Source organism: Ochotona princeps, chromosome 31, assembly GCF_030435755.1.
Source record: "Ochotona princeps isolate mOchPri1 chromosome 31, mOchPri1.hap1, whole genome shotgun sequence".
NCBI lineage: Eukaryota > Metazoa > Chordata > Mammalia > Lagomorpha > Ochotonidae > Ochotona > Ochotona princeps.
In genome coordinates, this window is record NC_080862.1 from 3257414 (window position 1) to 3327018 (window position 69605).

Genomic DNA, 69605 nt, shown 5'->3' on the forward strand with positions numbered 1-69605 from the left:
ACGTGTCAGCACCTGTGAATACCCACAATGGCCCTGGGGGAGGTGGCTCGCCATCAGAGTAACAGATGGCAGAGATGGGTGGGCAGACCAGGCAGGGATTATAAATTCCACTTGCAAGAAGTACATGTGAACATGGCTCTGAAATTTCCTCAGAGGGGTTCATGGCCACGTGACGGGAGGAATCTGGAAGTAGGAGCTGCACGGTTGGGTTCAGTGTCCCAGTCAAAGTGGAATTTACTGAAGACAGAGGAAACCTCATGCGGTTGGACGCAGGCAGATGCTTCTCCACAGAACACATGCGATGTTCTCTGTGCGAGGGACTCTTTCGAGCCACCTGGTGACAGTGTGCTGCCTGCATTAGCCACAGAACCCTTTTAGCTTAGGTAACTCAATACCACAGCAAATAGATCTCTTGTCTGACCCTTCCATCTTTCTGCTTCTGGTTTCTACCACCCGCTGTCTTTTCCTTTCCAAACATTTGTAAAACCAGGAGGCCTTCGTTGTAATAAATGTAATGACAAGGCCCGACTCGTGAGCCATCTCCTGGTCAACAGAAGATTTAGCAAGGCACGTGACCCGGGCAGGGTCCGTCAAAATCTTCCCTGAGACTTTCCATCTTAGCTAAAATGGAAAATTACTTTAAAAAGTGTAAGATACAGAATTTTGAAAGTAGGTAAAAGCAACGAGAATAGCAATTGAGTCTCCTTGAACCCGAAGCTCGTTCCACTATTTATTAGCTCAGGGGCAATCAAGAAAAAGTTCCAGCCGGGCTGTTGAACCTCGGAAGGGGACACCGCCACCGTGTCTCACATTTGTTTATAAAGCATGACTGCAAAGCAGGCTCAAACGGAAAGTGGATCGTAGCAGGCCCCTGGGGAGTAGCAGGCTCCTGGGAGCGTCCTTGGGCCCCTGGGGAGTAACAGGGCCCTGGGGAGCACCCTTGGGCCACTGACTCAGCAAAGGCGAAAGCCACTGAGCTGCACTTTCTTTTTGTGTATTTCTATCACTTATGAAAATATTGTCTAACATGAGAACCTTAAAAAATATTCAGGCCCAGTGCAATGGCTCAACTAGTTAATCCTCCCCTTGCAAGTGCTGGGCTCCCGTTTTATTTTGATGCATTTGGAAAACAGGATTTTTAAAAAAGATTTATTTATTTTTATTGCAAAGTCAGATATACATGGAGGAGGAGAGACAGAGAGGAAGAACTTCTGTCCGACAATTCACTCGGAAGAAAGTGAGCACAACGGCTGCAGCGGAGCCAGTCTGGAGCAGGATTTCGGAGCCTCCACGTCTCCCAAGCGGGTGCAGGGTCCCAAGGCTTTGGGCCGTTCTCGACTGCTTTCTGGGCCGCAAGCAGGATAGCTGGATGGGAAGCGGGGCTGTCGGGATTAGAACCAGTGTCCGTATGGGATCCCGGTGCGTGCAAGGCGAGGACTTTAGCCACTAGGCTGCCGCACCAGGCCTGGAAAGCAGGAATTTTAAGAAAAATCTAAAGAAATAAAGGAAAAAAGGAGATGTCAAACATACTGGAATAAAATCATTTTATCAGCATGCTGTCCAAAGGCTGAGTTCAGCCCTTGGCGGAGCCATCTCATAGAGATGTTAAACCAAGTAACGTGAATGTACTTAGGAGGTGTAAGAAAAGGCGAATACTTTCAACTGACCAAGCAATCAGTTCTCCCAGTGCTACAGAATCTCCGGCTCGGAGGTACCCTCAGTTACACAATCCCCCCACTGGCATCCCGGAAGGCTCCTTCTGGGACTGTCATCAACTGCTTTCCCATTGTTCTCTCTTTATTACCCGCTAGGACAGTACTTACTACGCTTCTGCTTTGCTAGTTGCTGCATCAGATCTTCATGTACTTGTGCAAACAGGTCTTCTTCCGATTTCATCCCATCTAGGTAAACTGAGCAAGGGGAGAGACGGCAGTTCAGAGCTAACAGGTTTACTAGGAAATGGTGATCACAAACACCAACAAGTTTAACCAAAGATCCAAGACCATCGTAAGAAAGAAATTAATAGCAATTAAAGCAAGAAACAGATTTCAGGCAGGTTAAAAACTTGGGTTGGGCCCGGCGGCGTGACCTAGCGGCTAAAGTCCTTGCCTTGAAAGCCCCGGGATCCCATATAGGCGCCGGTTCTAATCCCGGCAGCTCCACTTCCCATCCAGCTCCCTGCTTGTGGCCTGGGAAGGCAGTCGAGGACGGCCCAAAGATTTGGGACCCTGCACCCGTGTGGGAGACCCGGAGGAGGTTCCGGGTTCCCGGCTTCGGATCGGCGCGCACTGGCCCGTTGCGGCTCACTTGGGGAGTGTAACATCGGATGGAAGATCTTCCTCTCTGTCTTTCCTCCTCTCTGTATATATCCGGCTTTCCAATAATAATAGAATCTTAAAAAAAAAAAACTTGGGTTTGTTTCAGAGAAATTTAAATCAGAGAGGAAGGAGTGCTCACTAGCCTTGTGGTTCTGGCGTGTTAGGCTGACTGGAGAAGCACCTGTCCCAGAAAGTTATCTCATGACAGTCCCAGAAGGACTCTCCAGCACTTTCATGTTACTTGGTTTAAAAATGAGACGGCTATCCCAAGGACTGAACTCAGCCTCCAGGCAGTTGGTTTGGTCGTTAAAATGCCATTTGAGATGCCCACGCTCCACACTGAAGTGCCAGGTTCCTGGTACCCAGGTCGTAGACACAGACTGAATTGTCAGCTTCTGCCAGCTGCCTGGCTCAGTCCCAGCCATGGCAGGCACATGGCATATCAGTCAACACATGGGAGGCTGTTCCCTCTGACTTATTCCAAATAAAAAAAGTAGAATCCACTGTACATTTTGTGAAGAACCAGAGAGAGAAATTCAGTTTCCACACACGCACGTAAAAGCACATGTGGAAACACGAGTTACCCCAGTTTGATTATTCCACACTATACATAGGCATTATCGTATCACACCCCATAACCCTGCATGCCCCGGACCCCAGCAGCATCCGCCAGGAGTATGGCAACACCCCATCGGCACGGCTCCAGACATCCCTTCACAATCTCAACATGACAAAAATGCCTCCCAAGGCCTTTCTTTGCTGTGCTTGGAGGCCACGTGTGGGGACAGCAGCTCTTACCAACTTCCCATGGGATGGTCTTCAGTTCTTGTCTGTGCTTGAGGTACATGGGCCACACGTGGCCATCAAAGTACCCTGGGGGGTCTGGAGGCTCGTAGACCCTCGTGCTGTCAAAACACGTAGCCGGTTTTATGCCAGTAGAAACATACAATTGATAAAGTAAGGATAATGAGAAAATCACTCAGATTAAACAGACTTAATTCCATGTTTTAGACTCAGTGGCAGTTAGACAAGCAAATGGAATTAGTTCTGAGATCTAAAAGCTAATTCTCCATCATTCATAATGTTTTCTTTCCTCCAGTGTTTTATAAGAGACTAAAACAAATACTAATATAAAGGATGGAGATACTGACACATCAATTTAAGCTTTAAACTGACTGTTGTTCTTTATGAAACTGTACGATATAAGCCACTAACAAAATCGTAATCAGCCATAAGGTTAATTAATAATAACCAATGGGATCTCTTCATTTCAAGGTTTAGGAAAAATAGGTCAAGATAGTAAGATATACGGCCCTTTTCTTAGAAAAATAGTTTGCATTTCTGCCTAAGAAAGGACATTTGTAGAAAAGCGTCTTGCTCCTTGTGCAATGGAGTTGAGGAATCTGCTGTCAGAAAAGAGAGACCAACACGTGGGGCTGGTATGATGGCTAAATCGGCCAGTCCTCCACCTGCCAAGTGCTGGCATCCCATGTGGGCGCTGGTTCATTTCCCGGCTGCTCCTCTTCCATCCACACAAGCACACTCCCTGCTTGTGGCTTGGGGAGACAGTGGAGGATGGCTGAGATCTTTGGGACCCTGTACCTGCATGGGAGACCGTGAGGGGGCTCCTGGCTCCCAGCTTCAGATCAGCGGAGCTGCGGTCATTTGGGGATTAAATCAGCACATGAAAAGATCTCTTTTTTCCTCCTCTCTGCAAATTTGCCTTCGCAATAAAATTAAATAAATCTTAGAAAAAAAAAAAAAAAGACCAGTATGCCCTGCTCTATTCTATAGTGTTCTATTCCTTGTTTTTCCTAATTTTATCTTTTGTATTACAATCCACAAAGATGACTTCAAAACGCACCTCCTCCTTCTCTTGCATTCTTCGTATGGAATGGTCAGAAAATAGCTTCGGTTCCATATAGTATCAAAGGGCCTAAAACAACAACACATTGAGTTCACGAGGTTTTGGCCAGTTCATTCTGGGTCAGTGGTACAGGGAGATACTTACTTGTAATTGAAGAGTAGGAAACCTTCAATGATCAGAATGGAAATGTCTTCGTTTGTGTCTGCTGACTGCTGCCTTTCCAGCCAACAGGAAACAGCTGACATCATCTTCTCCATGTTCAGCGCTTCAAGCACTTCAAATACAGAACACATGACAACCAGGCAGCAAACGTCTGTGGCTCTGGTGTGCGGTGGCGCAGCATGGCAAGCGGCCGTCTGTGACACCGCATCCCAATGGGGCAACTTCCGGTCCTGGCGGCTCCAACCACCCATCCTGCTTCCTGCTGATGCACTTGGGGAAGCGGCAGCAGATGAGCCAAGGCCTTGTGCGCCTGGCATCCAGACGGGAGTCCTGAATGGAGTTCCTGCCTTTGACCTGGGCCAGTGCTGGACACTGTGCCATCTGTGGGCTGTTAATAGATGCAAGATCTCTCTCTCTCTCTCTAACTCTGCATCGCAGATAAGTAAATGAATAAAAAAATGTTTTGCAGGGGGGTTTTCTGTGATGGGTAGCATATCCAGGGCTTGGTAAAGGTGGAGAATGGCATAACTTTATCTACCCTTAAAAATGCCTCATAATTGAGCCCGGCGGCGTGGCCTAGCGGCTAAAGTCCGCGCCTTGAACGCACCAGGATCCCTTATGGTCGCCGGTTCTAGTCCCGGCAGCTCCACTTCCCATCCAGCTCCCTGCTTGTGGCCTGGGAAAGCAGTTAAGGACGGCCCAAAGCTTTGGGAAGAGGTTCCTGGTTCCTGGCTTCGGATCGGCGCAGCACCAGCCGTCGCGTTCACTTGGAGTGAATCATCGGACGGAAGATCTTCCTTTCTGTCTCTCCTCCTCTCTGTATATCGGACTTTGTAATAAAAATAAATAAATCTTTAAAAACAAATGCCTCATAATCCCCTTTCCCCCAGATACAGGAAGGAAAACAGGAGAATGTGGAAATGGTGGTCTCGCCCACCTTCCTGTGGCCCTTGACCCTTAGCACCCTCATCAACTATGTAAAAATCATCAAAAATAAAAAGTTAATAGAAACAAGTAGTGAGAAGGCTGAGCTGGAAGACCCTGGAACTTTCCATCTCTGAGCAGTCTTCCCCCTGGGGCTGCAGTTTGATTTTGAGGGGTGACAGGGCCGGGAACAGGAACGGAGGACAGGTAGCGAACCCGACCTGACATGAGCTTTTGGTGAACTGAATAAAGACTTCAGAAAAACAAATGCCTCCTGACAGTGGCACTGTCCTGCAGCACACTACGACAAGTGATTTCCAATGATGTCTTGGAAATCTCAGGCTCTATGATGCTTAGTTTTAGGCAGCTGCCCTGTTGAGGCGCAGGTGCAGACTGAGGTTTCTGCTAGGTCCTGGTGGTATAGGCAGAGGGAGATGATGCGGCAGGAAGGGGTGAGGAGAGGAGAGTTCTGGCGTGGCTCCACTGTTGATATGAGGGCTCAGCTCACACTGCAGTCTCCTGGCTGCAGCTGACACCGCCGGGTTGTGGAAGCTGGAGGGTCCACCGCCTTGCACTGCCTCATCCCGCCTCTCCACTCTCATGGGAGGCTCCGTTCAGCTCCTGTACAGGCTCTACTAACACAGCCCTCTGGGCGGGATAACTGGCCAGCTCAGTCCACCTTGCTGGTGCTGGGTCTGCATGGCTGGCTCTCCACTTGGCCCTGCATAGAGCAGGAGGGTGGGGTGGATTGCCCTCTTGGGTTTGAAGGGAGAGTGGTGACTATTTCCATTACTGGGACTGCTACTATTCCTCTTCTGGTCCTCTGAGCACAGAGCACAGGTGTGCCTGTTGGTGGTCCGTGCCGCACCCTTTCCTAAAAACCAGAGAACTGGCAGCCGTGTCGTCGCTCAAGTGAGTGTGCCCCCGGCCAGCCGCTCTGCTCTTTGGGGTTCCCCATGCTGTGCTGTGCCCAGGGTTAACTGTAACACGGAGGCTCAGTAAAGAGACACTCATCTTGGCTACAGTCAGAAGTCTTACTGTGATCTAGTTGTTATTACTCACTTCAAATAGTTTCTCATTTTCTTTTTACTTACTTTACTTACTGAGACAAAGAAAGATATCCCACCCACTACTTTAATTTTTCAAACTGCTTCAAGCTGCAGGAGCCAAGGCTATACTGGGTCGGAGCCTGGAGATGGGAACTCAACCAGGGCTTCCAGGTGGGTGGGAGGGACCATAACATAGGTGCTCCAATAGGGGATGCCAAATACGGGATGCCAAACGGTGTCTTGGACACTATGTCCACACCTTGTTTCTAATTTTTACTGGATTTTTCTTTGGATCCATACAATATGTAAATATTTCACTTCAGATAAAATTAGATGATGGAGTAGGTGTTTAGTTTAATGGTTAACACAGCTACAGCTCATGTCAGAACCTGTGCTTCTGGGCCTGGCTTCCTGCAAGGCAGGCCGTCTGGGCAGCGGTGGTTGCAGTAACTGTCCCCGCTGTTAGCGTGGGAAGGGATTGCACTCCCGGCTCTGGACTTGACCCGCAACCTGGTCCCGACTGTGGTGGGTATTCAGAAGCGATCAGCAGAATGCGAGCTCTCTTCCTGTCATGTTTCTCTGCATCTCAAATAAATGAATACTTTAAGATTTTATTTTTATTGGAAAGTCAGATATATAGAGAGGAGGAGTGACAGAGAGGAAGATCTTTTGTCCACTGATTCACTTGCCAACCAGCTGCAACGGCCGGAGCTGAGCTGATCCAAAGCCGGGAGCCAGGAACCTCCCCCAGCCCTCCCACACGGGTTCAGGGTCCCAATGCATTGGGCCGTCCTCGACTGCTTTCCCAGGCCACAAGCAGGGAGCTGGATGGGAAGCAGGGCCGCTGGGATTAGAACCGGCGCCCATGTGGGATCCTGGTGCATGCAAGGTGAGGACTTTAGCTGCTAGGCTACCACACTGGGCCCCCAAATGAATAATTTTTAAAATTAGATAATGTTAAGCATTTGCTTTAAACTAACGTAGGAAGAAGAATGTTTGGGTGCACATGAGATGTGAATGGCTAAGGGTTTGTCTTTTACTTTTCTTTTTTAAAGCATGTGCCAGAGATGTAGTATGTTAAAAAGAAAAACCCAAACGCACTAAAGAAAGAAAAAAGATTAAACAAACACGAGCATTCGATCCAGATCTTCACACCTGCACTGAACAACGTTCACTGATGTTTCTACTGGCCGGACAGCATGTGTGCCGACACCCCTCTCCTGCAAGTTCACATCTGCCCTTCTGCACGAACACATTCTAGATTTTTTTTTCGTACCGACCGCCTAGTCGAGAGGTTCTGGCTAGGGCGGAGGGCCGCACCGCGGGGGAATCGGTGACGTCGGCGTGGTTTCCCCTGCGTGCGGGCTGGGGGAAGCGGCCTGCTCCCAGCTGTCCGGCTTTGTCCTTGTCAAGCTCCATGTTGGCAAGGTAGGAGTTTCTTGCTTTTCTGCCTAGTATTGCTTATAAGCTAGAGTGTGTTTGTGTGTTTTAATCAGAAAAACGATGCTGTGAATTCTGACACCTGGGAATTTTCTATTCATTCCTGTTACTGGGTTCTCTTCACTGTGACCTTAGGCTGTGTGACTTCGCTCTGTTGGCGTTTCCGGGGACCTGTTCCATGCCCTCACATGTAACCTACCTGGGCTAATGCTCCACATACTGGTGGTGTGTTCAGCTGTCATTGAGTGCATGCTCACAGGGTGTCCACTTGGCAAGGCTTGTTGAATGAACATGCCAATCTCTCAGATTGGTAGGGTTTTGATTTCCGAGTTCCATCTGTTGCCGAGTTAGGCTACACGGGCCCCTGCTCTGCCATGAGTTCGTGTTTGACTCTGCGGCTTCCTTTGGAAGCAGTTATTGCTGATGTAACGAGTGAAGAGCGGATCCTAAGAGGCAGCCCTGACAGTCTGACTGGTATCCTTACAAAAGCCTTGAATGCAGACACCCATAGGAAGAATGCCCTGCGAAGACAGGGCAGACTGGGTGAGGATTCCAGCAAACCCAGGGGCAGCACGGGACAGAGGAACCAACACTGCGGACCCCTTCTAGACCTGGAGCCTCCAAAATGGAGACCATGGACTCCTTTTGTTGGAACTGCCCAGTCTGTGGCAATGTTATCATAACCCTAGCAAGCCAACACAGTGAACTGTTTAAAGGGTAGTGTGGTGCAGTGGCTTAAGCTGCCACCTGTGTGGCTGGCAGCCCTTATTGGAGCATGGGGTCGAGGAGCTCTTCTTGATTCAGCTTCCTGCCAACGCACCAGGGAAGACCGTGGAAGGTGTGGCCTGTGCTTTGGCTCCAAGCCTTCGCATGGCAGAGCCTCATGGAGCTCCAGGTGCAGCCCCAGTGGTTGTGGTCATTTTGGCAGTGAACCAGTGGATGGAAGACCTCTCTCTGTAACAACTTTTCTTATAAAGACGAAGAAAACAGAAACACCCCCTCCCCCGCAGGGTAACCAGATTGGCTTACTTCTCCTTTTAGTTACGCTGCCTTTTCCTTACTGTGTTTGGATGTTATTGGGTGCATACAAGTTGGACATGGCTTATTTGCCTGCTTGAATGAGTCCATTTATTCTTTATTTCTAGGGGATGGTCTGCCTTAACGTTTGCTTTGTCTGGCATTAGTACAGACATTATAGTCATCCAGCAATTTTCTTTCAACTGTTTCCATTGTTAAAAATCTTTTTCTAGTCTTTCCTGCCTACCTGTGTCCTTACATTTTAAGTCTATATTCTCACCCCCTCCCTTTTTTCCCCCCAAGACTTATTTTACTTGAAAGTCAGAGTTACCAAGACAGAGGGAAACAGATCTCCCACGTGCTGGCTCACTCCCAAAATGACTGGGCCAAGTGAAGCCAGGGGCTTCTTGTGGGTTTCCCACAGGGCACAGAGGCTTCTGCTGCCTTGCCAGATCACAGCAGGGAAGTAGGCTGGAAGTGCAGCAGTGGGGATGAGAAGCGGGGACACAGGCTGAGGCTCAGTCTAGAGCACACCAGTCCCAGGTGATCTTCTCAATGATCTTAAGAGTGGCTAATGAAAACCCACCAGTAGCTGGCACTGTGGTGTAGGAGGTCTGAGCTGTGGCCTGATGTGGGCGTCCCTGCTCCACTGTAATGCAGCTCCTGGCTCCAGCATGGCTCAGCCCTGGCTGTGACTGCCATTTGGGGAGTGAGCCAGAGGATGGTGGATATTTTTTGTTTTCTTTGTGACTCTAGCTTTCAAGCAAATCAATACAATCTGTAAAAATAAAATCCAAATAGCCTTTGAAGTGTTTAATTTAGTGTAGTTATTAACGTATTTGAGTTTCAACCTATTATCTTAGCATTGTTTTGTCGTCACTCATAACCCTTTAAATGTATCATTTCTATCTGGGGCTTATTTTGTACTGATCACCTCTACTGCAAATATTCCAGTATTTCTTCCACAAATTGTTACATATCTGATATTATCTTCATGTCTCAGAAGATCTTAATACCATCCTATTCACGTTAAATTTTTTAAATTTTCCTGAAAATGCCAACACTTTCCTAAGGATACTGTTTGGACAGGGACACTTGAACCCACAGCGTGGACATTTCAGTGTCCTCAGGCCATACACTCGCTCTTCTTCCAAGAACGACTGAATCGATCTCTACTTCTATGTGAAGTTTGCAAGAAAGCTTGTTTTACTGAGTCCGAGGTGTCCGTCCTGATAACTTGTATTACTTTAAGTATCATTAGTTAGTTGGTAACTGGGGGAAAAAGTGATCTATAATTCCTGGACTCATTCTGAGGCTGACTTTTCACTGTGCATTTATTAGTCTACCTGGGGCCTGCTTTCTCAACAACCAAGGTAGCAGGCTTTCTCATCACAAGATGGCACAATGTCAAGAAAAGTTCTTCCCCGTTTGATTCTTTGTGATAATCTTTCTTATTAACCTTATTGAAGCTGTAGCTCATGGCCCAGGAGCAGAGCACGTGAAGCATTTTGTGACTTTTAAAGACTGTGATGTGTCTGTAAGAATTCCTTACACAACATTTTGTCCTTAAGGTTATCCAAGTCAGAGATCCCATTTCAGGATGTTTGAGAAGAGCGCCCTCTGCTGCCAGGCTGCAGAGACATGGGCTGATGAGCTCACACATCAGTCTCTACAGGGCAGTAATGTTCTGACAGACTTCAGAACACAGGAGGGGGGACTCCATCCAAAAATACTCACCCCCGACTGAGCAGTGGGAAGTGACAGAACATGCTGCCCAGCACCCTGCCTTCCAGGAAGGAAGGAGCAGAGGAAGAGACTGCTTCGGCGGCAGGAAAAAAGCCCACCATTTCAATGTCGGCAACTGCAAGCATAGAACTGGAGGAATTAACTTATATAGTTCAACACATTTTATACATCTAAAAAAAGCAGGTTTAAAATACAGCTGGATATTCAGGGCCTGGCACAATAGCCTAGTGGCTAAATCCTTCCTTGCATACGCCATATGGGCAAGCTGTTTGTGTCTGAGCTGCTCCACTTCCCATCCAGCTCCCTGCTTGTGGCCTAGGAAAGCGGTCGAGGACGGCCCAAAGCCTTGGGAATCTGCACCCGTGTGGGAGACCTGGAAGAAGCTCCTGGCTCCTGGCTTCGGATCGGCTCAGCTCCGGCCCTTGTAGCCAGTTGGGGAGTGAACCAGCAGACGGAAGATCTTTATCTCTCTATAAATCTTCCTTTCCAATAAAAATAAATAAATCTTTAAAGTGAAGCTGGATATTTAAACACACTGTTAGAGTACCTTCTTAGAGAGTGAAGTTCTTTGGATCTGAAGAATAAAATGAACTCAAGCATGTAATGTTTAGAGTCTACTTACCATCATACTGCAAAAATCCATTTTTATCTATTTCTATCTCAGATTCTGGCTGAAAAAATAACAAAGTGCGAATCAAAAAATGTAATGTTGTAGGGCAGAAAAAGAATACATTTGTAGAATAAAGAGGAAATAAACCTTTAATAAATGCTTTGGATGATGACAAACTTAAAAGATCTGCATTGATATATGGTGCCACCTAGTGGCAAAGTGACACCATAGCACCAAGCCTACCTACATCACAAAGGTACATCACTCGGAAGAAATGTTTTGGATATAATGCAATTCACTTTGTTACTGCACATTTTTATGGGAAATAAACCATCCCAGAGGTGTTACAGATACCTTGAAGAAGTCATCTTGGGATATGACACTGCAGTGTGGCAGGTGCTCCTGCAGTTTCTTAGCCAGTGTTGTCTTCCCACCATTGGTCACGCTGAACCAAAGGAAAAACACAAAGTTCCGAGAAGGAAAATGCATCGAGAACACAGACAACATCTTGAAATGACAGAGTTGAAAAGTAATGTTTATATTTAGGAAGAATGGACCTCTTTCATTGATGTTGCTTTTTCTGTTGGCAAAACCATGGGTCCTGGAGAGACATTATCTGGTGGGGAAGGGCTACTAACGACTACGGCAATGTCAACTAAGGAATGCTACGGCTTAGAACTACAGCTACTCTGCTGGAGCAAACAATTTGTTTTCTAAGGCCGAACATGCACAGGTTTACACGGAACAGGATGAGTGGCGCCCTCTCGTGGTAGCATACACGAATACAGCTGCCTATCTCCTAATTTTCTCTCAGTGCAGTGGGCAAAGCGAAGCGCAGAGTAATGCAGGCTTGTCCACTCCGTACTCGGTGTTCTCTGTGGGATGTGGGCGTCACTGAGAGGAGCCATACTGGTCAGTGAACTGTTCCTTGCTGCACACACTGTCACACAGATGACAAGGAGGAGAAAGAAGTGCCTGACCATCCCAGCATCTAGCACAGGGCACAGCACATGGGACACGTCTCAATTTCATCTTTTATTTAGAGATGGCTTAAGTACCTCCAAAGAACCTGTGGACAGAATGCAGCACCTCTGTGCACTTGGTAAGGAAACTGCCTCCTTACTCTGACTAAATTCTCACGGAATCGGCAGTTCCTGTAACTGTAAGGATACACTATCACAGTATGAGAGAGCTTATGATTTTGTCTCTAACAGAAATGGCATTGGGCAAGATTTTTTTTTCTATTTTTAATTACGTTTATTTAAACACAGTCCTCAGAACATCTGAGTGAAATTGGGTCCTCCTGTGGTAAACAAAGGACCTGAAAATAACATTTTAAAAATGAACAGGCAAGGTCTTATGCATGACACAGGTGCGGTGTGCCCTTCTCTCCTACTTGGAAGCACCCCGTTTTTCACATGGTCTACAAGCTACAACGAGAGCTCATTGGTGGTGGAAGTGTACTGCCACTTGCTGAGAAGGAGTTGAAACACCATGAATCCCCGTCAGAGCTTTAAGCAGAGCCTTTTACAGGCTTCCACACGTAACTCTTCTTACTCCCTGTATGTGTGAGGCAGGCTGCACACAAGCCGACACATCCACGTCTGGAGCAGCATGAAGCGTTGAGTTCTAACACTAACAGTACAGAGTTACAGAGCATAATTTTTAGCACTTAGTTTTGTAAGTATCATAGGTATGGATGTTTGATGGACTGGTTAAATGGGCATTTTTCGTTTCATTTACTACTGACCACTTAATCTGAACTTTCTGCTAAGCATTGATATGTGAGAAAGAAAAGTAAAAACCAAACTTTATTGTTGTTTTTTGCCATTTGGTAGCATTTTACACACAGGCTTCGATCTTCAGAATACCCTGGATTGAGTAGAAAAACCTTTTAAATGAAGCTTTGTACAATAGAAACTTCTCAGCAGTCAAAATTGAAGACTGTAAAAAAATACATGCAAAACATACTTCTCTGGAAACACTTAACTTTGAACAAAGCACCGAACTACACAAACGCAGAATGAAAACAGCATTTCAACTCCACCACAAGTGGTCACCAATCATAAAAGGCGTGACAGTCACCTAAGTCCACTAGGCACCGTCCACTTTTCAAACGGGAGACAATGAAAAAGGATCGTCCACAACCAAGAGCCCCGGGCCAGGGCGCTTCCAGAGCGTTCGCCGGCACGTCAGTAGCGGCGGGGGGAGTAGGAGCGCGACCTGGAGCGCGATCTGTATCCGCCACGACTATAGTAGGGCGAAGGCGAGCGTCTTCTATAGATCTCCTCTCTCTCCTGGGCGGCTCTCCAGCCACCCCCTCTATACGGCCTGCTATAGTAGTCTCGGTCGTCATAGCCTCGGTCATACCCTCGGTCGTAATAATCCCGACGGCGTGAACTGCCATACGTGGGCCTCCCCATGTAAATTCCTGGTGTTGGAGTATGTGGTCTTTTGGTTATAGAGAAATCAACTCTGATCCTGCGCCCATCCAGCTCCATCCCATTGGTGCGCTCCTTAGCTTCCTTGGCATCATCTACGCTCTCAAAATAAACAAAGGCAAATCCTCGGGAGCGCCGCGACTGCTGGTCATACACGACAGCCACGTCGGCAATGGGCCCGTACTTAGAAAACACTTCTCTGAGATCTCTCTCTGTGGTGTACAAGCTCAAACCAAATACTCCAAGACAGCGGTTGGGGTCAGGGTTTGCCTGGTTCCCAACGTGGCGCCTACGAGTGGACATGGGAGAATGGCTGTGGCTATGCCGTCTGCGATAATCGCGACTGTATGACCTACTACGGGATCGTCTATGGGACCGGGACCGGGACCGCGACCTCGTGTAACGCTTCCGCGAGCTTCTTCTGGATCTAGACCTAGATTCGGATCTGGACCTGGACTTGGATCTGGAACGCCTGGAATCTTCCTTGGAGTGAGACCTTGCAGGGCTATGCCTTGCAGAATTCCCCGATCTGTGAGCGCTTCCACTTCGGGAAGCAGAGCGGGATCCCTGCTCGCCGTAGTTCTGCTCGCCGCTGTCGCTCATGACGCCTGGCCGCTGTCGCCGCTCGCTGGCCCTCCGTCGAAGCTGTCAAGCTCTCGGCCCCTTCTCAGAAGGTTCCGCTGCAGTCTCCCCGGACGCAGGCTTCCAAGCTGCCACAGACGAAGCGCTCCGCACCGTCTCCACACGGGCTCTCAACTGGGAAGATATTTTGAAGCATTCTTGATGTTCATTATTATTTCATATTTGTAAGTATTGTGAATATTTCATATTCATTGAATATTTTTATTATCTAACAAAAATGCATACAAGAGTACTTCAGAAAGTCTGTGGACCTGGTGGGTGTTAGGGGTAGCAGGGAAACGACTGCTCGGAACGGCCAGTCCCGTCTGAGCACCTGCTCTGGGCCTGGTTACTATGCCTCTCTCTGCTCCTTGCTCACGCACACCAGGGGCAGCACACACAGCCCGGCCGCGCACTGCTCTCTCGAGGAGCAAGCCGGAAGCTCACAGATCTATTCCTTTCTGCCTTCCAAATAAGACAGAAATAAATGATTCTTAAAAGTACTTTGTGGAGGGCCTGGCATGGTAGCCTAGTGGCTAAATCCTCGCCTTATGGGTGCTGGTTCTAGTCCCGGCAGCCCCACTTCCCATCCAGCTCCCTGCTGTGGCCTGGGAAAGCAGTCGAGGACGGCCCAGGTTCCTGGCTTCAGACTGGCTCAGCTCTGGCTGATGTGGCCACTTGGGGAGTGAATCAGTGGATGGAGGAAGTTCCTGTCTCTCCTCCTTTCTGTAAATCTCACTTTGCAATAAATAAATCTTTTTGTTTTAAAGTAGTTTGTGGGAAATGAAGTTACAATATGTTTGTTTTGATTAAAATGTTTGAAATGCAAGTGATCTTCACAAAGTTGAGGGAAAATGCATATTTTGAAATAAATACGTGTAGACTTCAAGTTTTGGCACCAAATTACAATCGTTTCACTCCCCAGCTGCCTGCAACGGCCAGGGCTCGGTCAGGACGGAGCTGGGCGCCAGGAATGCGGTGCACATCTTCAAGGTGGTGACAGGGACCAGCCTGCTGGAGCCGTCCCTGCTGCTTCCCTGGGTCCCCAGCAGCAGGTGCGCGTGAGCCTGGCACTTGGACGCAGGACGTGCTGCCTCAACTGCTGGCCCAAACACAGGCCTCTACACCTAGCCTCAACACCCCTTTTTCCATGAACTTTCTGGGTAGATATCAAGATGTCACACATAAAACAATATGTAATTACATGTCAATGTAACTGGCTTCCCTTGTATTCCTGTATTTTATTTTATGCATTTGAATCGTGACTGGAAAGAGGTCCAGTTTGCCACACTGGCACGAAACCCTCCTGACAGCACCTTTATTTGCTAAAACTCGACCTTAATTCCAGGTGACACCAACACTGGAGTGTTTATAATCCAGCAAAAAGGAGAGCCAGCTAATACTTATTCATCCAAAATGATTCTTGTGGCCAGTGTAGTGGCTCAGAGGGCTAGTCATCCACCTGCAACACTAGCACCCCCGTGGGCAACCAGTTCAAATCCTGGCCTTGCACCTATGTCGGAGACCTGAAGATCCTGGCTCACCTCTGGGCACTTGGGAAGTGAACGAGGGCATGGAAGCTCGCTTTCTCTCTCTCTCTTTCTCTATGTAGATCTTTCAAACAAAAATAAATAAACTTAAAAAACAAAAACCTACTGCTCTACCATCCAGTGGCAATGCTGCTAACAGTAATCAAAAATGTCTTCTAACTGACTCAGCTGAAGCCAAGGAGAAATAAGGGCCCATTCTTGCCGAGCCTTGAAAGAGGCTGACTGGGACACAGCCGAGGTCAGAGAGGGAGGCAGGGCTTGGCAAGTGCGCCTGGGACCAATACTTGGAACGTGGCCGCCTTGGCCAGGTGACCACGGGACTCACCCCCTCCTTCATGTGCTGTCGCAGAAGGGAACGTGGCCCTGAGCAGGCCTGTCCTGCCACCTGGGGAAGGAAATGGGTGCCTTTCGGGCATCTCTCCCTTCTTAGTTCTCAACACTTAAGTAAACGCACAGCTCCTGGCTTCTCGATCAAGTTCCAAGTAACAAGAGAGCTCATAGTATTTGGAACCTGACACTGGGCACAAACACGAGACATTAAAAGGACAGAAATTCGGGCCCAGCACAATAACCTAGCAGTTGAGGTCCTTGCCTTACTCGCGCCAGGATCCCATATGGGTGCCGGTTCTAATTCTGATGGTCCCACTTCCCATCCAGCTCTCTGCTTGTGGCCTGGGAAAGCAGTGGAGGACGGCCCAAAAAAATTGGGATCCTGCACCCATGTGGGAAACCCAGAAGAAGCTGCTGGCTCCTGGCTTTGGATTGGCTCAGCTCCAGCTGTTGTGGCCACTAGGGGAGTGAATCAATAGACGAAGATCTTCCACTCTGTCTCTCCCCCACTGTGCATATCTGACTGTATCTGAGTCTCCAATAAAAAGACAGGAATTCAAGTGGAGAGGCCATTCTGAAACAGGTAGAAAATAACGTTCCTAGTATTTAGATGGGGAAACTAAGAAGTTCAAAGTTGTATCTTCTAAAACCTGCCCAAGCTGGGTTGGACCGCAACACCAGCCATTTCACATGAGGGCTGCGAGTGGGTCAGGCTAAGCCAGGCTGCGCCACCTGCTGGTGAATGCTGAGACTGCAGGCAGGCCACTTCAGACTGGGCCACAGCCCCTGCTGGCACATGAAGACCTGGGGTTGGGAATGAGCCTGGCAGGGGAACTTGGGGGGTTTCCTTGCTGGGCTGCTGCCTCTACTAGTGAGTATGATGGCTGGAAACGGTGGTGGGCCAGTCTGGGATAGGCTGCTGCACCCTCTAGCATGCACAAGAGCTAGTGGGCCACACATGAGTTGGCAACGGACTGGGTCTCGTCACGTCAGGCTGGACTGCAGTACCCCCGACAGGCCATGAGCCAGGGCTGGGAACATGCCAAGCAGGGCAACTGCGGGCACTCCTCTATTAGACTGCACCTTCCACTGGTGAGGCCTGGATCTGGGGCAGGTTGGGTTGAACTAAGCCACAGTGTCTGTGTGTGCATGGGAGCCAGATGGGACGTAGGCTGGGCCAGGCTAGGCCGAGCAGAGGCTGAAATGCACACAAATGGGAGCTGGGGCGGGGCTGGGGGGGTTATTGCGGGCACCTGCTGATAGGTGTGAGGACTGAGGCTGGCCAGCTGGCTGGACTAGGCTGCAGTGTGCGCTGCTCCGTGTGGGATACGTGGCTGGGGTGAAGTGACCAGGCAGCAGCATCCACAGGTGTGTTCCAGCTGGTCTCGGTGAGAGCACACCTGACCCTGCACGGCTGGCACACCCAGTGTCAGGTCTGGGATCAGCGCAGGTGAGCTTTCTTGGGGGACTCGATCAGATCCTGGGTCTCAGCTGCCGACGCCTGTGCAGTGGACAGCATGTCCAGATGCACGTGGGGGACACGATGGCCAGCTCATCTAGGCCGCCTCATCAGAGGACGGAGAGCAGAACAAGCCAGACAGCTGTCCTGACCAAGCTGGGCAGCCTGTTCCCTGGTCTGTGGATGCACTTAAGGCAGACTGTCAACCAACAGACCTCGGAAAGCTCTCAGCCCTGGAGCCACGAAGTGGACTCTGTCTCAGGATTACCTAAGCCACGCCAGTAACACCTTCAGACACGCTTCCCCACCACATGGGGGGGCCTAGGGTGTCACCAAAGGACCGTCCCCATCCTTGCATGCTGATGTGCTGTGAGAACAAGGAGTGGCCCCCTTCCCCTCCTCCTCCGTGGACACAGGAAATAAAAAGACTGAAAGGTGTGCCACCCATCTGCCACCACACCTACCCTCTCCACCCAGTCAGAGGCCCGCAGGGCATGCACCCTTCAACTATTGTCAACAATATTAAAAATCAGACAATGGCCCAAATTAGGGGGGGCAGCAATGAGTGTGGAAGGAAGGACAAAAGAGAAGAAACACTGAACTTTGCTCCTGATCAGATGCACACTAATTGGAGAGGCGACATTTAATTAGGCAATCTCACTCCAACTGGTAATGCAACAGGATAACACACTGCCCTCCTCAGGAGAAAACAGGACAAATCACACCTCCCAGCTGTCGGGGAGGCCTGACCTGGGGCCACAGGGTGACTGTCCAAACAAAGAGCATGCAGCAAGCTGAAGCTAGGGAAACCCGGGCATAAGGTCACCCCACGTATGAGGAAGGACCCACACTCCACCTGGGCGGAGATGAATCTCACCAGAAATGCGTGTTCCCCCCTGTTCTACTGACAGGGCACCCACGAGGAACACGACACATCACGCTGAAACCACAGCTCTATTTGTTACTTGTTTTGCCTCATGCTTGCTCCAGAAAATAAATGGAAACCAGCCAACTGCACGGGCTGGCTCTTCCACTTCCTTGTGGAATCTCAGCCAGCGGAGTGGCAGCCTGGAGCCCAGCACTGCAGGCCACCCGCCCAGCAGGACGGCAATGCCCGGGGCTGCTCCTCCCCCAGGGGCTTCACAGCACAACACACTTTGGAAGTCCCGAGTTACTTCACTAGCTGTTGGGAGCAAAAGTACTCACCCACCAATTCCAATGACAAATGTTTTCATAGTTAGCCTTCAATAGCACGTCTTCCTAACGCGTCCTAAAATCAAACGAGAAATCAGAGGCTGTCACTGAGCTGTCTCCAGAGGTTAAAGGAGTGCTGAACGGAGACCCACCTGCCGAGCCCACAGCCATGGTGATCTCCCAGCAACTCCGGCCCTGCGTTTTTCTGCTCTCTGGGTTCCTGCTGTCAGTCACCTGGCAGGTGACAGGAGCTGGTGCGAGCCCAGGGCCAGCACAGCACTGCTGAGTGAACTGAAGTGGGCCCCCACGGCCGAGCACACTCCCCGAGTATCTCTGCTTCAAAGGGCGTGAGAGCCGCAGGCTCAGAGCGCGGCTTCCGGAGTCGCCCTGCCCCGGCCAGTGCCTGCCACCTGCACGATGGAGCCCTCTTAGCAGACCCCTGCAGGCAACCTCTCTCTGGCCTCTTGGGAAAGACGGAGACAGACGCTGCGGGCCAGCGGCAAGCAGGAGCCTGTGCCCCAACGGCGCCATGTCCCGGACCTTGACTAGGCGAGCTTTTTGGGAAACAGGCCAGAGAGTGAATATCTGAGGCCAAGCTGGATATTATACAGAGCTTAAGTAAAGAAACAATACAATTTTACAACTTTTTCTTTTGTAAAAATGAGAAAAAAATCCTTTTTTGGGGGTAATAATTATTTAATTAATTAAAAAGAAAGCAAAGGCGGTCACTGAAATGCCTAGAGGTGTGTTTAGGTCGGATAGGCAGGAACCTAACTGTGAAGTCCAGAAGGAGTGCAAGAAGCTGAAGGCTTCTCCTGGCCAGCACCAGGTGAAGGACCTGGACAACAGTACTGTTGATCCTCCTCTTCTAGACTTATCCAGAACATTCCAGACAATGCAATTGCTGGAGGCTGGGTTGCACTTTCATTAGCAAGCCCAAGTGAGATAAGAATTCAATGACTGACATAAAAATGAAACGGACATTTCACTGGGAGTAAAATTGTTGACTACAAAACAAAAACAACAACAAAACAAACCAAACCAATCAAAAACCTCTGGCACAGTAGCCTAGTGGCTAAAGTCCTCACCTTGCAGGTGCCAGGGTCCCACACGGGAGCTTATTTGTGTCCTGGCTGCTCCACTTCCCATCCAGCCCCGTTTGTGGCCTGGGAAAGCAGTTGAGGAAGCCCCAAAGTCTTGGGACCCTGGCTTCTTGTGGGCTTAGTGCCGGCAGTTGTGGCCACTTGGGGAATTAACCAGCATATGGAAGATCTTTTTCTCTATATATCTGCCTTTTCAATAAAAATAAATATTAAAAATAAATAAGTTAATGTTTAAAAAGTGTTTATTATGCGAATACAGCCTTTTTTGGCAACAGAATAAATTTATCTTTAATCTCATTTCCCCATGCGCCTCTGAAGTGCTCACACGTGCAGGCCCAAGCTGCCGGTGGGCACCAGGAACAACTCCACGCAATGAACACTAGCTGCGGTCTTCGTTCCCCTCTCACTTCACGCCAGTCTTTTATTTAACAACGTTAAGCCTGCCAACTGCTCTTTCTGTGGGGAAGGAAGGCTGCCCTTTATACAGAGTCAGCCTTCTTATCGTTTTGGTAGTAAATGATCTACTTCTTGTGAAATTATGTTCTCTCGCCGGAGCACACATTCTCAAGCCTGGAGTCCCTGGGCCACTTGGTCCATAAGCCACTTGAACTGTGGAAGTGGAAGTCGGCCCAGACAATGCACGGCTAGCAAGCGGGACAGCCAGAAGCAAAGCTAATCCAATCCTGTGAACTCACTCCACACTACAAGGCACTCGATCACTGAGAGCACAGGCTGCCACACACGTGTGACCAGACTCTGGTGCAGAGCTGATATCATTATTGCGTGGACTGATATGGCATAAATCTGCATGCGCACTGAATGCAAAGGGGTCCTGGCGGCCTGTGCAGACATGAGATTAGTCTGCAAATTACACAGCGCAAACGGGCTTGAGGGAGTTATCCTGGGGCTCAGGAGAGAAGTCCCACAGTCAAATCCAAGTTCCTGCCAAACCAAGAACGCCTGGCTCTGGATTGGTTGGAGCCCAGACTTTCAAGACATGCAGAGGTCGCTGGGCGTGTGCAGTTAACAGGAGACAAGGCGGGGGATCAGTGGGAACTGGGACGTGCTGCCACAGGCCACAGGGCTACGGTGAATGACCAACAAGCCCTGGCTCCAGAGCACCTTCAGGCAGCTCCAACCCCAGCCTGGGCACCTGTACCTCCCTTCTCTGTTACTCCACTGCCTGTTCCCCCACTCCTTTTTTTATTTTTAAATTAAAAAAAAAAAATTTGTTTGTTTATTTTGGAAATGCAGATTTACAGAGAGAAGGAGACAAAGATCTGTTCACTGGTTCACTCCCTAAGTGGCCACAATGGCCAGAGCTGTGATGATCTGAAGCCAGGAGCTAGGAGCCTTTTCTGGGTCCCAAGGCTTTGGGCCGTCCTCCACTGCTTTCCCAGGCCACAAGCAGGGAGCTGGATGGGAAGTGGAGCAGCTGGGATACGAACCATCACCCACATGGAAACCCGGAGAGTGCAAGGTGAGGACTTTTAACTGCTAGGTTATTGTGCTGGGCCCTACCTCTGTACTTCTTTAGGAAAAACAATAACAACAAAATATCTTTAGAAATAAGGCAACCAGGAGTGAGCGTTTAGGCTGGCTGTTTAGATGCCACATCCCTACCATCCACCAGGGAGACCAGCTGAGTGCTTTCACTTCTGATCTGGGAATGAAGCCGTGCATGGGAGTTCTTTGTTTCTTTCTTTGGCACCAACAAAGGAAAGAACAGTAAACACAGCAATCAAGAGTCGCGGGGAGCCAGTGTTGTGGCACAGAGCTCAAAGCTGCTGCCTGTCTCCCCAGCAGCCCGCACGGGGACTGGTCCATGTTCTGGCCATCCACTGCTGATCTTGCTCCCCACCAGTGGCCTGGGCGAAGCACCAGGAGACGGCCTGCGTGCCCGGGGCCTGGCCTGGGAGGCCCGGCTGAAGCTGCAGGCTTCTGCTTTGCGCCGGCCCAGCACTGCCTGTGCGGCCCTCTGGGGAGTGAACCAGAGGGTGAATGATCTATTTCTTCCTTTCTCTCTTTAGTTCTTTCAAATAAATAAATACTGTTTTTTTTTTTTTAAATAATTATTGTCAGGTTCAAATTATGGCGCCAGACTTCATGAAGCAAACCCGAGTTCAATGACAAACTGTAAATCATTTGCCATCGTCAGGCTGCACTGTGCGGCCCCCAGCAGTCCAGGGCTGTGGGCAGGACAGGCAGCCCCTCTCCTCGCTGCCCGGGCACGCAAGGCTCTCGACAGCAGGAGACCGAAGAGTAAACACCAAATTAGCCAAATAGATACATAGATTTCTTTATTTCATTGCATTTGAGAGAGAGGTCTTCCATGTGCTGAGTCACTCTCCCCAGGTCTGCAGGAATCAGGATCAAATCAGGCTGCACCCCACGCAATCCGGGTCTTTCCCGTGCGTGGCAGAGCGCTTCCCAGGGTTCCCATGGGCAGGAAGCTGGGTGGGAAGTGGAGAAACTGGGACTGGAACTAGGTACTACGGTACAGAATCCAGGTGAGCCAGGTGGCACTGTACCTTCCGTGCCAAATATCCGCCCTCTTCAAACCGTCTGAGGGGCCAAGAGAGGGACACAGAACTGGCACCCACTCACTGGCCCTGCCTGCCAGGCCTAGGGCGGCAGGGGCGATGCCTGTGCCGTCCCTTGCTCCTCCCAGGGTTAGGCAGCGGGCGCACGCACCCAGCCTCCAGGGGGAGACTTCTCAGAGACCGCCCCAGCTCTGAGGTCCAGCACCTGTCCCTGTCTTCTCTTCAAAAGTGGGGTGTATGGGCACCGTGCCTTCCCTCCAAGCTAACCCTCCAACCTCAAGTGCTGGCGGTCCATATGTGCTCCGGTTCTAATCCCGGCAGCTCCACTTCCCATCCAGCTCCCTGCTTGTGGCCTGGGAAAGCAGTGGAGGACGGCCCAATGCATTGGGACACTGCACCCTGCTCCTGGCTTCGGATCGGCTCAGCTCCGGCCCTTGCAGCCATTTGGGGAGTGAACCAGCAGATGGAAGATCTTTATCTGTCTCTCCTTTCTGTAAATCTGTCTTTCCCGTAGAAGGACATAAATGTTTTGAAGGGTGAAATGTTTGCCTGGTTACAGCCAACAAATCTCTTATCTCCCACGAGACACAGCAGCCTTCCCCCATTTTTCCTTTTGGGGGAACACTAAAAATGGGCTCAGGCTGGGGTTCCGGAAAACAAAACCCATGAGCTTCTCTCTCTCTAAACACCAGCTCCTTGAGCCTTTAAGGCTTTGCTGATATAGGCCCTTACAGAAATAGTTTTTCTTTCCCCAGACACACAAAGCAGTGTAGACGGTTGATCAGGCCACAGCAAATTTGTGCCTGAGCTGTTGGCCCCGAGGTCATCTTTTTTGTTTATTTATTTCTTTTTTCCTCTTTAAAGTGGCAGATAATGAACGCCTTAGGCTGCCCCTCAGCTGCGTGGTCCTGGTGGACAAAGTGCTCACAGACATTCCACACGCTGAGCCACCGTCACGGCCTGCGGGAATCGACCTATCATTTCCACACGCCCTCAAACCGTTCTTTGGGTTTAAGTGAGTGGAGAGTCTTAACAAAAAAAAAAGGCCGTACCGAGGGCCCGGCGCGGCAGCCTGGCGGCCCAAGCCCTAGCCTGGCACGCGCCGGGATCCCATATGGGCGCCGGTTCTAATCCCGGCGGCCCCAGCCAGAGCCTTGGGGACCCTGCACCCGCATGGGGGCCCCTCGGGAGGATTCAGGCTCCTGGCCTCGCTCGGATCGGCCGTTGAGGCCGCTTGGGGGAGCGAAACCAACCTACGGATCCTCCTCTCGGCCTCTCCTCTTCTTTGTATATCTGACTTTCCAATAGTAACAAAAAATAAAAATTTCAAAAAAAAAAAAAAGCCAGAAACGCCCGTACAGAAGCAGGCAGGTGGGCCACAACATGGGGACGCCTTCGTCCCCGCTGACTCGGCCCGAGGAGGAAGCGGTCTCGTTCCCGCGAGGATCGAGGCCGGATCCTGTGACTTTCCCCCCCGCACCCCGCAGCCCGCGGCGAGGCGCTCCCCGGCAGGGAAACCCCGCATCCGGGCTGAGGAGGGCACCGAGGGGCCCCGCGGCGCCCGCGGGAGCCGTCCGCCCACGGCGGCCCGGGGATCGGCCCGTTTTCGGGCGGCCAAAGTTCCAACAGGGCTTCTTTCAGGCCAGCCCGGCTTCCGGCTCGAGCCGTTTTTTTCTTTTTTTTTTTTCTCTCTAGGCCCAGCGAGGCGGCGCCGCCCGCCGCAGCCGCCGAGGGGTCGATACTCACCAGCCGGGGCTCTCCGGGGCTCCAGGCGAGGGGCCAGAGGGGTTTCCGCGTCGCTCCCGCGGCCCGCTGAGGAAGGGGCGACCGCCGAAGGTTCTGTCCCACGCGGGCCGGACGTGTTCCGGCTCGGGGCGGGGCTCCGCGGAGCGTGGCCTTTGGCGCGCGCGCGAGCGAGAGAGAGCGAGAGAGGAGAGCGGCCAGAGCGCCGCCGGGCCGTGCTGCAGCGCCCCCGCGCGGCCCCTGCGCGCAGCGCCGCCGCGCCCGCAGCCAATGAGCGCTCGGCGAGGCGGCCGCCACTTCCTGGTCGGCGGGGCGGGCGGGCGAGGCGGGCAGGGCAGGCCGGGCGGGTGGCCGGGCGAGGCGGGCAGGGCAGGCCGGGCGGGTGGCCGGGCGAGGCGGAGCGGGGCGGAGCGGGGCGAGGCCGGGCGGCGCGCTGGGCCCGAGCCGCCCCGAACGAACGGCGTCCGCTGCTCGCGCAGCCAGCAAGGCTAGGGCGCACGTCGTGGCAGGCGCGCTCGGGCTGAGAAAGCAGACATACAAAAAACAAAAAAACTTTATTTTTTTTTTTTAGGGGGGCAAAGGCGGTGGTGCCCTGGAGTGCCGGCTTGACGGGACGATTCAGATTTTTGTCTTTTTTTTCTTTTTTAATTGCTGGAGGGGGAGTCTGTAAGGGTTCGCCCGCTGCCAGGAAGCGAGATGTCGAAGCCGCCTCCCAAACCGGTCAAACCAGGTAAGGCGGGCGGGCGGGCACAGCCTTGGTGCCCAGTGCGCGTCCTGCGCCCCTGGGCCGGGCAGACTGACCCACCAGGACCGCAGCTCTCAACTCCAGGGTAGCGATTGCTCTTCACAGCAAGGGCACTGGAAGCATTTTGAAAAAAAAAAAGTCAAAAAAGGTCGAGCTGGGAGTTTGCAATGTTGTCATCCTCTCCTGGTTCCCAGGGGGCAATGGCCAGGTCTCCTTGAGACTGTCCAGGAAGGGAGAAGGGGACCGTGGATCCCCTTAAAGAAAACAAAACAAAAAGACCAGTGGAGAGGGGGACAAGCAGGGCTTAGCCATGATCCTGCGCCACTTCCTCTTTTCTCAGGGTGTGAATGTGTGTGTGTGTGACTGTCAAACTCGAGTTCTGGAGCCGGAGCCAACGGGAAGTGTGCTGCCTGCTGGGTGGGGTGAAGGCCGGCGCCTTTGGGGGCTCCAGCTCCAGGCACGCTCCAGGCAAGGGCGTTCCGGGAACTCTGCAGGCTGGGTCGTGCAGGGCTGGACAGGGAAATTCTCAAAGCCGTTCCCTTGGAACGCTGTGGCCCTGGCTCGTGGGGACTCTCCAAGTGCGTGGAGAGAAGCGAGAGTGTTTGGAAAGGGGCTTGACATTTCAGTTCAGTCTATGGGACCTTCAGTGGAGTTTGTCATTAAGGGACAGGTAGGAAGAGGTAGGTGCTGCGTGGCCCGGAATTTCGGCATCTCAGAGGCGGAAAGTGAGTCTCTGTGCCATAGATTTGGAAGTAACTTGCAGCAGTGACCCATCTTGCCCCTGCTCTTCCTGAATTTTGGCCGAGCACCACAGCTTTTCGTGTTTGTCTAGCTGACCTTCCCGCTCACACCGTGGCAGTCTCGCATTCCATCTTCAGGACAGTGTGGGTTCTTGGGCGTCTGGCCCGCTGGGCATGAAGGAAGCCCGTTGAGGCTGGCTCTGCCAGGAGCTAAGGTATGGCAGGGCTCTGCTGGGTGTGGCCGGTTGAGGAATTGGCATTTGAAGTGAGGTCCAGAGGTAGATCTGGACCCCAGTGACCCCCAAAGTGGAGTTCCTGTTTGATTGCTAAGCAGGGTACATTTAAGAATGTCGGGGAAGCGGTTCATGTCTCCGGGCGGGAGGGCTGCCTGTGTCACCGTTGGACGATAGCAGTAGGCATGTGTGTGCGCACACATGAGGGCTGGGACTGGGAACATGCATGCTTGAGTATTCATGCATGCTTGGGTGTGGCTTAGGGAATCTTCTGTTAGCCATAGAGGGCTCACTTCTGGGAACCATTTTTGTTGTGTAATTTGAAAGGCAGACAGAACGAGGCCAGGGGGGGAGAGAGAGAGAGCGCGTACTTCTATGCTCTGGTTCATGCTTGCAGTGTTGGGTCCAGCCGACAGCAGGAAGCTGCAGCTCCATCCCGGGTTCCCGCACCCGTGGCAGGTGCCCACGCCTTCCCAGGAAGCATAGCATCCAGCAGTACCCCTGTGCTAGCACAGGGAATGTGGGCACCGCAGGCGCCGTCCTAACCCACTGAGCCACACGCCTACCGCTCCCTTCCTCCTGAGCAAGTCACAACAGCCCAGATGACTGCTGTTGTGGAAAACTCTGACTTCACACTAAGTTATCAGTGAAACCCAAACACAGAACAGACTCAGAGAAATCAGTTTCTTGGGATATGCCTTGTGGTGTAGTGGGTAAAGCCACCACCTGCAGTGCTCATCTCCCATATGTGCACAGGTTCAAGACCGGGCTGCTCCACTTCCAGTCAGCTCCCTGCTTGTGACCTGGGCACACAGGGGAGGATGACCAAAATGCTTAGGTTCCTGCACCCATGAGGGAGACCCGAATGAAGCTCCTGGCATTGCAACAGCCCTGGCTGTTGTAACCATTTGGGGAGTGAATCAGTGAATGCAACATGTCTATCACTCCTCTCTCTCTAACTCTGCCTCTCAAATAAGTGGATCTTAAAAAACAAGAGGTAAAAGAAATGCTGGCGCCTGCTTTGTCGTGTAACAGGTTAGGCTGCTTTTTGCCGTACTGACATCCCACGTGGGTGCCACTTCAAGTCCCAATTGTTCTGCTTCCTGTCCGGCTCTCTGCAAAGCTGCCTGGGAAAGCTGCAGAGGGCAGCCCAAGAGCTTAGGCCCCTGCGCCCATCTCGCAGACCTGCTGGAGTTCCAGCCCGCCTCTGGCTGCTGCAGCTATTTGCAGAATGCACCAGCAGTCTTGGAAAATCTTTCTATTTCTCTCTTTCTCTCTCTCCCTAACTTTGTCTTTCAAATGAATAAGATAAATCTGTGTGGTTTTTTTTAAATCAGTTTCCTTGTTTAGTAATTTACACTGTGTAGTCAGACTAGAAACTTTTGTTTGCGTTGGTTTGGTTGTGAGCCTGCAGGATGTATGAGTTCTTGTAGGCCTTCCACTAACCCGGGGAGGCTGGCGCGCTGTTGCTCAGGCGCAGCACTGGAGGCAAGGCACAGGAGGTTAACATCGGTAGCATGAGGAGTTAGGGTACACTTCACCCTGGCGTGATCTTGTCCCGGGCTTAGTGCACCACTCACAGGAGGGGTTGTCTGTGCGTAGAGCTGGCCGGCGGGGAGTGGGATGGAAGAGGCAGCACTAACCGTTAGGCTTCCTTCAAACTAGTGTCTCTTCCGGGATGACAGAAACACCCAACCAGGGGGCCAAGTTAAAGAGAGAGGGGACCTCAGGGCGAAGGCCTGGTCACATCCCTACAGGAGAGCCACCCTGAGGAAATGTTACATTCACCTTGCTTGGAGGTTGGCCATAACCAGAGTTCATTTGCTCAGCATGTCTTAGCAACCAGAGCTTGGATTTTCAGCATTATACCAGACCCCCGGGTTCTGCGGACCAGTGAGATGGGGTCATCCTTGGGAGTGGCAAGTCTTGTCAGGGAGGTCGATGTGTTTATACGTAGTATCAACAACTGAAAGACTCATCCACCCATTTTGTTTTAAAAAAAACTTGTAATTTAGACCATATAGGACAGATTAGTGAAAAATGAATATATTAACAAGAGAAGTCGTCCCCACCAGTTGTCTGTGATAATCACTATTTACAATTGGTTGACTGTTAATCACAGGGTTTTGCTTCTTCAAAGCAATGTCATTCAAAAAAAAGAAAAGAAAAGCAGTTATGCTCAGAGCCATGTCTATTGCAGTCCCAAAGCTGCGTCTCGCCCCATAGCCGTGTCTCGGTCCCATAGCTGGGTCTCAGCCTTGGCCTTAAATGTCTGGTCCTTGGCCGATAGAGGTTTCCGATAATCTGCACAATGTTACCTTTGTCTGAAAAATCAGTTCTGGTGCAGTGTGACCATCTCTTGCTTACTGGTGCTTTTTGGCAGGATCGCTCTTGGCCCTTCAAGGTCTCTTGTTGAATCCTATACGTTAACTGAGACGTGCCTTCTTGTTGAAGCCTACACGTTGACTCTTGTCGGCTGCCGCGTGCTGGGATCTCGTGGCTCCAGCGCCTGCCTCGCTCCCACCTTGCCTGCTTGTCACCCCGTGTGACCTCTGTCTTGTCCGCACACGTGTGCTGTTTTCAGGCCTTCCCGGGGCCTTGCTTCCATGAGGGCCGCTGGGAACAGCAGCACCTTGGTGCTCACCCAGGCTTTTCAAAGGAGAGCTTGTTCTGAGACATGAGCCAAGGATGGGCTAAAGGATATTGAGTCAGCGCTGGACTTCATACCATCCTCTCAGATGGCTGGATAATAACCCGTTCCCGTTGGAAGCCTGGTGCCTGGCCTTGGTGGTGTCTTTCTAATGGCTTATTGATTTTGGTGGTGTAAGCAAAACAGCGTAAATATTGCATGTGTCTTGTGAAAATAAATCCACGGAACTTTGAAGAAGCAAATGTTAGTTTTTTGAGTTCTTTAGTTGGTCACCCTAAAAGCGTTGTAAAACTTCAAAGGCGTCACACATAGGCCTCCTCTAAGATCATCTGAACATTTGTGTGAAGTTAACTGCCCTGAGTACACCAGTCAGTCAAAAGTGAGTGTATGTGGTTGGCTTTGAAATGTGCACATGCCTTTTAAGTTTGAACATTCATGAAAATTCCAGAATGTTTGTGCTCATGTTGATTGCTGAGTTTGCTTGGCCATGTGTCAGACACTACCAAAGCACTGATGTGGGAACTCGGTCATTCTGGCATCCCCACAGAGTGGGTCCTTGTAGCCGTGTTTTATGGATGAAGTGTGAGCTGGGAGTGGGCCCCATGCCTTAGCGTGAGGCTGTGCTCGGCAGGGGAGCCTGTGAGCTCCCGCTGGGCTGGGCTCGCTTGGGCGCAGCCCGCTCTGTGAGCCCGTGCAGTTAACGTACCGGTCCTTGCTTTGTGTTACGCCCTGTTCACTGGGACTGCACTGGCCTGCGCTGCTTCATCCTCTGTAACTGCTTTGTGACTTGGCTGCTTTTAACTGCTCATGAGTGACAGACATGTGAAATGTTGCTCATGGAAGTCTTCTGGCTCAGGTACAAGTTAGGGGAGAGTGTGCTGTTCACCGCTGAAAGCTTCTCGACAGAGCAGCGAAGGCCGAGGCTGCAGGCTGGGTTCCTCCCAGCAGCCTCGGTGGAAGCAGCAGGTTCCCCCTCGTGTTCTGGCATTCCCACGGCTTGGCTTCCTGCTGCCTGATGCACTACGGGTTTCTGTTCAGGCACAGTGAGAACCTTTGCCCTGGTTGTTCTCGCTTGCTGGAAGACAGGGCACGACAAAATGCAGGCTGGCATGTGAGCACTGTCGAGGGTTATCTGTTACATGACGGAGTTAGGACAACAGTTGAGTTGGAAAAAAGAAAACTCAGAGTTCATGCAGAGAGCTGGGTGATCCCCAATTCTATCTTCTGAACTAGAAGTCTATTGTTCTGCACTTAATGCCTTCCCTTCTTGGGTTTCATAGCCGCCTTGTCACTTGCCCATGCATGTATGTGGGATTAGATCCTGGCAGAGAGGTGGAGGAGTCCATGAGGTTTGTTCACTGTCACTTTTTTTAAAAAAATATTTATTTACTTTTATTGGAAAGGCAGATGTGCAGAGAGGAGGAGAGACAGAGAGGAAGATTTTCCGTCCAATGGTTCACTCCCCACGCGGCCGCAACGGCTGGAGCCGAACCAATCTGAAGCAAGGAGCCAGGAACTTTCTCCAGGTCTCCCATGTGGGTTCAGGGTCCCAAAGCTTTGGGCCACCCTTGACTACTTTCCCAGGACATGGACAGGGAGCTGGATGGGAAGTGGAGCTGCCGGGATTAGAACCAGCACCGATATGGGATCCTGGTGCATTCAAAGAGAGGACTTTAGCTGCTATGCTATCATGCTGGGCTCCATTGTCACTTTCGTTTGCTGTCCGGCAACAGTGGACTTGGCGCACAGGGCCGATGATGACGTGTGTGGAGTACTCACTCATGGTCAATAGCCCAAGTGCATTAGTGGGATCAGGTTTTTATAGACTGAGGGTCACATGGGATGAGGGAAGAGGGATTGAGGAGCTTACATAGTTCCTGTAAGTCCATCTGCGGAACCCACCGATTGTTTCCACACCCACGTCTGAAAATCTCTTTGTTTTGTATTTCCAGTCAGTTGTTCCCATTCAAATGATACCCAGTCAGTTGTCCTACAATTTTCACCAGCACCTTCCAAAAGTCCATGCCAGTTTCCCTTCCTACCGGAAACATGTGCCTGTACCCCAAAGAGGAGAACCGTGACACCTTAGACTGGAAGTAATATCCAAGTGTGATTGGAGGTTGGGCAGGTCGAGGGCGGGGCTTGTGGAGGCTGAGTGGGAGTGCCTGGAGCGGCTCATTGAGTCTTGATGCTGAGTAGGACTTCCCTGGCCAGTGAAGGCGGCACAGTCACTTGATCCTAGAAGTGAGATGACGCAGTCTCCGTTCCACATGTGACTCACTGTGTAGGAGCTAAACTTTTTGCAGACAACTTGGCGCACTCACATACATCTGCTAACAGATTTTTTTTTCTGAATTAAAAAAAATTTGTTTTGGGCCTGGCGCGATAGCGTAGTGGTAAGGTCCTTGCCTTGAATGCACCAGGATCCCATATAGGTGCTGGTTCTAATCCTGGTGGTCCCGCTTTCCATCCAGCTCCCTGACTGGCCTGGCAAAGCAGTGTAGGATGGCCCAAAGCTTCGGAACCCTGCACCTGCGTGGGAGACCCGGAGGAGGCTCCTGGCTTCAGATTGGCTCAGCTCCAACCGGTGCGGTCACTTGGGGGATGAACCATTGGACGGAAGATCTTCCTCTCTGTCTCTCCTCCTCTCTGTATATCTGTCTTTCCAATAAAAATCTTTAAACAAAAATTTGTTTTTGAGAGGCAAAGAGAAAGATGCCAAGAGGTTTTCCCACCTGCTGGGTCACTCCCCAAATGTCTGCAGAGCCAGAGCTGGGCCAGGTCAAAGCCAGGGGCAGTGAACTCAGTGTGGGTCTCCACGTGGGTGCTGAGGACGCCAAGTGCTCGCACCATCCCCTGCTCCTCCCAGAGTGTTGGCAGAGGCTGGGACAGGTAGGCCTGGAGCCAGGCGCTTCTTCTGGGCCTCCTACATGGGTGTGGGGGCCTAAGGACTTGAGCCATCCTCTGCTGCTGTCCAAAGCCACAAGCAGGGAGCTAGATGGGAAGTGGGGCAGGTAAGCTTGAACTGGTGCCCATATGGGATGCCGGCACTACAGACAGAGGGTTAGCCCACTCTGGCACCACACTTGCCCCAGTATGTATTTTTAACTGGTTTTTGGGTCAGTGTAACTTTCTAGAGCCAGTGCAACTTTTTTTCTGATGATAGTTCCTTGGCAGACCAAAACTAAGGGTTTTACTGGTTTTTCATGTAAGCAAACTGGCAGTAAATTAGTATGCTAAACAGTGTGCCAAGATTGCCGTGACATTTCACTTCATTTTGTGTTTGGCAGTGAATTGTTCTGTTTTACTTTTCTGCTCTCAGAGCCTAAGTGTAAGTTGCTCAAGGAGCTGTGAACCGGAGCTGGGTCCACTGCAGGCTGAAACACAGTGTTAGAATCGCTGCCTGCGGTGGCGGCTCACTTCCTCCTGTGAGCACCCTCCCATCCTTGCCTAACAACTTCCTTTCAGAGGACTGATTGTGTTGCTAAGTAGTGGGCCTCTCAGGTCGCTGGGGGAGACCGTGGGCTCCCAAGCACTGGCTGGCTCTGAGCTCTGTTCTTGACCCTCGGCTCCTGCCCGTGCCCGAACTCCTGGTTGGAACTGGGTCTCCCTGATGTCCTGGCACCTGCTGCCTTGCCACGCCGTCCGCCCTGAGCCCTTGTTCTGTCTGCCTTCTGTCCTGCTCAGGCTTGTGCCTCCCGTGTTTGGGATTTGGCTGGTAGTACCTGTGTCTTTCTGATGTAGTGGAAACTGAAATTGATGTGTAATGTGAGTCTGAAATGGCACTCTTGGTTTTTCAGACCTAACCTTTGCCAGACCTGAATTGGCAGGGCTTTCCAGGGCCTCCTGCCCAAGGAACTTTACATCTTGAGCTTGTTCAGGACAACCCTAGCTGTCCTCATTGTCATTGATTGCAACTTGGCTTCCTCTTACCGCAGTCCATCATGGGACTCTGAGAACAAATCCCTCTGCTTTTCATCTGATGTATAAATTCACTTTTTGTGTAAATCCTTGATTTGTGATAATCCTCTTCCCAAAGGTGCTCACCCTAACAGACAAGATTGGCCACAAAGATTCCTGGATGACATAATTTTCTTTTTCTAGCGAATGGCTCTTTCGTGACTGGATGTGGGACAGAAAGACTGGCCAGTGAGATGGGCAGAAGAGAACCTGGCTGAACCCCGCAGAAGGAAGCCGAGTTCGCTGTGGTGGTGGGGAATAGGTGCTGCTTTGCAGTGAAGTCTTTGATGAAGCTTTTCTGGTTCTGATTGTGTAATTAACTTAGGCAGTGCACTACCTTGAACCTCATTAGTCTCACGTTCTGTGCGTCAGACTGACCTATCAAAGGATTTCTCACATTTCAAAAGAACTTCATGCCATGCTGTTGCTCATAAATGCCTGAGACATTTGTGGATGCTCTCGGTGGATTCAAATATAAGGAGGAATTAACTGCTCCAGGGGTTTGTAAGTCTAGATTGCCTTGAGAGGGAGGGAAGGAGATAGATAGATAGATAGAGAGAGAGAGAGAGAGAGAGAGAGAGAAATGTGAGGTGAGGCCCAGGGAGAGAGAGAGGGGGAGACAGAGGAATCGGGTGAGCCTGGGGTGGGAGCACAGTGTGGCAGTGGCTGGGTGGGATCTGATTTCACTTAGCAGAGGCCGCAAAGGCAGCATTTTTGGGCGGCTGTGAAGACAAGGAGAATGCGGGCGTGGCTGGCGGGAGTGCGTCAGATGCTGTCCCTAGTCATTCTTTGTGGCCGTAAAGACAGTGAGGACTTTTATGATTGGAAAAATGTGAAGTTGGGTAGAACTCTCTCCGTCACATCAACTCTGTAGGCCCAAGGCCCAGGAACTTGGCTTTCTCCAGTTTGTAGAAGTTAATTCTCCGGGGAAAACTTCATTCGGAATCCCTTTTTCCCCCTCATGTTCCTAAGACCCACCCTTCTTTCTTTTGGAGGTAAGAGATTTAAAAATATATGTTTATTTTTATTTGAAAGAGTTACAGAGAAAAGGAGAGAGAGAGAGATATCTTCCATCTACTGGTTCATTCCCTAAATGGCTGCTGCAGCCAGGCTGAGCCAATCCAAAGCCAGGAGCCAGGAACTTCCTCTGGGTCTCCAAGGCTTTGTACCATGCTGGCGTGTTTTCCCAGGGCATAAGCAGGAAGGTTTGGAAGTGGAGCAACCAGGACTTGACCACATGCCCAAATGGGATGCCAGCACCATAGGCAGAGGCTTAGCCTACTACGCCATGGTGGCTGTTCTTGGCCATGACAGTTTTGAGTTTTTCACATTTGATTCCAGAAGGTTTTCTTCGCTTCTCTTTGGGAGGTGAGTCTTCCCTTAAGAGGATAGCTCTCCAGCCATGCGTGCTGGCTGTGTTGGTCTCACACAACAGACTAGAAAGCTCTTCTAAAGAATACATCAAAGGCGTCTGCTTAGTGCACTGCAGACACAATGGCAATTTTGAGGGCATGGGATTGCACTCCCAGGAAGAAGTTCTGTCGCTATGGCTGCGGAATTCAAACAAAAATCGTTCTGTTGTTACTTAAAAAAATTATAGTAATGCTCTTGAGGGTTAGTTTTCCACACGTCTCGTTAAAGCCAGGGTGATGGCAGGCCATCTTTGTATCTGGGCAGTGGGGATGGATGGAAGGTGGGTCCTAAGGCTGATCCCGATTGCTGGTGGTGGTGACAAGCCGCCGCCCTGGAGAGTGACCCTTCTTGTCTGTCTTCCTGTGGGCCGGGAGGCTGCTCTGTCACCCGATCCCCATCGGGTCCCCATCACCAGAGCGAGCGGTTCTGCAGAATCAGCAACTTGAGGACTAACTAGGGGCATTCCTAGGACTTTAAGGGAAGAATTTTTCTGACTCAATCTCTTTCTTTCCCCATCATCACCCCATGTTCAGAAACCATATGGGGATCTATCAATGAAAAAGAAAATTAAAAAAAGGGGGGATTTCTTTGTTTTATTTGAAAGAAAGAAACAGAAATCTTTCGTCTGCTGATTTACTCCCCAACTAGCCAACATGGCCAGGACTGTGACAAGCTGAAGCCAGGAGCCAGGAGCCTCGTCTGCATCTCCCGCGTGGTAGGCAAGGGCCGAGCGTTGAGTCATGTCCCACGTGGTTCCCGAGGAAATGGGGCAGCCGGGACATAAACTGGCATGCAAGTGGAATGCTGATGCCACAATGGCAGCTTTAACCACCATGCCACAGTGCCAGCCGCAGTGAAAAAAAGTTTTTCAGAATATGTTACAGGTTTTATTTGAAAGGGGGAGAGAGAGAGAGAAATCAGTCTACCTAATTTATCATGCACTGATTTACTTTTCAAATGACCGAAGGAGCCAGGGCTGGGACTGGCCAGAGTTAGTAACCCAGAACTCAGGAGGTCTCCATTGGGGTGACAGGGACCTAAGGGCACGCTTACTCACTGCCTGCGACATCCCAGGGCGCAGATTAGCGGGAAGCTGCAACCAGGAGTGCAGCTGGGACCCGAGCCGGTCCCAGCTGGAGATCCCTGCCCTGCCCAGTGCAGAAGTGCAGCGTCAGGAGGGCGAGGCTTTGGGCCTGGGAGTGGCTGAAGAGGCAAGGCAGGGAAGGAGAGGGAACCCAGCATGGTGGTGTCCTCACTCTCAGGCGTTTCCTGTCATTTGTCCCGTTTTAATTACAGCCCCAGAAAAACAAAACAAAACAAAAAGCACAGCTTTTCGTGTGTCTGGTCTTGTTCTCTGGGGAATTCCTGAGAGATGTTCCCTAGGGCTCCGAGAATCTGAGCTGCTTCGGTTTTTTGTTTTGTTTTTTTTTAAACATTTATTTGAAAGTCAGAGTTACAGAGAGAAAAGGGAGACTTACCCAGAGCGATCTTCTCCCTGGCTCACTCCCCAAGTGGCTGCTGCGGCTGAAGGGAGGAGCCCGGAGCAGCGTCCTCTCGGCTCCCCAGGGTGCAGGGATCCCAGGCGGCTTGACACACTACGTCACGGTGCCACAGCTTTGGCCCCTGGGGAAATACCTTGACTTTCCTTTCGGTTATGCTTCTCTGCTGTTGTTTTGGGGGTTTTTTGGGCTTCTTGGGTCTTTCCCTTCTAGCTCCTTTGCGTAAGCAGCCTCCACTTTGGAGCACGAGGCCACGCCCGAAAAGGCTCACCGTGTGATGCCCCCGTGCACAGATGCCAGGGCCAGCCCTGGGTTGGTGGGAGGAGGCCTGCTGATCTGATGCTGGCCCTCCAGGGAAGCCTGGCCACTTTCGGACGGGAACAAGGCTCTGGGAACACTCCTAGAGGTAGCGTCCCTGGGGCCTGACAGAGCGCGCCTTGCAGGGGATAAGGCCCAGTTGAAAGGCTCTCGCCTCAACAAGCAGGTGCACGCCCAGGGTCTCTGGGCTGCCTGTCCGGGTGGATTCGTCAGTGGCTTCTCTGGCCTGCCTCCTTCCTTACGGTTCTGCTACAGTTGGAGATCTGGACTTCCATGGAGGTTTCTTGTGTGTGCATGCTGCAACGCGTGACGGGGAATCTGTCAAAGGAATTTCTGTCTACTTCATTTTTTGGTTTTGATTGATTTGTTCAGCAGTCACAGTTATGGAAAGAGAGGAAGAGAAAGAAATAGAGAGGGAGAAAGAGTTCTTCCACCTGCTGGTTGACCCCTAGATGGACCAACAATTGCTGGGCTGGGCTGGGCTGGGCTGGGCTTCAGCCAGGAGCCTTGGGGGTCTCGGGCGCGTCAGAGGGATCCACACACGTGGGCCATCACCCCCTGCTTTCTCTGGGAGACATTAGCAGGGAATTGCTGATTCTTTGTTTGGTTTGTTCTCCTCTCGTGCCAGCAAAAGCCAGGTCACAGGTTCTGCCTATGGCCTGGGAAAGCAGTCGAGGACGGCCCAAAGCCTTGGGACTCTACACCTGTGTGGGAGACCTGAAAGAAGCTCCTGGCTCCTGGCTTTGGATTGGCTCAGTTCTGGCTGTTGCTGTCACTTGGGGAGTGAATCAGCAGATGGGAGCTCTTCCTCTCTGTCTCTCCTCTCTGGAAATCTGACTTTCCAATAAAAAAAAAAATCTTAAAAAAAATGCTGCTTGAATTGCCTGATTCCCAATAAGAATATCTGAAGTCAGGTCCCATCTTTGCTTGCGACTGTAGCTTTCTGCACCCTGGGAGGCAGCGGCCGATGAGTGAAGTAATTGGGTCCGTGCTGACCATGCCCGGAGAACTGGGCTGGGCTCCTGGCTTAGAACCTGGCCCAGCCTGGCTGCTGTGGGCACTGCTGTGTCTTTCTGGCATTCAAATAAATAAGTGCATTTTCAAAAATAAGAGAAAAATAGAAAGGTAGTTTAGTTTTGGATTAAAGATTTTCATGTGAAGTCTGTCTAATTTGGGCGTGTGCAGTCTGCCGGGCACTCGCACACAGCAGGTGGCTGTGAGGGGCAACCTTTTGCATGGAAAGGCTCCGCTCCTTCTGTCCTGTTTGTTCTTTGTAGGAAAAGGGATCATCAGATAAAGGTTGGCAAACGTCTTCTGTTCAGGTGGTAAATATTTTAGGCCTTGTGGGCCTCAATGACACAGCACACACAGCGCTGTGTGTATGTCGGGGACAGCAGTCCCAGGCAGCATGCAAATGAATGGCTGTTTTCCAACAAAACTCCTTCCTTGAATACTGCAGTTTGAATTTCAAATCGTTGGGTCATGTCTTGATATTAGAGCTGTGTTTTCTATTTTTCCTAACATGTTTAAACATGTGTAACCACTCTTAGCTCCCATGGGCCATACACAACAGGTCATCACTCTGCCCTCTGCCCTCAGGCTCCCTGGTCTTTGCAGAAGGTGGTGTGACTGGAGCGGCTTTGCCTGTGGAGTTTTATTTCATTCTTCCTGTTGTCTGCTCAAACCAAGCACTTTCCCCTAGGAGGAAGAGGTTTGGGCGCCCTAAGTCCCTTTTTTTTTTTTTTGGAATTTTTAGCCAGTTGGGCCATATTATTGAAAATTGTGAAGCTCTCATTTAGGACTTTTATGTTATGTGGTGGGGAAGACATACAAATAGCCAGTAGGTGCGATCCCTTAAAGTAACTGCATTTGCTGAAAAGACAGAGGAGAGCCGAGGCAAAGGAGGAGCTGAGCGAGAAAGACACACTGTTACTAAACAGAACAGTCTTGTCAGCGCACACGCCCAAGCTTGCCATTCCTGCGGCTCAAATCCAGCCATGTTTCATGTGCTCTGCATTTTTCTGTTTGGGGAATGCCTTGGAAGGTGGCGGGGAAGAGATTGGGTCAGAATGGGGAAGGATGACATGACTCTTCCAGCCTCCTCTGCTTCTTGTAAAGATGTACAGAAGGAAAGAACTGATTGAATTTGTTAGTAATCCAAGAGTATGAGGGAAGACACAGTTCCCACGTCAAAACATTTTGGGAGTTACTATGTTTGCATTATTCTGTTTCCAAGACTTATCGCCTCCACTTTTATTTTCAAGAGCCGGGGGCTTCTGTGGCATTGCCACAAGAAGAGGGCTGAGCGCAGAGGCCGGCTGTGAGCCTAGCAAGTCATGTGTGGGTGTTGGAACCCATAGAGCCCAGGGGAGCCCTGTGTTGTCCCAACAGAGCCCAGCTGTTTCCTCTTGCCGCAGGAACTGCAAGGATGGCCTTGACTCTTGGAAACCATCACATAGACGCCTTCTATTTAGTTCTGAACAGAAAACATCCTGTTTCATCATGCGTGTGTAAGCATAGCTTTAAAAAGGCTGGTAGAAACACCACATAAATCCTTTTAATTATTCTGAAAGTATTCTGAGGTGGCCATGCTATTTCTTCTGTATATATACTGCCAGGGTCTAAATTAAGATCAATTCTGTTGTAACCTTAGACAAACATGAGAAAATCCGCCTGTGTAGTAAGTTCAGAGGTCACTGGCCATGGACTGTTCTGGGGTCTCTGAGGTTGCAATGATCTGCTTTGGGAGGAGACGAGAGTATCACCTCTTCTGGACTAGCTGAATTGTGAAGCCCACAGAGCAGAGGAAACGATACTCAGCCCTTATCCTGCAGCACGTCTGGAATTTGTGCAGTCTCAGTGACTTCTAGTCATTTTGAGTTTTGGTAAGATGTTTGTATGCATTTTGTTTGGCAATGTAGTGTGTATGTGTGTGTATACTCCCCCCCCCCCCAACACGGGCTAGAACCATGGGTGCAGAGTTCACGTTAGCTGCAGATTTCTTCCAAAATCTGCCAGTCAGTAGACTTTTCAGTTTTGGGTCCCTGGCCCGTGGGTGGGGTACCGGGCACCTCAGCATCATTTCCGATTGAGCTGGGAATGTAGATTGCAGAGACAGTCTTCACGTGTGACTGTCATGGCAGCACCGGTGAGCAAGGCGTGCCGTGGGTTGACTGTTGTACCGCTGTTCCACATGGGATTCATGTCCAGTCTGTACTTCACCCATTGCACGTTCTAGTTTGTATTTGTGTGGTGAGGTGCTCTCACAGCTGGAAGTGCGTGTGTGGTCACAGTGGCAGGCTAGTGTGCTGACGGTGACTGCGAGGCTGTGACCTTGAGGTCCCAGGCCATTGTAAAGACACAGGCTCAGGATGGGAAGTAATGTGGGCAGAGTGAACCTGCTGGTAGTTTAGGGGAGATCATCCTGCTCTTTATGGTGACATTGCGTCACCATCCTTAAGTACATCGTGGGCCGGTCGTTAGGCTTGACCTTGTCCGTTTCCGTTGAGAGAGGAAGGGAAGTTTACTGGTGCGCTGGGTCCTTGTCCCAGGCAGTGGCGACGCGGACAGCCGATGTTCAGCTGGCTTGTTTCTGTGTCCAGTGCATTGATTCAGCTTTGCACAAATTCCATCAGGCTGTGGATCCCGGAGCTCAGGAACTGTAAGATTCTTGGCCTTATAACGACCTTCAAAAACGGACTTACAGCAATATTTAATGCTGTATTCTTAATTATAGCTGAATTTTCCTTTTAAAAAAGGATTTGTCTCTTTATCTATTTGAAAGGTGAGGTGGCTGTATTACTCTGTGGGCTGCAGAACACTGCCTAATGGTGATTGAATATGGGCTAAAAATGTCAGTGAGTTAAGTGGTAGTATTGTTCTCAGAGCAGAACACAAGGATGTTGAGCCATCTACGTTACAGTCACCTGTTTTTAAACTTTGGGGGACAGTTTTCTATATCTTTTGGCTTCTTGTGCGTTCTTTCATTGCTATTTGACTCAGCTTTGAAACAGAATAAGTTATAAACACAAGAGTTTTCTAGTAAGTGGATTAAAAGGGACCTACAAGAGGCTGATGGGTTCTACACATGACAGCATTCTTTGTGTCACGGAGTAGCTAAGAAGTGACCCGCCGCTCCAAACACACCTCCACCTCCCCTTCAGTCCCGCTGCGAACATGTTAAGCAAAGTGATCACAAAAGACAAAGTTACCGGAACAGCTAACTTAGCCTCATTGCGCATACTTGTTTCCAACTTCTTTAATTTTCCTTGCGTTTTACCTTAGCCCATTAACTTGACATTGGATCTTGCTTCCAAAATTAGCCATAAGACCTCTTGCTGCTCGCTGCCCTTCCCTCAAAGGGACAAGGAAGCTCCGTCGTTATTGATTTTGGTCACAAGTGCACTGCTTCTCTGTATAACTTCTCTTTGAAAACACAGTATTGGTAACAACCAGACTCGGCTCCCGTCACATCAGCAGGAGACGTTTCTCCTGGCAGCAGCTCCTTCCGCTGGATGTTGCCTTTCGCACGCTGTGTGGGTGCCGGCGAAAAACAAACTCTGAATCAAAAGGGGTTTTCACTTTTGCTTCTGCGGCTGTCAGACAGGAGAGCCATTGTTCTAGGATGCAGGTTGCAGAGTGTTGTTTTCTAGAGACACTAAGTGTGCGAGGGCTCTGAGCGATCCCATAGTCAGATGCTGAGGAAGAGAAATGATCTGTTCTCCAGTGCAGGCGAAGGTGGAGGTCTTCCTCTCTCCATCGGTTATAAAGTCCACACACCCCCAGTACAATGTGTGAATAAAGTGAAGTAGATTGGGAAGGGCCCCCATCATTGGTGCCAATAGTACGAGTGTGTGTGTGTGTGTGTGTGTGTGTGTGTGCTAACGTAAGCTGGGTGATACTTAACATATTGCCATATAACCTTTTTTTTTCACTAAATTAAAATAATTTTTCTTCATTTATTTGAAAGAGCTACAGAGAGATCTTGCATCCATTTTTTCACTCCCCGAAATGGCTAAGGCCTGGCCAGGCAGGAGCCAGGAGCCACCTTCCAGGTCTCCCAGGCATCGGGGCCCAGGCGGCCGAGCCATCCTCGGCTGCTTGTCCAGGCCATCAGCAGGCAGCTGGAATGCACGTCAAACGGCCGGAGCCTCCGCAGGCACCCCTCAGCAGGCACTCGTGGGAGCTGCTGCCGGTGTGGCAGCCAGCAGCGTCACCCGGCACGGCACAGCGCCTGCCCCTTCTCCAGATATTATCCACTGCTTTTCTATCAGTGTCCGTGGATCTAGCTGCAGCATACCCCTCCTTTCATATTGATAAGTGAAAGTGTTTTATATATATATATTTATGGTGTGCTGTATGATATTTATACACACATGTGGAATAACTGAACTAAGCTAATTAGTGCTTGTGTTACTTCAGGCACATTTTTTTTTTTGTGGTGAGAGCCTTTAAAATCTACTATGTTAGCAATTTCCAAGTACACAACATGTTATTGTTAACAATAGTCAGACCTGTAATTGGCCTGTTGAAATCACCCCTCTGGATGAACCGCAGTCTTGTGTCGTTTAACCCAGCCGCTAGTAACCGTCATGTTCTTCCACTCTGTGAGTTGAGCTTTTCTGGTTCCTGCCGGTGGTGAGACTCTGCAGTGCTTATCTTTCCTCTGTGCCTTATTTTGCTTAGCCCCGTATCCTCCAGGCCCCTGGCGTCGCGGACGACAGCGCCATCTCTGTAAAGGCTGAGTCCCATCCCACTGTTGATGGATGCACATTTTCCTTATCCATCCATCTCCCGATGGAAAGATCTTAGCAGGAATAGTGTACAGTTGTTTTTACACTTGATCTTAGCCAAAAGGCCGAGAAGCGATTGTACAGTTGTTTTTAATGGCTTCGTTATGTAGACGAAGTAGAGTTGGTTTGTATCACACCTTCTGAAGGGGCTTTCTGTCATTTCCTCTTTTCGGATGTTGTAAAGCTGAAATTCTTCAGTGTGCTTGCCATCAGGTGTCTGTGGCAGCTTAATGATTGAAACGAAGTGACACTAGCATCAGTTCATGAGGCACAGAACCCTGTGCGCCTCGCGTTGCCGTGGAACTTGCTGGCCCCGTGGGAGGCTCTCCTGAACAGCTCTGCTCCTCCGCATGGCTGTGCCCTCTGAGAACGGCCTGCTGCCACGCATCCCTTGATTCAGCTACTCGCCTCTCACTCGGAGAGCAGTTATTGGATGCGTCTCGGATGCTAGGCTCTCATTCAGGAGATGGGCGTTTAAGCCAGCTTGTCATCGCTGTGCTGAAATGCCGGAGCTGGCTTATTTCATCACGCTCATGGGTCAGTTTTGGCTTATGGCTCTGGAGGTTCCCAGTGCCCGGATGAGGCTGACCCCTCTGGTTTGTTCTGCAGTAGTGCCATTCTGGCTGACAGAGTCTCAAGGGGGTACGGGGTGTTTGTGGCAAGAGACACGGAGTGCCTCTCTTCTGCTTGCAGAGATGTGCAGGCTCAGTCGTGGGGCCTTACTCTAATGGCTTAATCCAATCTCAATTGCCAAGGGGCCCATAGCTGAATTAAATATCCACTGTCAGGCCCAGCACAGTAGCCTAGTGGCTGAAGTCCTCACCTTGCACCTGCTGGGATACCATATGGGTGCTGATTCTAATCCTGGAGGCCCTGCTTCCCATCCAGCTCCCTGCTTGTGGACTGGGAAAGCAGTCGATCACAGCCCAAAGCCTTAGACCCTGCACCTGCATGGGAGACCCGGAAGAGGCTCCTGGATTCGGATTGGCTCAACTGGCCATTGCGGCTGCTTGGGGAGTGAATCATCAGATGGTAGCTCTTCCTCTCTGTCTTTCCTCCTCTCTGTATATCTGACTTTCTAATAAAAATAAATAAATCTTTAAAAAATTTCCACATTCTTGGTATTATTTATTTGTAACTTGGGGAGTTTCAACTCCTGCACAGTTTTCGGGGCCACATATCTGAAGCATGGCTTTCCCTTGTCCCATGAAATATTTCTTCCCACTAAGATCTTTGCTTTGTATTTCTGTGCGGAGATCTTAGGAATAGGAGGGCACGATGCGGGACAGAAGCCTGGTACAGGTCGGGAGGAGGAAGCTGAGCCCTGACACGCTGCCCCAGCGTGTGCTTACTCCTGCGTTCAAAACCATCTGTTTCTGATGTAGAAACGCCACTGAATTTGAAGTAACTTTCTTCCATGGGTTTTTAGTTAGGGGTTTCTGGAGGGCATAGTAGATGCTATCTTGAAAGAATTGATCGGATGTTATTTTTTACTGTTTTTAGGGCAAGTTAAAGTCTTCAGAGCCTTGTATACGTTTGAGCCCAGAACTGTAAGTATTTTGTCTTTTAGTTTTTAAAATGGACATGACAACTTACAATGATTTCATTTAGAAACTTCTCAGCCTAATTGGTCTACCTTTTTTTTTTTGTTTGTTTTTTGAGAAGTGTCGGTCACTCCGGAATGCCCAGGTACCACTTCCGCTGCCACCCAGAGGTGTGGCGGGCAAGCCCTGGCTGCAGGTGCCTGCCCTGCCCCTCTCCTCACCCTGTCACCTCCTGCATAGAAAAAGCCTAGCAAGCCTGTCTTTTAAAACAGCTTCTGTTGTTTTACTATATATTTTTTAAAAGACTTATTTTTATTTATTTGAAAGGGAGAGAGGAATGAGGAGGCAAAAAAAAACAGAGGGAGAGGAAGGGAACGTAGAGAGGTTCCGATCTTCCGTCCACTCGTGTGTTTCCCGCGTGTCTGCCACTTGTGATGAGGAAGACTGTGTAGGAGAGAAGACGAGTGGGAACCGACCAGCAGGACCAGGCGCAGCCGAGAGTCAGGAGCCATCCGTCAGGGTGTGGAAACCCACCTCACTTTCTGCTGTCTTCTTGGCTACATTAGCAAGAAGCTGGATTGCAAATTGAACAGCTGGGACTCAAGCTGGCTTCCCCAGTGCTCCCCAGCCCCGCCCCGCCGTGGGCCCTGCTCTGCTCGCCTGCTTCCCCCTCCTGGGCCGCAGAGTTCAGGTCTGACTCACAGAGGAAGTGGTCTCTGAAACCCAGACCATGGCCTTGTCCTTTCTAGGCGCGTGGTGAATACTTCTGTTCCGGAAAGACTTCTTTGACCTAGAAGCAGGTGCCCCCCCACTTCTCAGCTGCCATGCCTGCTGCTTGAGTGCTGCTCACGGCGCAGTGGCCAGGGTGACAGAGACCACACGGGCTAGAGCCGGTCCTGCACCCTGGGCACCTCGCTACCTCTGTGACCCTGGGGTGACACTAATGGATTATGTAACCTCTGCTTCAAGGTGCTCGATTATGGTGTGTGTTTTTTTTTTTTAAAGATTTATTTATTTTTATGGGAAAGGCAGATTTACACAGAGAAGAGGAAAGACAGATAAAGATCTTCCATCTGCTAGTTCACTCCCAAAGGCCACAATGACTGGAGCTGAGCTGATCTGAAGTCAGGAACCAGGAGCCTCTTCTGGGTCTCCCATGTGGGTGCAGGTCCCAAGGCTTTGGGCCATCCACTACTGCTTTCCACATTACAAGCATGGGGCTGGATAGGAAGCGGGGCTGCCGGGATTAGAACCAGCGCCTGTATATGGATCCTGGTGCATTCAAGGCGAGGACTTTAGCTGTTAGGCCACAGTGCCAGGCCTTATGTTTCTGATTTTAATATATGAAAACCACACTGTAAGGATGTTTCAGGGTTTGGAATGCAGTTAAAAGAAATCCTTATATTCTACCTGCTGCAAATCATATGGAGTCAAACCTTTTTTTCTTTTTTTTCTTTCAGCCAGATGAATTATATTTTGAGGAAGGCGATATTATCTACATTACTGACATGGTAAGCACAGCTAACATTTTAATTTTATTTATTATTTTCAATTTTTAAAAGCAATTATTAAAACAATAATTAAAAATAATTCTTAAAAATAATTTATGATCCAGTTCCAATGGCTCTGGAGTATCCTGGCCCTTCCCCCCCACTGATTTCCCCTGTTTTATTATGATCACGTGGTCCTTCAGAGAGCAGCTGTCAGTCCATCCTTGCGTTGTTTAAGTGTATCCTGACGTTGTAGGTGTGGGTAATAGCAGAGTCCAGCATCCTGTTGTCCAAACATATTTATCAGTTTGATTGGGAGGCATTTGTGATTTGGAATAGAGATGTATACTGCATTGTATCTTCACATCTGGATGTGATAGTCTTTATTGAATAGTTCGTCCAACTGACAGAGTTAACATTTTTAGAACTATATATGTATTCAAGATATACAACATAACACTGATTTAGCTGAATATTATAAATTATTTAAATGTGCTTGAGCTTAGAAATGCGTGCACATTATTCTGTCCGTTTTATTACAATGTATAGTAGCATAAGAATGAATATATCCTTCGTATTGACAAGTAGAAAATGGTTGAATAAGCTTAGGTGTATTTGCAAATGGAAAATTATGTAGCTGTTATAAAGGAATAAGAAATATCTTGGGGGGAGTAGCAGGAAGAGCTTTCCATTGTGATCTTGTTGGAAAGGTGTTGGTGTTTCTGAGCTTGTTGCATATGTATCAGCATTCAGAGCAAATGAGTCGTTGGTGGTGATGTTGACCAGTGTTGCTTTCAGCACTAGAGAGAGAAAAGATGTCCAGATGTAAAATCCTTGATGCTAAGGATAGATTCAGTCATTGGTGTCTTGAGTCAGAAGTACCACCTCATGTGTTTTTACTTGTTTCGGAAGGCAGAAAGATAACAGAGAACCAGGGAGAGAGAATGAGGGGGATTATTCTCTCCCCAGAGGCTCCCAGGAGGATTGAGGGGTCTATCACCACTGCCTTTCAATGTGTGTGGGAGGAGGAAGAGGAGAGCTGGCGCCAGAACTTGAACCCTAGCACTCCAGTGTCTTACCTGCCAGGGCAAATGCTTACTCCTCATGTCATATTTTGTTTGAAATAAAACAAAACAAAATTCTTTGCTCTGTTACTTGAAAGGGCCTAGACAAAGTGGCCAATTCAATAGTACTGCTGCACTGTGCTGGTATTGTGCTGTCATAGTACTTTAAAACTTCATGGAAAATGGAAGTGCACCATGTTTCTTTGGGTGCAGAAAGGCTGGGGCTCACGCACACATGTGGATGTTCTGAAGCGCCCTGGGAGGGTGTTTCCTGTTGAAAGAGCAGGTGTTCTTTGAGCAGTAGTTGGGGGCCAGGTGTTCAGGGCGGATACCCAGAACAGCTTGTTATCCCAAAGCAGAGAGAGTCCTCATGTCACATTGCCCAGGATTTGTGGAGTAACTTAAAAGGGCCGAGGCCACTGACAGACAAGTGGGCCATCAGGCGGGGAGGCAGTTTCCAAGTACTGGAACTCATCTGTGTGAGCTCCCCATGCCGCTTCAGTCCTAACAGCTGCCATTGGTCGGCATGAGAGGGTGCTGCAGACCAACCTGTGGTGCTGCATTGGTTCTGCCCTTGCTCTGTGAACTTAAATTTATGTAAAAACATTCCCAGTGGAGAGGGATATCAGTGTGATTGTATGTGTGAAAGAAATCATGCAATCGAGAAATGGGTCATATATTGTCCTTTCTCTGTCTGTATAGGTTCAGACACCCTCATAGTTAGGATGTTACCACAGAATGGAGTAAATAATCTTTAGAAAACCTCCCAAATACATCTTGAAGATAAAGGAAAAAAAAATCTGTAGACAAAAAAAAAAATCCTGGAGCTAGGCTCGTGTCAGTTCCCCATCCTTTCTTCGAGTTTGGTTGTGGGGCTCTGTGATAAAGGGTCTCTATGTATTTGTAACTCAGTGTTAAGGGAAATGGATGGCCACGGTATGAGGAAGCCTGGTACGTGTGGGGAGAGCCTGGCTGTTTACACAAAGGTGTGCCCCGTGAGCCAGCTGATGTTAAAAGTGCGCAGACTGGATTTGGTAGCACCCACTTCACCTCTTCTCTCACCAGAGTGATACCAACTGGTGGAAGGGCACTTGCAAAGGCAGGACGGGACTCATTCCCAGCAACTACGGTAAGTGCGGCCGGCGCGGCTATCAGAGCTGTGCTTCGCTAACTTCCAACCCTCTGATTCTTGAGACCTTTTGGCTGGCTGCTGTGGCTGAGAAATCCGTGGAGTTGCTGCCTATCCAATACGTTTTCCACCCCATAAGCTTTTTGTTTGTACACTGGGCATGAGTACGAGCTGTGCTTCAGCCTGACGCCTTTGATAACCAGAGTGCATTGTAGTTTCCCAGCAAACAGTTATGGTTTTACTTGGTTATGAAGCACATATTCCGCCATGTGGTTAAGCCAGATCGCACAGATTGCCTCTTGGCTAGCCCTTGCTCTTTCGGGACAGTGATGTTCCTTCTTATCACAGCAGTTTCAGGTGTCCAAGCAGTGAGATGTGGTTCTGTCACGAAGACATACAAAATTGATTAAAACACTCTACATGGGACAGTTCAAGACCAAAACCATGAGTCTAAAACTAAATGCAGTTTTCCCATGTGAGTGACGGCTACCTGTCCCGTCCCCACTACCTTCCAATCTGAATCGGGAACAAAGCTTGGACTAACTTAGGCACTCCACAGGTGTCGTAGCAACTCTGTTCCCTGACTTTCCAGAGATTTGAAACATCCCTCCACTTCTCACCCTTGAAAGTGCACATAGGGCTTTATAATGCCACTCCCTCCCTGGATGTGGGTGCTCAGGGTGGAAAGGGGACCTCTGCTGCTTGGGGGTCCAGTAGCCAGCTCCGTTTGAAGTCCGCCTTGGCTGCTCAGCTCCTTCTTGCGCTGCCCCTGGCTCTCAGGCGTCAGTGGCTGCATCTTCACTGCAGGCAGGCACGCACCTGTCTGCTGAGTGCCAGGAGCACAATGGTTCACCTTCATTCCTTCTTCCATTACAACACACAGCGTCGTCACTTTCAGGCATCTGAAAGTGGGGTGTTTTTATCGCATGTAAAAATGATCATCATCTTTCTTTTGTATTTTTGTTGACAATTTGTTAAATGCTTGAGTAGACTGGTATGCAGGTCAGGGATGTGTGTGTAGAGTTCCAGCTAACCGCTATGTTTGGTTTTGTTTATATTTCTACTTAATTGCTGTGTTATTGCCTGTTGCTTGACTTCTATTCTTTTGACACATTCAGCTTCTCTTCAAAGCTGGAAACATCACTTTGAGTTTCTGTGATTTGTCTGAGGGGAGCTGTAGGACCCAAGGGCCCGCTTCTGTGAAGCCTGGGGACGAGAGCGGGACTAGATGGAGTTTTTTCAGTTGAATAAGTCTCGAAACTGGGTTTTCAATTTTTGTTCACCATCTAGTGGCTGAGCAGGCAGAGTCCATCGACAATCCATTGCATGAAGCTGCAAAAAGAGGTAGGTGTGGTTCTTTTTGACTGAGGAGTACAGTTCTGTAAAATGCGCAGATTTTAGTGATACAGCTCTGTGAGTTTTAAATGCATACATCTGAGTGCACGAGCATCCAGTTCAACATTTCTGTCATCCCAGCAATGTTGCCCATCCCGTCCTTGCCGCCCCTTCACAGTTACATTCCTGCCGCCCCCAGAGGCGTGTTGGTTAGCAGCAAGCCTTTCTGAGTATCCTACCAAAGGGCAAATGGAAGTCCATGGTTTGTGACTTTCAAAGGCAAGTGCGTGGGACAGAACACTGTGGTACAGTGTGATAAGTACAGTAATGGGAACAGGCTGAGAGGCTGCGGTCACTGCAGGGCAGGTTGGAGGTTTCCTGGGTGTCAGCAACCGGGACAGAGCGAGTTGTGGTTGGTGGGGGATTGTGGGAAGGAAGTGGACAGCAGAGCTGAGTCTGTTCAACCCCGGAGCAGTGGGGGGCCTTTTGGTGTAGGTCAAAGGCCTTCAACTCGGGGTACCTCTTTCCGCACCCTCTGGGGGTATCTGAAGAGACATTTGCCGGCAGGATTTGCGGGATCTTCTGCCATCTTCGAGGTACAAGGATGTTGTAAAACATTCCACTATGAAGGACAGTCACCATCACAAAGCACTGTTTATACTTTGTAATCTGTGCGTCGGGAGGGCCGCTGTTGGGCAGCTCCTCTGTATTCTTTGTATTTTATATCTTTTTGAAATCTGAATATTCCAAAGGAAATTATTGGCTTAAGATAATGTGTAAGTAAAACTACTTAACTTACACTTTAAAATTTCTTTGGAAATTAAATATGTAAAGGCAGACTCAATAGTTATGCTTAAGAATTTAAGAGCTACAGTTCTCTGTAGGCTATCTGGTGCTTAAAAATTGAAAGTACATTTTAAATATGAACATGAGTAGTGCCTGTTTGTTCTTAGGTTTGACTGTTTTTCTCTAAGAAAACAAATTTTTCTCAAAAAAACTTATGTGATATGCATATTTTTTTCAGAGTATAAATACCATAAGTAGACCCATTGAAGCAGCTCTTCCCAGTGGCGTACCATTAAAGACCGATGTTAATGCCTTCCATTAATAAGCTGCAAGTCCAGATGCATTACTGAGCAGTTCTTAGTTTAAGACTCATGGACTAACTAATGCAGTGCAAATAGAAATTTATGTGGGGAGAAATTGATTTAGAAATGAAACAAGATAGGAAAGCTTTTTTCTTATATTTTTTCTGAACATAATAATTCTTGCAGGCAACCTGAGCTGGCTGAGGGAATGTTTGGACAACCGAGTGGGTGTCAATGGTTTGGACAAAGCCGGAAGCACTGCCTTGTACTGGGCCTGTCACGGAGGCCACAAAGGTATCATTTTTTGTATTATTTGAAATTTCTATGTTGCTGAATATGTTTCTCCCCAGGGAACCACACTGACAACAAACAAACAGAAAAAAAAAAAAAAAAACCACCACAAAACCAGACTGGTGGTCCTTTTTGAGTCCTTTAGGGCATCACCCAAAAGTTTTGTTCCTGGAAGCTGTGCAGAACCCTGGAGGAATATGGCCAGTTGGCTCATGGTGATGTAAAAACATTTCTGTAACATGGATGATTCATGAGAATGCAAAACCCAAAAACTATTTGAAAACGGAATTTTTCCCAGAAGGATCCATGTTTTAGGTTCCTAAGTGCTTTTGTACATCAATTTAAAAATAGTTGGTTCTAAGGCTTTCCTGATAGATCTCTCATGGAATGCTACTTTTTGAAACTTTTGGACTTCATGTTTTCCAAGGGTTTCAGTTTTCATTCTGCAAAAAGAAACTCTCTTGTGTTTGGCTTTCAGATATAGTGGAAGTGCTGTTCACTCAGCCCAACCTTGAGCTGAACCAGCAGGTAAGGTGGCTGCTGTGAAACACTGCCTACACTCCCCTGTCGTCTTTGGCCCTGTGCAGCTTGCGGCCCGTGAAACATCTTAGTCACAGCAGCACAGCAGCAGAGCCTAACAGCGGTCGTGTGCTCAGGTGGGAACCGCGCGGTGCTCAGGTGGGAACCGCGCGGTGCTCAGGTGCCCACCCCTGCTCTCTGAGCGTCGCCTTTGCTTTTGTTGCTCCTCGTGCTTACTGTGGAAGGCGCTGCTGGAGCCGCTGGGCCCTGCACAACAGTCTGCACATGCATTTGGCCTTCCCACCTGCGTGGGGAAGGTCTGAGCTTCTCAGAGGGCCAGTTCTCGTCTCCTGATACACTTCGTCCTCTGCTCCTCCCCGTGGCTGTGACGGGTTTCTGTTACCCTGCTGTCTAAAGAGTGCCCATGGGTGTCATTCTTTTTCAGTTAGTCACTTTTACTTTTTATCCTGTTGTTTTGCGCTCAGATGCCCCCACTACATTACTTTCTTCCGAAGTGACTAAGACAGTCGCTGTCACTCGCATTTCCTCCTGGGACTCCCACCTTCCAGAGCCCTCCTCCCCGTTCTGCAGTCTGCGTCACTCGCACTGCCCTGTCCGTCCTGGGAGTGCCCCAGGCCTCTGCTGAGCTCTGTCTTCACTTGCCTGGACCCTGTGGCTCTCTTGTTTGGGAGAGCATCCCCAGGCGGATTCTTTGGATGATCTGAATTCCAGACAAAACATGCTTTCCCTCCGACTTTGAAGGGCCTGGCTCCGTGATGTTCTTCATGTTCTGTCTGCAGGTCTTTCAGCTAGCACCCCCTCTCCCAGCATCCCCAGCTTCTCATCTGTCCTGAGTGCCACCTTTCCTTGTATCTGTGTCCATGAACTTGAAAACTACTTGGTTACTTTCTTGCCAGGGTAGTTCTGCCACCTTTCCTGGGTCACCTGGCAGGCATGGGACTGGTAAGGGGCTTGGAGGCTGTAATTACTTAGAGACACGTTCACGCGTTCAGTCTGTTTCCATCCCCATCCCTGTCCCCACCTCGGCGTCTCCAGGAGTCTCCGGGTCCTCGTCCCGGGAGTGCCCTGCGAGGGTGAATCTTGCTTCCTCCTGTGTTCACCGACGCAGACATCTGCACTTGAGCTCCTGCTCTGCCCACTTCCTGCCCAGCCACCCCATCCCCTTGTGCCAGAATGACTCGTCTTCCTAGCCCCCTTTCCTGTCTTCTTTGCAATTTTATTTTCTCTGTACCTTCTTTGTATGTTTAAATATATTGAATACGAATTACCATGTGCCCCCCAGCCCACCTCCTCCGTTGCTTTTCCTCTCTGTCGCCTTAGAACAAGCTGGGAGACACAGCTCTGCATGCCGCCGCCTGGAAGGGTTATGCAGATATCGTCCAGTTGCTTCTGGCCAAAGGTAAAGTTTGTGCTGCATTTATTTGACCTTGAGTGACTCTGAAAAAAAGGCAGTATCAAATGATACTTTTTTTCTTAAGCTTTATTTATTTATTTTTGACAGATGGTAGAGAGAGAGAGAGGCAGCCAATCCCGCTCTGCTGGTTCTCTCCCCAAAAGGCCATAGCTGTTGGGCTGAACCAGGCTGCACCAGGAGCCCACAGTTCCCTCCTGGGCCATGCTCTAGTGCCTGTCCAGTCACGTTAACAAGGAGCTGACCAGGGCATGGCATAGCAGTTTGTACTTCTGCCTGTGGCACCAGCATCTACTTGGGTACTGATTTGAGTCCTGACTGATCCACTTCTGACCCAACTACCTGCTGATATCCTGGGAAAGCAGTGGACGATGGCCCAAGTTCTAGGGCCCCTGCACCCACATGGGAGACCCAGAAGAAGCTCCTGGCTCCTGGCTTCTGACTGGTTCAGCTCCAGACACTGTGTCCATTTGGGGAGTGAATCAGTGGATGGAAGATTCTCTCTCTCTTTAACACTGGTTTTCAAAAAAATTAAGTACATCTTAGAAAAAGAATGTTTATTTAAGTATTTGATAAAAATTAGGACTAGCCTCAGTGCTCCACAGTAAAGTGGTAATTATATAAATTGTGAAGCAATTCATGCAATAGAACACTTAGACGTTTGGATGGATTGAACTATGTGTATACTGCTGAAGAAAGAGTATCATTGAATGTTGTTAAATAAAAAAAAAGCTAGAGCCCTGGACATATAGTAAGGTTTTGTGTATGTATACGTAGATTTCAGCGAATGCCTTGGTATACATTAGGGCGGCAAGAATTAGCCCACTTGTGGCAATAGTCCCCGCTTGGGTGGGCTGAAAGTGGAGCAGGCAGGCATGTGAGAGGTGCAAGGCTGGGCACGTGCACGATTTGAGTCTTATCCAGCTGCTTGGTGCTGTGCCCCAGGGAACAGGTGCCGCCCGCATGCGTCAGTGCCTGCCACCCACGTGGAAGCCTGGCCTCAGCTGGGCCTTTCCCAGCCCCCGAGGTGATTGGGGGAATGAAGGAACAGATGATGGAAGATCTCTCTCTCTCTTTCTCTCTTTCTTCCCTCTATCCCCACATCTTCTCCCTAACTTTCAAAAATTTAAATCTTAAAAAAGGAGGGTAGAAGATAATGAATAAATGGGACTTTCATTGGGTATACTTCTATACTTTGATTCTTTAACAATGCAAACTTATTTAGGAGTTCTGATGTCACTTTTAATACAATAAAGACAAAATGTGTAGAACATGGTTTAGAGGAGCAGTGCATTGCCTCTGGATCTCACTGTGTTGCAGTTCTCACTTGCATGCAAACCTACTTACAGCTATGAAATGTGAGTCCCCTAAGGCTCCGCCCACATGGTCTTTCCCAGAAACCCCCAGAGCAGGTGAAGAGTCCATGGCATGTAAACTCCACAGTCTCACGCTGAGCCACCTGTGCCCACTGAGATCTAAGTGATGCTTTTGGATTTGCCAAAGGGACAATAAAATACTCTGCACAGCTGCCAGGCAGTCACGCGGGCACCCGGGCACCTGAGGGGACAGGCTTGTCTTAATGCAGCAGCGTAATCGCAAGTGCAGCCACGCACTCCCTCACCGGAGCTCCCCAGTGTGTTGTGTTCAGCGTTTACTTCTGAGTCAGAATTGTTTGCTAGTTAGCTTTGCCAAAAGTGACTGTTTTTGAAGAAGAGAGGATTGGTTGCCACTGTATTGTCTTTGAAATCACCCGATTAACTTTTCTGGCGTTCCGAAGGAGCGAGAACGGACTTAAGGAACAATGAGAAGAAGCTGGCCTTCGACATGGCCACCAACGCTGCGTGCGCATCTCTGCTCAAGAAGAAGCAGGGGGCAGGTGCGTGGTCCTTTATCTCCCTCTCACGTCCTCCTGGCTGAGGTGGACCAAGCTGCTGTTGGGAAAGTGTTTTCATGATATCTCTTTAGATGATTTGGAAATCTGGCTATATGTGATTATATGTCTTGGTCTCATTAGAACCAGTGTATAGTTTACCCTCAGGAAAACAGAAGGTTGGAGAGAGAGATAGGTCTTTATAATATTGTTGTTGTTGCTAGGATGTTTGTTTGAAAGGGAGAGCAACAGAGGGAGAGGAAGAGAGAACGAGAGAGCTGTTGCATTTGCTAGTTCACTATTCCAATAGCTGTGATGGCTGAGGCTGGGCCCGGATAATGCAGGAGCCAGAAGCTCCCCTCTTCTGGTGTCTTCTGGGAGTGGCCAGAACCCCTGTGTGTCCAAGTGAAGGCTGAGAGGCAGAATTAAAGTGATTTAATACCTGTCTGTCCAAACTTTCTGCCTTTCTTTTTTTCTGCACCTCTGATCTTGCTAATCATGGGCCAAGAGGCTGACAGTGAACGGAAGGAGAGACGTGGGGTGGGCAGGTAGGAGAGCAGCAGCCAGCATCTGCCGCTTCCCGGCACACTAACAGAAAGTGGGACTGGAAGCGGAGTAGCTGGGACTGCAGCCCGTGCTGCGATGCGCGGGTGCACCCCGAGCAGCCTGACCCCTGCTCCATATCACACCCATCGTTACTGTTTCTAAATTTCTTGTTATTCTTCCTTGTATTCAGCTTCCAATCATCTTGTTCCTTATGCCATTCTGTTTCAGAATATCCACGTCCCTTATTTCAGACACATGTTTACAAGTGCTTACGACTGAAAAAATTTTTAAACATTCCCATAGCTCCATTTTGTATTTTGTTTCTAGTTTAAATGAAACTATCAATAAACTATAATCAGAGTCTTGTAGATTTTGCTAAACATTTTAAAATTTATCTATTGTATCGTGTGTGGCTTTTAAAAACTGTGTAGGTATATTCTTAAAAAGATATATACCAATGTGGGAAAATCAGATTGAAAAAAAAAAGCTAGTGTGGTGGTTTTGAAGGAGAGGTATTAAGGGTGCTTGCATCATCTGTGAGTACAGCTCAGAGACTGGCTGTTTTCTGGGCCTCAGTTTGTAGCCTGTTGAACTTTGCACTTCAAGTTGGACTTTGCACTTCAAGATTGCTTCTTAGAAATGCTAGGAGGACTGACTCCTGTGTTTCCTCTTCCGTGTTCCTTTATCCCCTCCTTCCCACTCGTTGTTGGTCTCCCTGCCCGTGCCAGGCCCGGAGACGTGGAAAAAAAGAAAGGTAGGAGGGTTGCCTGTAGAGATGTCGAGTCCCTCCAGTTCTACTTCACAATTCTGCGGCACTGTGTTTGAACACGTTGGGACCGTTTTTGGAAGCATAAGCAACAGTTGATACACTCACTGTTTGTAACTGCTTGCCATTGCTGTTAATTATTCTAAACTTGCTAGTGTTGCTTCAGCGTGTGAACTTCAGACTCATCCAGAGGAATCCAGAAACAGCACAGCAGGTGTTGAGTAAACTGACTCCCAAATGGAAGGGCTTCCGGTTCCCAACCTTTGCAATAGCTTGCTGCCTGCCTCTCTGTTTTGATACGTGATTTAACTCCCACTAGTATTGGAAGCCTTAGCAAATGAACTTCTCCCTATGTATCCTTGTTTTATGAGAGGAGGTGGTGCTGTGCCTACTCCACTGATCCATTTGCAGCAGAAACCATAAAGCGAAATCAGAACCCTGGTCTCCTGCATTAGTGCATCAGTGCTGGCTTCCAGAACCATCCTCGTCACCTGTGGTCACATACCCATCAAAGCCCCCTTACAGATCTAGTTTCCCTTATTCCCAGACTTTAATTTTGCTTTTTAACCTCAACTTAGATGTGGTAAAAAGCATTGATAATTTGGGATCGTTTATTTAAGCTATGGATGGCACAACAGATGTTTCTTAAACAGTTTCTTGTTGCCGGGGGTCTGTTACTCAGCCAGGACGGTGTTGATCGGCTGAGCTTCTGCATGGGCGGCACGGGCACTGGGAAGCTGTTTTCAGCTGAGTGGGAGAGGCGTGTTGGCTTAATGTAGGCGTCTACTCCTTGATTGGGACAGGAAGTAGGACCATGGCCTAACTTCCTTTTTCTGCTGCTGACTTCCTATTGCTCTGTGGGTGCCTTTAGAATGTCCTGACTGAGCAGTAAGGTTCATTATCAGCTGAATTGTCAGAATAGCTTAGATACGGTGCGTGTGATCATGACCGCCATGGAGAGTAGCAAGCCTTCCCAGACCCCAGACAGCCGCGTGCACTGGGCCCCATCACGGGCCGCTGGACTGGGAGAAGCAGGCGGCCACCTCCTCTCCCCTGCCTGCTTGCAGCCGCTGTGGGAAGGGAAACCCTTTCTCTGTTCTCCCCAAGTGTCTTTAGTCTACCTTCCTGAAAACTCTACCAGTTAAATGATGAATTTGATCATAAGGCCCTCTTTTCTTTTGATCATTTTAAAATATGTAATGATAAAATAAATTTAGTTAGCGTTTCTGTTTCCTTACAGACTTGAAAAAAACTTTTGACATTTCCTATTTAGTAATTGTATCTCTGGGGACAGAGTGATATTTTAATAAATGTCCAGAACATGGGCTAATCGGGGTGAGGAAGGCCTCTCCCCCAGCGCTCCTCTCGTGTGTGTGAACCGGCTGCTGGTGACTGGTCCTTGTCACCCTTGTGGAGGGGCTGCACTGGTTCCTCCGTCTGGCAGTTTTGGAGCCTGTCCCGCAGCGTCCTGCCTGCTCTTTCGCTGCAACTCATTCAGATCTTCTTGATTCTGGCACAGGCAAGAAATGGATTTTCACACTTCAATTTTCATTTATTTGTTAAAATATGTTTTCCTAGTCATCTGTTTTAAAAAGCTTGAATTTGTACTCATGTTCGTAGTTGGAATGAAAGCTGGAGTATTTGATCACGTAGTGAATTACAGGCACGAAGCCTGAAGTGGGGAAGGTATTTTCTGGTATTGTTCACGTCACGAAGTACAGCTTGAACTTTTTTACAGGGACAGATAATTCACATGTTGCAATAGCAGGAAAGCAACTGCAGGATGTATGTGCAGGGGCTAGAGCTGAACTGAAGAATCTAGCCTTTAAATTTTGAACATTTTTTTCCAATTTTGAAAAAGTGGGGTACAGTGTACATTAGTGAAGTACCTGGGTATCCCGGTTGAAGACATTTTCCTGCTGTGCCTGTTCAAGGCTACCAAGCTAGGAACATTTCCCACAGCCCCGGGAGCCTGTCTCGGAGTCTGGGCTTCCTGCACTCTCATTTTGTCTGCTCATGAACTTGATAGAAATGAAATCAAGCACTGTGTTCTTGTACCTGTCTCTGCCTGTGTCCGTAGGATCCATCCGCGTGAGTGCGGTACGTCTCCACCATCTGCTCATGTACCTACTGCTTGCTGGTATTCAGGGCCAGTGGTTAGTTTGGAATGTGTAAACCTCAGGGCAGTGGGATTCATGAAAAATGGCAGTGAAGTAGGGGAGGATGGAGATGCTGCTAGGAGATTGGGTTGACCTGTTTTTGTTTTGTTTTTAAATAATAAATTTATTTTTGGTAATGTCTGCATAATTGAGAAGGATGCATGGCCCTGAGGACCACTGATCAGGTGCAGAGGGTCGAACCCTAGGGGGAAATGGATGAGGCAATTGTTTCCAAACCATCTCCTTTTCTTCCTGTATTGGGGGGAAGTGGGGAGAGAAGGGCAGAGGGCTACTCCCAGCAGCACTACTGCATCAGCTCCCAGAGATGGGGACAACCACTTGATGTCATCTGGGGTCCCCAATGTGGAGCATGTTCCAAGGGCTCTGCTTAAGCGGTTTCGATAGTTCTGAGATGTTGTAGATTTCATTGATCCAAGATTGAGGAAATCCTTCCAAGGTCTGTTGGCTGACACAGTCCACCTTAGAGTCTCAACTGACACAGATAACTTGCTGTCAAAGGTTGGCTGGGAGAGCTGCCCGATTTGTTCTGCCCTCCCTGGTGCTAGGTGTCCTCTGCAGGCCTCAGTGATCTCTCACGTCCCCCATGTGTGTATGGGCCTGCCACCCACTGCACAGGCTTCAGCAGTCGAGGCAGTCCAGTTCTGACACATGCACGCGGTCAGATCACAGAGCCTGTGGTTTTTCCTTGTGGTTTGAGTTCTGAGTCCAGTGATCCAGTTGAAAGGGCCCTCCAAAGACACCTCAGCAGAGGTAACCCCAGACCTGACTCCTGTGAGTGCCACCCGTATGGGGTGCGGCTCATTCTGTCACCCCCATCAGCCCACACACACACTGGTGGTTGCAGTTGTTGGGTCGGTTCTAGAACGTACATCCCTGGGGCTGACTGAAGGTTGCGTTTTGTTGAATAATCAAAAGTTATCAAAGTAAAATTAGCATGGCTCGGTCGGTTGGTGATTGCTCTGGTCTGTCCTTCGCAGGTGCAGTTCGGTCATTAAGCAATGCCGAGGACTATCTTGATGATGAAGACTCCGACTGACTCCATCCCGAGCTTGGAGAACTCACATTCCCATTGCTTTTGCCGCTCCAGAACTTCATCTTTGCCAGGGGAGTGTTGGAAGCTGTCTTGTTTTGTTTTCTAATATATATGAATGTGGCAGTGTTGCACGATGCTTGAGCAGATCATGTAAATGAATAGTTCTCACCTTGGTTTGCCAAAAAGAGACTGCTTACGTTGCTGTATAAAATACGTTTATGTTCACCAGAATAGAACAAGAAAAGATTATTTCTATTTATCAAACTAAATGAAATTTAAGAATTAAGTTTTTTTTTTTTTCAGTTAAGTTCTTTACCTCAAGGATTCAGATATTTTGAATGAGTTTTTTTGGGGGGTGGGGAAAATGCTTATTATAGTAATAAAATACTTAATAGAAGCTTGTCAGCTATTCTGACAAAAATAAACATTTTCAGAGTTTTGTCTTTTGTCTTTGTGATATCCATCGTTGCTGATAAATAAAGCTTTTTTCTATTGAAGAACTGATTTTCTTTTCTTTTTTAGATTTATTTATTTATATTAGAAAGGCAGACATACAGAGAAGAGAGACAGAAAGAAAGATCTTCTGTCTGATGGCTCACTCCCCAAATGACCACAACAGCCAGAACTGAACCAGTCTGAAGCCAGGAGCCAGGCGCCTCTTTCGGGTCTTCCCCCCGCTGGTGCAGGGTCCCAAGGCTTTGGGCAATCATCAGCTGCTTTCCCAGGCCACAGGCAAGGAGCTGGATGGGAAGCGGGGCTGCCGGGATTAGAACCGGTGCCCATATGGGATTCTTGCGCATGCAAGGCAAGGACTTTAGCCGCTAGGCTACCACACCAGGCCCAGACTGGTTTTGTTGTTTTAAATTATCTGTTAGACCGACTGCCTCACAGTAACTGTATTTCTGTTTAGCTTCTAATTTCTACTTTGACCAAAGACAGTCATCATCGAGAAGATAACATGTCTGTAAATTTATTACTTCTGAGACTCTTATCTGTAAGGTAATACTTAGAGTGAAGAAGCCCAATAACTTGTTGCAGTTTGCTTAAACTTTGAGGGACTGAGTTCCCGAGAGCCACTGTGGTGGTGTGGTGTGCTAAGCTTCTACCTGTGAGTGCCAGCATATGGTGCTGCTTCATGTCCCATCTCCTCCACTACCCAGCCAGCTTCCTCCTGATGAGCCTGGCTGAAGCCCTTGGGCACCCATGTGGGAGACCTGGAAGAAGCTCCTGGCTCCTGGCTTCAGATGAGCTCAGCCCAGGCCATGGTGGCCATCTGGAGAATCTGTCTCTCCTTCTCTCTCTAACTCTGCCTTTCCAAGAAAAACCCAGTTAGTCTTGCCTTCCCTCTGAGAGGCACCGTGCGTTTGCACATGGAGCAGGTAAGAGCCGTGAGAGCTTCTGACATGGTTTTTGGTTTGCGTTCAGCTTTGCCACTTGAATAGCACAGCTCACAGGGGTCAGGGATTCGCTGGCACCTCAGCGTGGCAGCGAGCCCGCCATGGTACTCATGGGATATTCCAGTTGAGCTTCTAATTTAACATCATTCTCCTTGATATTAAAAATGCTCGGCCGTTGGAGTTTTCGTAGGTTCTGGGTCCGATGAGTAAAAGGATATTTTCCAAGAAGACTTCTGTGCTCATGTCAAAAAGCACTTAGGTGAAGAGAAGGAAGTGGGTTCATGCAGGAAGTGAGTAACTGCTTCTCTCCGAGCTTCTCTCTGTAACTAGTTTGTTTTTTCCTCTCTCTGGGTGCCTTGAGCCTACCCAGAGCAGCTGGTGCTGGTCTTCCCAAACTAGGTGATCACAGAGAGGATTAGAATAGGCAGTGACGACCCAGAGTGCCTGTCAGTTCTAGGAGTAATAAGGGGGTGTTCTGTAGTTGAGTAAGTTCTTACTTTGGATTTAGCCATTTTCATATCTTTGTAGGTGTAGTCTTGAAACCACGAAGTCCTTCTTGCAATTGTATCGCTTCCCAAAGACCCTCTGAGGTTTGTACCTTGAGCAAAAGCTCTTGGAAGTTCCTGTCACTTTTTACTTTTCTCTGCTTGGGCCTGTGGTAATGACATAGATGCCCACAAGGTCTTCTTAATTTTTTGTTGTTGTTGTTAAGTTTTATTTTCTGTTTGAAAGGGTTAGAGAGAGGAGAGCATTCAGTCTGCTCATTCCCTCAGTAAACACTAACTGACCGGAGCTGGGCTGATCTCACAGCCAGGAGCGTCTCCCAGTGGGTGCAGGGGCCAAGGCCTCGGCCATCGCCTGCTGCCTCCCCAGGCCGGAAGCCGAGAGCTGGATGGGAAGTGGAGCAGCTGGGACACAAACTGGTGCCCGTGTGGGATGCCGGCGTTAGCAGGACGAGACAGCCTGCTATGCCAAGGAGCTGGCAGATTACACTGCGGGGCAAGAGAAAGCTCCTCCATTCACTGGCGCACTGTCCTAATGACCACAGTCGCCAGAGCTGAGCTGATCCTAAGCGGGAAACCAAGAGCTTCTTCTGGAACTCCTGTGCGGGGCAGGGCCCAAGGACTTGAGCCATTTGCTGCTGCCTTCCCAGGCATGTTAGCAGGGAGCTGAATTGGAAATGGAGGAGCCAGGACTAGAACCAGCGCCTATACGTGATGCCGGTGCTGCAGACCGGGGATTAGCCTGTTCAGCCATTGTGCAAGGCCCACATGCCCGTTTTGTTTTTTTTTTTTAACACAGGCAGCAACGATAGTGTGAGTCTAGACACTGTTGAGCACTGTGGACTTGATTTGGGATTACTAATGTGTCTGAGGAAAACAGGAATGAACTTTGCTGTCACTGCTTTTAACATTGGAACTTACCGAAATTCAGGAGAGTTGGCTGACCAGTTCTTGGGGTTTGAGGAGGCTTTCGTCTCGGGGTGTAGCCCTGCCAGCAGGCCCAGGGTCCCCGACGGTGGCCTTCTGCAGCAAGAGCCACCCGAGACGAGCTGGTGAGGAACGTGCGCTTTATTACGCACAAGTTTGCAGGTTTTAAAGGGTAGGGCAGGGGGACCCTTCCGGCAGATCCCACGCCCACCAGGGACGCTGTCATTGGCTGCAGGACCCGTCTGCCTCCCTAGACCCTCCAGTCATGGCAGAGGTCATGCTCCAGGTGTACACCCCTTGACCCAGCCAAGCTGGGGGTCGCACTGCGCGGGGAGGGCTGAAGGCTGTGCCTCAGGCCACGGGAGGGTTAGGCTTGAGCTCAGCCCTGCAGGCGGCCGGGCTCGATGAGACGGCGTCCTCTGGGTGAGTCTGTGGGAAATGTGTGGGTTCAGCGCTGCGCCTCTGCGGGATGCTGTGGTGCTGAGCTCAGCAGCGGGAGCCGCAGGGAGCCTAACATGCCTGGGAAGGGAGTTTGGCTGTAACCCGGGCTTTCTGAGTCCTGGGCCTAGCTCCCGCCCTGCCACAGCCTCCGGTGACAGCGAATGACCTCCGTGTCCAGCCAGGGGCGGGTTTACCATGGGATCCCGTTTCCTTTCTGGGATCAGTCTGTGGTGAATCTTCCGAGAAGTCGTGCAGAGCATTCTGTTACCCCGTGTTTCTTATGGAAAAGTGGCAGACCATACATTTATGGGCTGCGTGGGGTGCCCAGCTCGTGGGGTGGGGGCCAGGGGTCGAGCTGTGTCCCTGCTTCCGCCGCCAGCTTGGTGTTCGTGTGCGGCCAGGGCCGCGCAGCTCCTGTCCCGGCGCTCAGGGACCTGCAGCCCCGGCGGGAGGCCCGGATTGGGTTTGTGGGTTCCTGGCTTTGAGCTGGCCCAGTCCTGGCCTCTCAACACCAGCAGAGGGAATCGTGGGTGAAAATCTCCCTCTCTCCCTCGTCTCTTCCTCCTCCTCTCTGCCTTTCAAATAACCCCCAGCTTAAAAATATACACAGAAATAGAACAACTCATTTTCCAAAATGTTTTCATTACCTCCAACAGAAATTCTGTAAGCATTCAGCAATGACTTCCCATTTTCCTCTTCTTCCAACCTCGGGTAACTTTATTCTCGAGGCATTTTACTATTCTAGGTGTTTCCTATCTGTGAAACCACACAGCGGTTGTCCTGCGAGTGAATGCTTTCATTAAGCTAGTGGGCCGAGGTTCGTGTATGCTGTAGCATGTATCAGAACGGCGTTCCTTTTCACGCATGCTGTCCCGTTGTCTGGACGCAGCACACTGAGTTGTCCGCTTGTGTGTTGGTGAGCTCTGTGTTGCTTCTGTCTTTCGGTTACTGTGAATAGCAGCGCAGGTTGCCAGGCAAGCATCTGCTGAAGTGTATTTTAAATTATTTTGCTGGGCCATATGCAAACTTTATGTTCAGCTTTTTAAAATTTATTTGCTTTTAGTGGAAAGGTACATAGAGCGAGGAGATACAGAGAGAAAGATCTTCTGTCTGCTGGTTCACTCCCCAGGTGACCGCAATAGCCAGAGCTGAGCTGATCTGAAGCCAGGAGCCTGGAGTTTCCCCTGGGTCTCCCACTCGGATGCAGTGACAAGGCCCTGGGCCGTCCTCAGCTGCTTTCCCAGGTCTCCAGCGGGGAGCTGCATGGGAAGTGTTTTAGCTCCAGGGACTGTTGATTTGTCTTAGAGAATTTTTGCATATCACTTTCCCTGGCTGATTTCTGAGTTAGGAATGTCTCGAGGGTAAGTGAGGTGTGCTTGTCCCGCTCCCTGCAGAGGGAGGTACAGCGTCCTCCACTGGGGCCAGGCAACCCCCGCGGCTGAACCACACCGCTTCCTGAAATCGTCAAGTGTGCGTCGCCAGCGCTCGACCAAGTTGGCTTCCACAGCTTCTGCTTGCTTTCCGCGTTTCTGTGGGAGATGAGAGCTTGCAGCGATCTGCTGCTCCGTTCCCCTCACCGACTCTTGCGTTACACCGCACATTCCTGGAGAGCAGGAGCCGCGGTCTCTCTTCCTGCAGCTCCTGCCCGGCGTGCAACGCGAGGCTTCCACGAAACCGGACTCAGTACACGAGTGTGTGTGACTTGAACAGAACACGCTCACTGCTGAACACGGGTGCTAAGCCACTGGTGCTAAGCCAGCGAGTCTGGAGGACAAATTTGTTCCTTACTCTGCGTGAGGGAAGGCAAGAACTCCTTAATAAAGAAATGTGGTTCATGTCTCCCTCCACTCACACCATCCCCGCTGTGTGTTCGGGTCCCAGTTGGTGTAGCAGGGTGTTGGCGTCTGGCTGAGGCTAAAGCCCAGAATCAGTCCGGGCGTTCTGAGTGCGACCTGGGCATCTGAACTGGTGGTGTTTTCACAGCTAAGCTAATTGTCTGCCTTGAGAAAGCAGTTTACACATTCAAGGTAGTTCTGTTTTATTTGCTTACTTTGAAAATATTTATTTGTTTGGAAAAATCTACACCGAGAAGGAGAGACAGAGAGATTTTTCCTCCGCTGGTTGACTGCCCAGATGGCTGAAACAGCTGGAATTGAGCTGATCTGAAGCCATGGACTTTTCCTGGCTCTCCTACACGGGTGCAGGGACCTGAGGCCTTGGGCTGTCCTCTGCTGCTGTCCCAGGCCACAGGCAGGGAGTTGGATGGGAAGCGGGGCCGCTGGGATTAGGACCAGTTTCCATATGGAATCCCGGGGGTGTACAAGGTGAGAACTTTAGCCGCTAGGCTATAGCACCGGGCCTTATTTTTGATTTTTGATGATGTTTATATAGTTGACCAGGGTGGGAAGGGTTGAGGACTAGGGGAGTGTGAGTGAGACCATTGTTTTTGACTCTTCCCCCTCTTCCTCCTGTAGCTGGGGGAAGGGTGGAAACTAGGGGAGAAGCCGCACCCAGCCTCCCCGCCGCCCCAGTACATAGACATTGGGTCCCTGATGTGAGGCCTGCTCCGAGGGTTCCGCTTGAGTGGTTTCCATAGTTCTGAGATGCTGTTGATCTCACTGACCCAAGGACGAAGAACTCCTCCCGAGGTCCATCGGCTGACACAGTCCACCCCAGCGTCTCCATTCGCCCCGATATTTGCTGTCAACGCTTGGCTGGGGAAGTTGAGTGATTTGTTCTGCCCTCCTTCCTCTGCTGTGGTACCAGATGTCCTCTGCAGGCCCCAGTGGGCTGCCACGTCCTCCGTGTGCTTCTGGGTATGCCAACCCCTCTTAGCCACTAAGCAGGCCCAGCTCTGACACCGGCACTCCATGGTCAGACACAGATCCCATGGTTGGAGTTCTGAGTCCAGCAGTGCAGCGGGGGGAGCCCCGCAGAAACCCTGTCTGAGTTCGCCCCCGGACCTGACTGTTGTGTGTGCTTACCAGTACGGGGTCTGGCTCAATCCGTCACCCATGTCAGTTTACACATATACTGGTAGTTGCAATTGCTGGATTAGTTCTATCTCCAGCCCCTTCTCTTACATAGATCAGTGAATTCTGTGGTCCAGCCCAGTTTTGCCCACCACACACTGGGCCCAGCAGGAACTGCAGCCTAGTCAGGGAGACCCCCAACAATGCCCCCAGGCCCGCTCCCAGCCCTGGTTTCTATGCTTGCCTGTATGTACAGCAGACTGGCCCAGTCTGTCTCACGTCCCATTCAGCTCTCATATACATCAATGGGCATTGAAACCTAGCTCGACCCAACCAACCCACCATCCAGCCCACACTCATGCCTGCAGGTGCCACCGCCTGTCAGGTGGAAGTTTTGTATCAGCATGTATAATTCCTTAAACCACGCTCAGTGTTTCTGACTTGAGTGACAACTGTGTATTTAATTTGTTTTCATACATTAGAAGTTTCTGGAATTATCCTGCTTACTCGGCTTTCAGTTTTACTGCCCAGTAAATCTTCAGGGTTGTTACTGAATTGGAAATACCTTTCATGGATTCTAATCAAGTGGCTAGTCTAATGAGCATCTCTGAAATAATATGGAGAAAAGGCGAACTGATGGGGAGGGTCTGTGCTTTGTCAAGATGTCTCAGACAGGGACACTTTCTGACACACATCGTTTCTTCATGTATGTTAGTGAATCAGTAGTTTTTCTTCTGTCAGTTCCTACATTGGCCACTAGAGGTCACCAAAGGCAACGATAAAAAAATAGTTCCCAAAAAGGGCGCACGTTTGAACTGGTATTTGAAAATCCAGTTTGATCACATTTTGTGTGCCACGTGGTTCTTGAGATCCCCTCTGAAGATGGAGCTCTCCCCCTCACACCCCTCTTCATAAGCCGAAGGAATCAGGCACAAAAAAACATTTGTTTGAAGGAATGTGAGGACAGAGGAAAATCTTAAACAACGGGAAAACAATGCAGCTCACATTGCAACGTTTAGTTCTTTCCAGCAGAGGGCAGTGGTGCCTAAGGAAACAGAGGCTTTTTGTTTCTTTTTTTGATTTTCATCTGTTACCATCATCATCAAACTTCGAGAGGGAATACCTTACAGGTTATAAACTTTTTGTTGCCACAGAAATATATATTATGTGGAAACCTTATATAATACTAATGTGGGAGAATCAGAAAACTCAAGCTTCCTTTTTAGTAGACAAGGGATACCTCAGAAAGTACAAGAAAAATTGAAACCATGTCTAGATTTCCCATAGCATCCATTTTTCAGTGAGCTTTCTTGCAAATTTCTCATTTGCGTGGATTTAAAGTTTTTTTCTATACTCAAGTATATTTATCTTTTTAAAAAAAGATTTATTTATTTTCGGGTCCGGCGGCGTGGCCTAGCGGCTAAAGTCCTCGCCTTGAACGCCCCGGGATCCCATATGGGTGCCGGTTCTAATCCCGGCAGCTCCACTTCCCATCCAGCTCCCTGCTTGTGGCCTGGGAAAGCAGTCGAGGACGGCCCAAAGCCTTGGGACCCTGCACCCGCGTGGGAGACCCGCAAGAGGTTCCAGGTTCCCGGCTTCGGATCGGCGCACCGGCTGTTGCGTCTCACTTGGGGAGTGAATCATCGGACAGAAGATCTTCCTCTCCATCTCTCCTCCTCTCTGTATATCCAGCTTTCTAATAATAATAATAAATCTTAAAAAAAAAAAAAAACCCGAATTTCCTCTCTGGAGTCCTGCTGTGTACCGTGTAAGGGGACATTTCCGCTCACGTCTAAGTCCCACGAGGCCTCTCCTCTGGCGTTTTCCATCTATCGTGTTCATTGCTGCATCCCGAGCAATGGAAACACTGCCTGGCGGCCAATAAGTGTTTGTGGCTTTAGATGATATTTAGGGGCAGGTACAAAGCTTGTTAATGAAGGTGCCGAGGACACCTCATCTGACACGCGCCTCAGGTCCCTGGTTCCAGCTTCCCGCTGGTGCGCATCCTGCTCATGGAGCTGGCTCCCTGCTCCCCAGGCGGGAGGCCGGCACGGAGGTTACGGTTCCTGATGTTGGCACGGAGGTTACGGTTCCTGATGTTGGCCCAGTTCGGTCTGGGTGCTGAGCTTGTCTTCTCTCTCTCTCTGTCTCCCTCCCTCGCCACTGATTCACTTCCCGAAAACTCACAGCTGTTAGAGGGAGGCCAGGCCGAAGCCAAGGGCCAGGGACTCCACCTGCGTCTCTCCGGTGGATGGTGGGACCAGCAGTCACTTGGACCAGGAACGCTTGCAGGAAGTTGGAAACAGGAATCCAGCTGTGGGATTGCAGGTGCGCTGAGTCGTGACTCAGCCTGATCTGCTACAATGTCCGCTCCTAACTTGGGAGAGTTCTGGTTGGTGAAGGTGCTAAATTTAGCCTCTCCAAGGCTAAATTCTATGGTGTTATAACGGACTGCATTTAGTAGGTACAAGTATCAACTCTATACTTATTTGAGAAATGGTCATTTTTCAGATGTTGAGGGTCAGTTACGTGTGAGTTTCATTGGCCATCCAGCAACCAGTTCTTCAGTGTGGACTATGTGACACTCCTGTGTCAGACCCAAGCGCACAGAAATGGCCGGTGAGGGACGGAGACATTTCTGCTTGCACGTCTACGCTGGAGTGCTTGCTTGCAAGGCCTGTCCAGTCCTGCAGCGCAAAGTTGGCCATTTCCTCATTGACTCAGGAGAGCTTTCCGTGTTTAAATATCGATTGAGCATCTCTGTCAGGGATGCCTCTGTTTAGCTTTATTGAAACAACGGGTACTCTTTGTATAACGCGGAGAGGGGAATACCTGTATAATGGTACTGCTGGGCAGGTGTGTGTGCGTGTATGTGCGTGTGTGTGTGTGTGTCTGTGTGGGTCAGGAGGCACTGAAAGGCAGTGAGGAAATGAAATGGGGTAGGGATGTCCTCTTTCGAAACAGTGGGAGGGTTCCAGGATGTCATGTTGAGTGACAGAGGCTGAAGTTGTGTAAGTCCTGCGGCATTCACTCCTTGCAGTGGTCAGAGGTTGCCTGAGGACAGCGTGCTGCAGGAAGCCATGGCAGGGACGGGCGGCGCGCTCCTGCCCTCTGGGGGTGGTGGTGGTGGTGGTGGGGCAACGCTTGGAGATGAGGTTCACGCGGGGAGGGCTTTAGTGGGCTAGCTTCCGGGCTGCCAGCGACGCTGGTTAGACATTATTCCAGTATTGGCTGTGAGGGTGTGTGTGTGTGAGCTGATCATTGAAGTAAGTGAACCCAGGCAAAGGCCGATTGCCCTTCATAGCGTGGTCGGTTTTAGAAGCGATGTAGCGTTCTCTCCCCATCATCTCCCTCCCCTCCTCCCCTCCCCTCCTCCCCTCCCCTCCTCCCCTCCTCGCCTCCTCCCTGTCTGCCCCTTTCTCCCCCACCTCCCATTCTCCCTTCTCTCTCTCACTTCTGCCTTCTTCCCCTGGCCCCATTTCTCTACAGAAAGTGCTGTTCTTGCTGGTTCAGTTTTTGGGCTTCTGGGCTCAAGGCCTGTAAGAACTGGGGGAACCAGGTTAGAACTGAGGTGGGCTCATGGGAGAATAAAGAGGTGTGACGGAGGAGGGGCCTGTGTGTGTGTGTGTGTGTGTGTGTGTGTGTGTGTCTGTACACATTCTGTGAGACCCAGCTTTCCTAACTGAACTTTGCGGAGAATACATTTTTGAAAGTCATCTGAAATAGATGAATGGCTTCCAACTGCTTTTTAAATTATTATTTTGTTTTGTGACACAGTTTAATAGGCACTGGGGTTTCCCCCTTTCCCTCCCCACGGATTTCCCCTCCGATTATTTTTTTAAACATTTATTTATTTTTATTGGAAAGTCAGATATACAGAGAGAAGGAGAGACAGAGAGGAAGATCTTCCATCCAATGATTCACTCTCCAAGCAGCTGCAACAGCCAGAGCTGAGCTGATCCAAACCCAGGAGCCAGGAGCCAGGAGCCTCTTCTGGGTCTTTCACGCGCGGGTGCAGGGTCCCAAGGCTTTGGGCCGTCCTCTACTACTTTCCCAGGCCACAAGCAGGGAGGCTGGATGGGAAGCGGGACTGCTGGGACACGAACTGGTGTCTGTATGGGATGTGGGCACATACAAGACGAAGAATTTAGCTACTAGGCTACTGCACCGGGCCCTCCCCTCCAGTTTTGTAATGGATGTCTTTCTTGAACTTTCACGAGTCTATCATGCTGCCACTGAGGTGTGTCCCCACAATGTAGGTGTGGTCAGTGTCGGAGAGTCCAACATCCAACTCTCAGGACATCATCAGCCAACTCGCTGGGAGTCCAGCTTTGTCCCGGACGCATGCAGACGTATTTCTCTATGTTTCTGCAATGAACATATTAATTTCTGCTCTACTTGCATTGTACATCCCTTTTTAAAGCAGTGTGACCATTTTTTAAAATAAAATCTTCAGTGAAACCTTAATAAGCAAAGTAAAACTGACGTTTAGATAAAAAGCATAAACATCCGTGTCCTCCGGTAGAGCCCGCCCGGAGTGCCCCTGGAGAGTGTATACTATTAATTTTTAAAATGAACAAACAGATCATCATTGATTTTTTTTCTTATAAAGGCAATATGCTTTTTTTCTGGAAAATTAAAAACAAGAAAATACAGGATGTGTATATAATTTACTCTTCTATCAAAGTATGCCGTGCTGCTAATCTGTGCAGTCCAATGTAAGCTTGATTAACAAGCCTGGGAATTTTTTGTATACAGACTGATTTTTTTAAGCATGCAGATGTTTTTCGTATGGTAATGCCATGAGTTTTTAATCTGGCTCACAGGAGGAATTAGTCTTTTTTGTTAAGGGCTTGGGAGTGACCTTAGGTCCTGCCATTAGCAGACTGGGCTCTGATCTCGATCTTGAGTGTATTGCAAAATGGACTTCTGCCTTAACTTCGCTCTCCCTGGGGTTGGTTTCCCTCCGCAGGGCAGGTAATGATCGTTCTCCTCATTTCTTCCACCTGAGTGATTCGCCGACTGCACCGGATTTGGTTCATAAATATCCAAGCAAATGAATAATCCAAACGGTCTAATTAAGTCGGGCTGCTCTCCGCGTGGCACCCGGCGTTCCAGCAGAATGGCAGAGGCCACCCGGCACCCTCAGAGCTTCACCGCCACACCACAGGGATCTCCACAGCTTAGAAAGGGCTGCCACTTCGGAATAAATCTAAAGATCACTTATTTATCTTAATGGATGGATTCTGTTTAGTCAATCTATTAATTGAGCCTCAGGCACTAATAAATTGTGGTTGAGACTGAGGTTTGAAATTCACTGTGAAATTAACTTCTGATTATGCCTGACTCTCATTTGCCCAGATAAGTGAGAGTTACACTGGTTTGCTCGGGGAGAGAGTGGCCTGGTCCGGGGGAGATAAGGGCCCTCAGGACAGAGGGCCTGGAGTTTCTAAGCAGCACTTTCTCCTCACTTCCGCCTCAAGCAGCGGGGGCAGAGACGGCGCTGCAGCCAAACCAGGCAGCAGATTGCTCGATCTGAAACAGTGTGAAGTGCCTTCTGCTTTATGTATTAAACTCTTGACCTGTGATCATTATCGAGTGAGAACCATAT

General features: G+C 49.6%; 3 protein-coding genes across 4 annotated transcripts; 1 reads left to right on the top strand and 2 right to left on the bottom strand.

Annotated features, from left to right (window-relative positions):
- Positions 1–1417: 1417 nt before the first annotated feature.
- Positions 1418–24253, bottom strand: NMRK1 (nicotinamide riboside kinase 1). Of its 2 annotated transcripts, XM_058657349.1 has the most exons (9): positions 24121–24253; positions 18741–18804; positions 11488–11578; positions 11146–11194; positions 4330–4459; positions 4183–4254; positions 3117–3223; positions 1827–1910; positions 1421–1492 (listed from the first exon to the last, which is right to left on the bottom strand). In XM_058657349.1, the coding sequence occupies exons 2-9, from the start codon at positions 18767–18769 to the stop codon at positions 1482–1484; spliced, it is 573 nt and encodes a 190-aa protein (XP_058513332.1). In that variant the 5' UTR covers positions 18770–18804; positions 24121–24253; the 3' UTR covers positions 1421–1481. The 2 variants fall into 2 exon arrangements, with proteins under 2 accessions (XP_058513331.1, XP_058513332.1); XM_058657348.1 differs by lacking the exons at positions 18741–18804; positions 24121–24253 and having other exon boundaries at positions 1418–1492; positions 11488–12110.
- Positions 12926–24181, bottom strand: LOC101535055 (transformer-2 protein homolog beta-like). Its single transcript, XM_058657347.1, has 3 exons — positions 24121–24181; positions 18741–18804; positions 12926–14330 (listed from the first exon to the last, which is right to left on the bottom strand). The coding sequence occupies exon 3, from the start codon at positions 14175–14177 to the stop codon at positions 13326–13328; it is 852 nt and encodes a 283-aa protein (XP_058513330.1). The 5' UTR covers positions 14178–14330; positions 18741–18804; positions 24121–24181; the 3' UTR covers positions 12926–13325.
- Positions 24254–24769: 516 nt separating the features above from the next.
- OSTF1 (osteoclast stimulating factor 1) lies at positions 24770–58258 on the top strand. The gene is made up of 10 exons (XM_004591775.3): positions 24770–24847; positions 42971–43017; positions 44472–44522; positions 46631–46694; positions 47985–48038; positions 49304–49411; positions 49887–49936; positions 51269–51347; positions 53137–53235; positions 57699–58258. Exons 1-10 carry the CDS (start codon positions 24814–24816, stop codon positions 57755–57757), a joined length of 645 nt encoding a protein of 214 aa, XP_004591832.1. The 5' UTR covers positions 24770–24813; the 3' UTR covers positions 57758–58258.
- Positions 58259–69605: the final 11347 nt, after the last annotated feature.

Coding starts and splice junctions, on each gene's coding strand:
- LOC101535055 (XM_058657347.1), bottom strand. CDS start 14,177: ATGAGCGACAGCGGCGAGCAGAACTACGGCGAGCAGGGATCCCGCTCT.
- OSTF1 (XM_004591775.3), top strand. CDS start 24,814: ATGTCGAAGCCGCCTCCCAAACCGGTCAAACCAG. Junction 49,412..49,886: donor CTGTCACGGAGGCCACAAAG/GTATCATTTTTT, acceptor TTTGGCTTTCAG/ATATAGTGGAAGTGCTGTTC. Junction 51,348..53,136: donor CCAGTTGCTTCTGGCCAAAG/GTAAAGTTTGTG, acceptor GGCGTTCCGAAG/GAGCGAGAACGGACTTAAGG.
- NMRK1 (XM_058657348.1), bottom strand. CDS start 11,640: ATGTTGTCTGTGTTCTCGATGCATTTTCCTTCTCGGAACTTTGTGTTT. Junction 11,195..11,487: donor CCCAAGATGACTTCTTCAAG/GTATCTGTAACA, acceptor TTATTTTTTCAG/CCAGAATCTGAGATAGAAAT. Junction 4,460..11,145: donor TGGATTTTTGCAGTATGATG/GTAAGTAGACTC, acceptor CTGTATTTGAAG/TGCTTGAAGCGCTGAACATG.